Below are 72,089 nucleotides of genomic sequence, written 5' to 3'. Positions count from 1 at the left end.
AACAAAAGGTTCCTTTTAGTGCCAGGGACTGTTGGGCTGTGGCACTGAAAGTGCCAGCAAATCAACCCGAGTTCTTAAAAGGTCACTTTAATTCTCAAAATTACTCTTTACAACTACTACTTAAACTAAACTCAAAATAATTCACCTACTGTACATTTCCTTGCTCTTAAGCTCTGATATAGAACTGTGTCCTGAGTTGGCTACACTCCACTGCTATTGCCCTGAGTCGGACACATCTGGTCTGACGCCTTTTTCAATCTTCGGGATTATTTTTGCCAATTGCTACCAAAGTGTAAGTGGAATAAATTTATACATATCTAAGAAACTACATGGCAAATTTCATATGTATACATGGACATTTAAGTGTCCAGTTACTGTACAAAAGTGACTTTAGTGAGAGGAATTGCTTGGAATTGCTTGATTGCTTGGATGATCTTTACCCTTAAAAAATGTGTCTGTGTTTTCACTGTGCCTTAAACCTGCATTCGTATGAGTGCATTTTGTAGCTAGTTTTACACTGCTTTGCATAATCAATGAAAATATGGGATAATGAGTCACATAATCTGTAGTTGAGTTGGAGGGAGGCAGGGAAGTGGGGAAAAAAGCTGTCGAAATGCAAAAGACTTCAACAAAGAATTGCATGGCAAATGCAGATTTTTTTCTGATCTCTAAAATATGACAGTACACATAAATAAATACTTAAAGCTAAAATATTTTAATATTAGTTTTTTAAATGTTTTTGTTCCTAAGTTTGTTCAGATCAAGTATATTCATACATAATTATTTTAATTAAAATAACTTAAATGTGTGTGTGCATGTGTGTGTGTGAGAGAGAGACTGAGTTAGTGTGTGTGAGAGAGAGCATGTGTCTGTGCAAGTGTGGAAGGCCAATAGAAGCTCTGAAAATTGGAAAGATCAATTATTCAGATAAACCTTAAAAATAACATTAATTTATTTGCTCTTGTGTGGTTAATGTTAGTGAAAGGAGAAGAGACAGTAATAAGAAAACAAAACCAGACAGGGAAAACAAAAGGAGACAGAAGGAAAGGTAAAAGATGAGAAAGGAGACAAGGAGAAAAGTGAAAGGAAGGAGAAATGACACGAGAAGGGAGACAAAAAACAAAATACAGTGAAGAGGACAGAAAGAAAAGGTAAGAGGTGGATAAGGTATGTGTGTGTGTATGTGAGAGAGAGTGCTTTTTCCCTTACAGGAGCATCAAGATGTAAAGGTGGATAAAGAAATTGTAATACTGCATTGGTTTGAGGTAAATATACTATGCATGATAATATGGTAATTTATACAATGTGTTTTCAACCTTATTCAAGAGATGAAATTTGCCTTCCCACAATGAGCTATTTTTGCGTTTATTTCTCACTGAAAAAATGTATATGAATTTACGGATCCCAAACATCTGGCAAATAAGGCGATGGAAGAGGAAGTGGACCCCAGAGGCCATGGAACTGGCCATGCAGGAGGTGGAAGCAGGCAGGCAGCCAAACAGTTTGGGGTGCTGAAGTCCAGCCTGAGTGACTGAGTCAGATGATGGGTGGCCTCTGGCTGTGTTCATGGTCAGAGGCAACTTCTCACCCCTGAAGATGAGAAATCTTGGTGGAGTAGTGTTTGTTTTCTGCCTGTTATAGGTTTCCACTGATGTGAGGCCTCAGGTCCTGGCCCACACTCTGTCCATCTATAACCACTTATACCCAGACACATAGAAGGCCATACGTGGTGGATAGATTTCAGAGAAAGGCATCACCATTGCCTCTCTGGACAGACCCCAGCCATCTTGATGATGATGTGATCATGGGGCCCATCCACGAATACTTCAGGCTCATCACTACAACTGTATTGAGACAGTGTTACGTGCCCTGGGGTACCAAGCATGCATATGGGCAGGCCCAGGGAAGCAGGTATCACATCACTGTCCTGGCCTGCTTCAATGCCGCTGGGGGGATGTCCCCCCTTTCATTATATATAAGGGGGAATATCCAGGGGGCCCCTACAACAAGGAAGGGGTCCCTGATGCCCTCTATGGGAGGTTTGTTGGGCACCCCCTGAAGTTCACTGCTCAGGAACATTGCTGCTCCAAATGGACGGACACCAGTCCCACTTAAATTCAGAGCTATTCTGGATGGCACAGAGGGAGGGGGTCATTCCTGTGTGCCTGCCACCACACATCTCACATCATCATCATGCAGCCTCTGGATATAAGTTTCTTTTGACCCTTGAAGGCAGATTACTCTGGTTTTACAGTAGATCTGTCAGGAGTGAGCCACTCTTCCTTGGTTTCCAGAATCCACCAGCCCCTACACCTCCCAATCCCTACCCCACCCATCCCCTGGTAGCATCAGGCCTGATAACAGCAGACCTGGCCCATCTCTTGGCCAAAATCAACTATGTCTGAGTCCAGGCAGCTCACTGTAACTTCAACAAGCAAACTAATGTTACCCACAACACATTATATGATCTCTGCTGCATTCTTGTTAAGGAGATAAAAAAAAAACACAAAAAAGCCACACAGAGACATTTTATCATCAGAGATGAAATTAGCGACCAAAGAGACAGAGAGAGAGAAGCTGTATCTGACTCACGTTATCTGATGTCTTCTTCTTTCTGTCATGGAGATGAAGTATTCATGACATAACGTCCATTTGTGACTGTTGGTCATCTTGTATGTTAGTTAACAGAACTTTGTGGCTGCTGCTTAACCAGTCTGATATCATTAGCAACAATGACAAACAAGCTAACTCTCCTGGTTGTTTCTCGGGTTGCCTCTCTCTCCAGCCTCCCCAGCAGCGTCCTGCTGCTCCTACACGGCCCAGTTCAGATCATTTCTCCCATTAGCTTAACAACAGTCCTTAATAGTCCTTCCATGGATGTATAAAGAGTCCCTCAGGCTGCTACAACAAGCCAGCTGTTGCATTAGCTAACCCAAGGAGCTATCTACTGCTGCTACTCTGCCTTACAGTGGAGAGAATTGCAGATGAAATCTGGAAACTATCATTGGACTAACTTGCTGTCAATATTGCATTCTGGTTGTTGATTGGTAAGGGAGGACAACCTCCCTTGGAGCGTCATTTTATGTGTCATGGCCAATCACAGATTAGCATGAAAAACAATGAAATACATTAAGTACCCACCCCACCATTTCACACACTGCCCTTTCTCTTCCTACCCTGCAGGTGTCGCTGTTGAAGCATTTTAAACAGAATTTCAGTAACAGATTTTTTCCAAAGAAGAGAGAAAAGATACTTTATAAATAATACTGAGATTTGTAATGGTTTATTTCAACCAAATATTCTTTTTTATATTTTGATCTCCCTTTTGCCTCTCAAAAAATAGAGGAGGATCAACCTCCTCTGCCTCTATGGACCAGCCTCCACTGTGTGATACTGTTGGCTTCCTTCTGTCTTGCAAGACAATGAAGTATGCGCCAAGGATTAGTTTGTGGTTTATTTGCAGTGCCTGCTGTGGCTAAACAGCCCAATTCTTGAATGGCAGTCTCTGTTGTAGTTTCTGCAGGTGTAGTCTGTGCCTGACTCTGGGTACTGATTCTGCCTTTTGTCGTCTATGCTCTCTCCTTTCTTCCCACAGGTCCTCTCTCTTCTTCTCGCTCTTCTGGGTGCCTGACTTGATGGCAAGCCTCCTTCTGTTGCAGTCTGCAGCTACATTTCCCAGCCTGCTGGGTTGATGTTGCATGTCTTCAGGTCTCGTTTACAAACATCCTTGTAATGGAGAACAGGTCTTCCTGCAGTTCTGGTACCAATAGAAAGCTCACCATACAGCATGTCTTTGGGGATCCGGTCATCTTGCATACAGCTGACATGACTGAGCCAGTGCAAGTGCTTATGAGCGAGCAAGGCGAACATGCTTTGTATTCCTGCCTGAGCTAGAACGTTTTTGTTTGGAATGCGGTCCTGCCAGGTGATGCCCAGAATCCTTTTAAACAACATAGATGGAAGGAATTGAGTCTGCATTCTTGGCGGGAGTAAAGAGTCCATGCTTCACTGCCATACAGCAGCGTGCTAAGAATGCAGGCTTGGTACATGTTCATCTTGGTATTGGTGGTCAGCATGGAGTTGTCTCAGACCCTCTTTGCTAGCAGGCCGTTGTTGTTGCTGCCTTGCCAATACGTGTGTTCAGCTCAGTATCAAGGGTGAAGTTGTTAGAGATGGTGGAGCCAAGGTAGGTGAGGACCTCCACCACCTCAAGGGTGTAGTTGCTGATGGAGATGGTGCAGGTGCTTTTGACGTCTTGACCCATAATGTTGGTCTTCTTGAGACTGATAGTGAGACCAAACTCTCTCGCTTCTGGTGTGGAGGTATATGCCATCATCTGACTGGCCGAAGGCATAAGATAGCAACAAGGAGAAGAAGATACCGAAAAGTGTCGGAGCAAGCACTCACCCTTGTTTCACTCCGCTCATAATTGGGAGTAGGTCCAAGGAAGAGCCGTCATACTGGACAGTGCCTTGCATGTCTTCATGAAAAGATGTAAACATCCTCAGGAGCTTGGGGGGCATCCAATCCTCTGCAGGAGAGTGAAGAGGCCTTTCCTGCTGACAGAGTCAATGAAGGTGATGTAAAGTGGTTGCCTCTGCTTACAGCACTTCTCTTGAAGCTGCCTTAGTGAGAAAATCATGTCAATTGTTGATCTTCCTGCTCTGAATCCACCCTGTACCTCAGGGTATACCCGTTCTGCAAGTGACTGCAGCCTGTTCATTACTACACAGGCGAATGCCTTGCCAACAATACTGAGGAGGGATATTCTGTGGTAGTTGTTGCAGTCTCCGCAATCTCCTTTGTTCTTGTAGAGTGTGATGATGTTAGCATCATGCATATCTTGGGGCACTGTCCCTTCCTCCCAGCACTGTAGTAGGAGTTCATGCAGGTGATTGAGGAGAGCGCTGTTCTTGCCAGTTTTGATTACCTCTGGAGGAATGCCATTGTTTCCTGGAGCTTTACTGCAGGCTAGGTAGTTAAGGAGTTGGTGGCTTTGCTGAGCTGTTCTACAGAGGGTGGAATGTCGAGCTCTTCCATGACAGGCAGGAGGTTGGTAATCTTGATGTGTCAGTGACAATGTTCTCCCTTGAATAGAGCTCCTGGTAATGCTCCGCCATCTCTCCATCTGTTTGCCTATCTGTCTATTATAATGTCACTTGAAGCAGACTTTAGGTGTGTGATCTTGGTGACGCTTGGGCCAAAGGCTTTCTTCATGCTCTTGCACATGCCGCGAATGTTGCCACAGGCTACATGTGATACTACAATAGACTAGACTATACTAGTTCGTAGTTAGAATGTAAATACATTTCTTACTCCCTTTGAGTGACAGTAGTTTATATATTTCCAAATTAGTTTTGTAACACTACAATTTGACTAATAGCCTAACCATCAATAATGGTCACAATTTTAGTGTTGACATATAAATATGCAAAGAAATGGCTTAACATACAGACAGACTGACAGATTTACATTTCCTTATTTCTTATTTTACTTATTTTTAACTCATCAGTTGGCTCTGATAACATGTTTCTTATCTTTGTTTGTGTCTTTGTTTAGAGACTGAATAGGCATAACTGTTTGTAGTAACCCTAAATCAGTAATATTGGATGTTCTTGTGTCATGTAATACATTCATATTAATAAAATATTTATGGGCCAAAATATGTATCGAATATGACTTCAAACCCCTAATGTCTTAATATTAATATCTTTATACTCAGATGTATTTAAGGTACATGAAAATATATCATTATTATCATTAAATATACCATTTCTCTTGAATTGATCATTGCATCACTTGACTTTTTCATGCCTATTACATAAAAACTATTAAAAACCATATAAACTGTATAAGAACATGAACATGACATTAGAGAGAACATTGCCTATGCGTTGAAAACCAGGTTCTTACTTTTTTTGACATGTCTTAACTTTGTCACTTATTTATTATTTATGGAGCAGCTGTGGCTCAGGAGGTAGAGCAGGTTGTCTACTAATCGGAAGATTGGGGGTTCAATTCCTGGCTCCTCCAGTCGTCATGTTGAAGTGTCCTTGGGCAAGATGCTGAACCCCAAATTGCTCCTAATGGCTGTGCCATCTGTTTGTGAATGTGTGTGAATGGTTAGTTCCCTCTGATAGGCAGGTTGGGACCTTGCATGGTAGCCCCTGTACCCATTCAGTGTATGAATGTGTGTGAATGGGTGAATATGACTCATAGTGTAAAAGAGCGGTCGGAAGACTAGAAAGATGCTACACAAGTTCATTTACCATTTATACACCCTCCCTCAGCAGATGACCTTCACTGTTCCTTTATTGTCCAGCTCATCTGCTGGACCCACAACATCCACTTAATGTCTGACTTTGCATGCCAATCCATGATTATTGGGCAATTTTCTTACCTAATTTTTCTTCTGTGACTAGGTCACACCACTGGAAAGTGAAGAATGGAGCTAACAGTTTGATAGTGTGGCTGGTACGGGGAGCGTGACCCTCTGGAAAGTTTGGAGGGATTGGTGGGTCCAGTGTGACGGCTGCCACATATGGGTTCACACCATTTGTGTGGACTGGAAGAAGAAGCTCGATGATGATGACTTTTTGTATTATTGGTCTATTGATGTAAAAAATGTTTTTGTCTTATTTAAAAATATATGTAATATATGTTATTGAATAAATCATATTTTCTATAGTCATTTTCTTTGATTTAAACAATTACCATTTTAAACTGAGAACATTTATATTTTCATGCTATAAATTCTCTGCTTTGTATGTATACTGGTAATTGAATTATTTAGCCTATATATTTGTGTGCATAATTGCTCAATTTAAGTTTAACAAAATATCCAGCAGGTGGTGGTAAACACAGCAAAATTGAAATTAATTAAACCCTTACTGCTTACGTATGTTTATTGTTTCATCTGACACCTTGCCTACACTGGTCATGTAATGATAGCAGCACATCAGCAGCACCTGCAGTCCTCATCATTGTCTACACAAAATCTGCTCTGCCACACACTGCTGTCACTCTTTTTTTTGACAGGGTGGAACACTTTACTAAATGTCATGAATATTGCAGCTTTTAGTCGTAACTAGCAGGGCTTTAGACTTTTTGTTCAGTTGAGATTTTTTTCTTAATGTGTATGTTTGTGTGTGTGTGTCCTGCAGGTACGTGCCAGTGCCATAGCCCAGGATGCAGACCAGAACTATGACTATGCCAGTAACAGCGCTGTGCTGCATCTGGAGCCTGGAGACGAGGTCTACATTAAACTAGATGGAGGCAAAGCTCATGGAGGCAACAACAACAAGTACAGCACCTTCTCTGGATTCATCATCTACGCTGACTAGACAATACACTCTTGCCCTCAGTTATCCAGCCCTACATATTTTCCCTTTACAAATAAGATGCTCAGACTTACTCTTTGAAACGTGTGGCGAATCCAATATAAATCAGCCTCTGTAACCTGCATATTATTTTACTTTCTAACAATTTAAGTGCATTATGATAAACTGGTGGCAGATTATAATCCCATTATAAACATAATTACCACTTTTATCAATAGAACCATTAATAAAATAATTATTTTTATCAATGTGTCCTCAAATAACAGCTACATGTTGAGAGTATTTGACCCTTTACATTACCTACACTGATTTTAATATTAATTATTATTTAATAATGTGGTGATTCTTTATCATTGGTTTTAGCACCACTTCCACTAAAGTGTCATTGAAATGCTTTGATACACATTTCCGTGTTACGTGTCTGCCTCTGGTCTCATATATCTCCCTTCTCGTCCTCACCTACTGCCAATCACAACCAGTCTCAGACTGACCACCAATAGTGACCAATAAAAAACAAAACAATTACAACTTAACGGTACAATCTGTGTTTTTAATTTTTTGTTTTTAGTTTATCCCAACTATTAACCATCGTTATTATTTTTGAACTGAAAAATTAACTATTTTAATCCATGCCATAAGCGCCTTGTTTTCCATATTAGTCACATTTTATCATTTCCTTTTCCTTTGTCCAGAAAAGAACAGAAACCTTATTCACATAATACAAAAACTTGGCATAGGAATATTTGTTGATTACTGTATTAAAAGAAGGAGAATGTTTGGTAAAAAAATAAATTGGGAAACATGACTGTAACAGGGGCCCATGATGAGTTTCTGCTGATGTCTGCTGAGTGGCATTCAGGGAAACAGAGTGGGGGAAAATACAAAACACACAACTGCTGTTGCAAGAACTGTGTTGAGAGTGAGTCACTCCAGCACATCAACCCCACTACACTTTAATAATTACTGGTCCACCCACCTAACTCCCAACCCCACTCCTCAACTCCCTACTGTACTACACACCACTCAGTTAAAGAAACAGTCCAACATCTTAGGAAATACAGCCAGGACAGTATCTACCATTGATAACATGAAGGTCATGTCTTCATTGTTGTTTATGGGGAATTGGGTTTTAAGGTAAAGTATCCTGATACTTCTTTGGACTCAATATATTTTTGATAGACAGTTTAAATATATGAAATAGATCAAAACTGTTGTTTTTTTTTAAATGGAGGGATTAAGAGTGTTTTCTCAAGAACTATATTCCTGTCAGTGTGCAAAAGGCTTTGAAATAGCCTTTAGACCATTATGTGGGGAGATTAATTAACAGAGAATACAATTGTGAAAATTGCTAGTCAAACTATGAGTATCAGCTTTTGCACTGTAGCTGTGCTTTGAACAAAACCTAGTGACTCATTGGCTCCATCACTGACTCGTTTGCAAGCTAGCAAGACACAACATGTAAAACAAGACAGTTCTGGAGTTGTTGGACGGTGACTGGTTCTACTTTTGATGCAGGTATGCCCCTGCTTGCTGTCCTTGTGATAAAGTAAACACATTATAAAACTAATACCTTTGTATGTGACCATGGGTAAAAAATGAAACAAGTGTATTTCCAAAAATGTCAGATTGTTTGTTTCACTACCTACCACGTGCACAACCCAGTCTCACGGCAGTTTGTGAAATAGTCATGAAATTTAATCTATAGATTTGATGAGATGAAGACAGCCCACTTTGCGTTACACTACAAAACTTTTATTTACTTTTATATCTGCTATTTACTTTTAATTACTGAATTGATTTCAAACTGATTAAGATTTTTGTGTGCAGTTGGTTTATTAGGACCTCCCCACCCCCATTCATACACACACACACACACACACACACACACACATGCACACACAAACATTGGATGACATGACTCACAGGATTGTGAAGGACATGGCCTGTTTGACTCCTCTTTTGGTTAAAATATCTGAAATAAACCGAAGTCTTCTTGACATAGATCATCTAGATGCAGTGTAATTACTAGTTTGGCTGTACCAGATTTTTGATTATTCAAGATTCAAGATTCATCTATTATCATTTTACAACACAAGATTGTATAACAAAATGTAGTAGATCTTTTTACAACCCTATTTACAAATGTACTTTGTAAACCTGAAGAACTACAACTGTGGAGCTGATTTGTATCAAGCTGCATGGCACGGCTCTAGGGAACTGTAGTTTTTAAAAAATATTAGTGTTTTTCATAGAATTGGAAGTTGTAAATACTGAATTGAGAGTACACTGAGGACTTTAAGTGGATGATAAACACATTTGTGTAATCAGACTTTGAATATCTAATTGTTATATGGGTGAAAATGAATTTTAACCATATTTTAGCCATATTTGCTTTCCAGTTGTTGACAATGCTCACATGATAGCTGAGGTCAAGAGCTCTCTATAACAGTTGGTCCCATGTCTGAAGCCCTTTTTTTTGCTGAATTTAAGCCTTCAAACATGCACCGAGGTCAAGGTTCAAAGGTCAGTATTTCAAATCAGGAACCATGTAGAATCTTCATACTGACATATGTTACTCCCCAGGTCGAGACCTTTCCAACGATGTATTTGGTGTAGCTCTTTGACAAAGCAAATTTTCTCATTTCATGGACACAAGCCACCCCAGGCCTGGTTTCAGAGAGCACTTTAAAAGCCCGGTATATAAAATGAAGCTTTTTGTTTGTTTGTTTTTTCGTTTTAGTGGAAATAGTGACCAAAATGTGTCACCTTCAGAGATTACAATACTGCTGAGAATCTAGGGCATTACCACAGACTTGGAGGAATGCCTAAAGTACTTGGGTTAGGGTTAGGGGTTAGGGTAAGGCTGAAAAGACCAACCTATTCTCATTCCCATGTCATCAAATACTGATGCGTGCATATGCTACTATTTGCACAACCCTGGAGAATTTTGTATCTTTATGATTCTTGGTTTTGTGATTTTATGTCAGCATGACATAGCCCATTCAATCAGAATCTGTTTCAATAGCCAATGCAAAAATACAAAGAATGTGTCTTGGTGTTTGCTCCCAAAAAACACAACACAGAGGAATAAAAATAGACATAAGTAAGGTAATAATAATAATAATAATGATAATAATAATAATGATAATAATAATAATAACAATAATAATAATGAAATAAACAAAATCATATTAAAATTAAATTGAGATTTTAAAATCTATTTACTGAATGGAATAGTAATAGTTTTGAAATGAAATATTTACTGTACAAAGGAAATATGGACTGTGCTATGGACAAAGAAATGAAGTGTATGAAATATATGAAGGTGACACAGGCAACAATTAAATGTGACATGTGCATAAATAATTTAAATTATGTAACAGTGGAGGTTGAATGCAATGCACAATCTCAAGTCCAGTTTGACGAAATATATGAAAGTAACAAGTTCAGGGATTAAATGAGAGATGTGAAATGTAAAGTCCATTTTGATAACCCTGTCTTCATCCCATTTATATGACCATGGTACAACTTTTAATGCAAACACACATACACACACACACACACACAACTTTGCAGTGCTTTATAGGATGACGTGGCTTGATATTAATTGAGGAAGACTGTGTTTTAAGAAAGAAAAGGTCCACCCACTGGACTGACGCAGACTGATAAAATTAAAATAAAGAAATAAAAACAAGAATAAAATCATGTGATTAAATTTTGAGTAATGTAGCAGTTATAGTTAAAAAAAGAAAGAAAAAAGAAAAACAATTGAGAAAAAACAAAACAGTGTCTGTACTCCTGAGTTGACTCCTGACCAACAGAAAAAAAAAAAACGTGCTGCAGGCATAAAAGATATTCTAATTGAAATACATTAGTTTGGAAGTTGTGCTGAGTGTCATGAGAAAAATGGAAAATTTATGTCCATGTACAAAAATCTATAGATTAAAATTTGTGACTATTTTACAAACTGCTCTGAGACTGAGTTGACATTCAATACATTCACAAAACTGCCAAAGTAACAACCCTGTCCCCTAGAAATTAAGTTTGTAAACTATGAAATTGTTTTCCAAATGAAGTTGGTTGTGGTTGTCTAACTGCTGCTTAGATTATGGGGTTAGGACCAGACTTTGCATCCTGAGTTCCATCGGTGGTTACGTTTAGGCAACACGACACATCTGATTGTGTTTTTGGTTAAATTTTGTAAACTCATCATATCTGTAGTTGGCTTTTTTGTATTAAACACAGACAATCTTTCCCTAATCTTAACAGTGCTGCGAGTGCCTAAACATAACCATAAAAAAGTTAATTGAGAGGATATTGTACTGCAAGATCTGATATTTTGGCAGAGAACAAATGAAATATGTGGCCAGTGACCATTTTATTGCTATGCTCAGTATCAACATTTCTGTGACAAGCCAGATACATTAATTAACAACATTTCCTTATTATGTTGATTAAAAAAACGTAATCTGAACAGCATTGTGTTCCAAAATGTATTTGCTTTTGCAATTAAGTTGTATATAAACACAATTTCTAGGATACAGGGTTGAAAAGTAAACATACTTTGATATTATATAATTTAAGTGAGAATATCAAAAGTAACACTTTAAAGGTGTGACTTAATATGCTCTAAAATTTAATCATGTGAAGGTGAGTCTAAAACAGATTAGCATTGCTTATTTTATTCCAGCCACTGGTTTATGGCAAAAAAAATAGCTTTCCATGCCCATATTTGGAGTATTCCTTAAGAATACTGGTGTATTATTTCCATCTGAAATACTGTACTGTAAATTATGTTATTATTTTAGTTATTATTTTAACACTTTAACTCAAGTGTTTCTTGAGTTTCAGAGTTTTTAAAAGCCAAATATTTTTGCTGTTGAGGGGATACAACTCACATCCCTTTGAGAAGAGGTTGCCAAAGCAGTAATGGACTGAATGTTCAGGACTGTTTGTGTACACGTTTGTTTTTACTGATCAGTTGCAGGTAGAGACTTGTCAAATGTCAATGTGTAAGGTATTGCACAAAATGCTGGCAACCACCATACATGTTCTTGGTACAGTATATATCAGAGTGAGATTATGTCTGGTTCAAAACATTGTGGAATGAAAGAGAAAGTTGCTAAAATTTAAATATAAATGTACAGTTTAGTACATTAACACAATAAAAACCTACAAAACCCTGTTCTGTGCAGAAACACCCATAAGTATTAAATGTTTTTCACTGATAAGATGTCTGTGCTGATATACAAGTGCCATTATTTGGCTGAAGAACTAGTGATTCTTATTACATATTGGCTAAAAATCTGGAAACTACAAACAGAATCCCCACATTTGGGAGTTTCTCCCCAAGGAATCACAACCAATATTGTAACAGAAGTTGTTTACAAGTTCCAACCAAACAGCAATCACCATGGCTGATTGACTCCAATAAGTCTATGGATTTCTGTTCAAGACTTGTTTTTTTCCCTGTACGAGATGCTATGGTCTTTATGTTTACTTTGTCTAATGTGTGTCATGGTTACCCTTTCAAGGATCATTGTGTCATTAAGTTAAAAGTTTTGGGGCATTTTGCTTGATGTGTCTCAGCCCTGGTGCTTGCTGGTCCTACCTCAGCCCCATTAAGGCTTCCATCTCTCTTTCCAAATTTGGATTTTCTGTTTCCAGTAACTGACAAGATGGGTGCGAGTGCCAAACACAGGGTCCAGACTTAAATGTTCAGCAAATCATGGCTTATACCACAGACACTATGACTATGTTTTTCTACGGCATGTAAGCAAGTGACACATATTAGTAATATTAGTATGGTGGTGCCAGGATTTCATACCTCTAACATAGTGCCAATACATAGCCAAGCACTCCAAATCCAATCCTGGTGAGTGGATTTGCCTTGTCTTTGTCTTTTGGAAAAGTTTTAGAGTCCCTGTAGTTGGCACTAAGTTTTGATACATACATACACATACATACCTCTTCTTTTCTTGCAAACAAGGTCAAGGTACTGTACATACAGCTATGAAATCATCAACTCTTTCCCTAACCATATACATTGAGCTTTTTTCTAGAAAGTATATTGCATATTGTTAATCATATTTTATGTATATATATATATATATATACACACACACACACACACACACACACACACACACACACACACATATACATATACACATATATACATATATATGATTAACAATATGCAATATACTTCGTATGTATACCATGTATTGCAATGTGAAATGAAGGCACTATGCAGAAGTCAAGAATAACAATTCATCAATGTACAGTATTATATATCTTCAATATAGTCTACAAAATGTGGATCACTGTTACTGGAATTGTGTAAATACTGTAGTGACACAAACTGTTCTTATTTTTTTCTGCCAATCTCATGTACAGAATGCTGAAAGAGCACAGAGGAAATGATTTTAAATACTTGATTAATCAACTCATTCATTCAATAATCACTGATTGTCCTCAAGTTATATTCTTGCCAATATATTGGTGTCAAAGGCATATGTATGGTAGATACAATATCAGGTGTGTGCAATACTATAAAAACTTGGCACCCTTCTGTCTTACAACAGTCACCTGTGTACTGTTACCTCAACAATGTCTTCATTAAATGGACAGAAATAACATTGTGTCTGTGTATTGGGTTGATTGTTTTTTTGTTCAAACATCCTCAGTAGAACAGGTGTGTTTTTGAAGATGAGTCTCCGTCACACAATTCACCTTTGCATTTATCAAGTAAAATGGATGAGACATATTTAAGTATTGTATGTGGAGTGTCAACTGACTGACAATATGGGGCCTATCTTCATGAACCCAGTGCACAGTGCAGATTGCAGTCAAGCACACTCTGTCCAGGGCGCAATTTTGGTATTTTCATGGCCAGACACACTGGATGCACCTGTGGAACACTTAAATATATGGTGTGATCAGAAAGAGTACATTAAAGGTGGCTTTGTTAGAGGCTGTGACAATCATGGCGAATCACATTCACTACTTTCATCCCCTTTAAAAGGAACCCCAACAATGGAGACTTGTAGGCCATTAGGTTAATGTTGACATCAGCTATATAAATGTGATATAAAAAACACTCTGTTCAGCCATTTCAATTTGAACCCAAGTGCAACATTAGCAAGGAGGACAACATAGAAGACATTACTCAAAATGTAAATGGTAAATGGACTGTACTTGTATGGCACCTCTCTTGTCTTCCGACCACTCAAAGTGCTTTTACCCTACAAATCACATTCACCCATTCACACACATTCATATGCTGAATGGGTACAGGGGCTACAATGCAAGGTCCCCACCTGCCCATCAGAGGAAACTAACCATTCACACACATTCATACACTGATGGCACAGCCATCAGGAGCAATTTGGGGTTAATTATCTTGCCCAAGGACACATCGGCATGTGGACTGGAGGAGCCAGGAATCGAACCGCCAATCTTCTGATTAGTGGATGACCCGCTCTACATGTACATCAAAATGAAGACGATCAGAGTGGTGAGGAGGCCAGAGTGGGGCAAAATCAATGGTGTCTGTGCAGCAACTGATTGTCTGTGCCAACTGAGAGGGAGAGTGTTTGTTGCAAAGAACTCCGCTTTCTGTCAGCAGCTGTTCAAGGTAAGCATATGAATCAAACTATCATTGGATGATAAAACGTACTCCAATATGAATAATTTCAGAGATTAGCATCCCCTGCCGTCGTATGCTTTATATATGAGAATATACAGCACTAACAAGATGACTACAGGTTTGATTATATTTACAGATATCCCATGCATCACAGAACAGGAGAACTCTGAGGCAGTTTGCCTTGGTTGAGATGTTTTAAGGACTGCCTTCGTCAGCCTCCATGACCAGGAGAGTGCTGGCCTACCAAATTGGAACCAGGCCACCAATAGGTAAGTCAAAACATCAGCCCATGTTCACCGTTAAGTTCTTTACATTTAACTTACATATTTTATATTATATTTTACATAGAATAAAATGCATTTCATAATAGCTAAAAGGATCTTGTGTCAAGTGTATCATGTTCTAAATTCAGCTTGATTCCTGGTTATTTGTATTCTTGTATATTATAATTTTATAATCCATATATTTGATTGCAGCACCCTCATGATATCTATAGGAGAACTAAGTAGTGTTTCTACATTGATATATTCTATATTGCACTTTGTATTTGCCTAAATCATTACTGACAATTACAATCTTACATTTGTTCATGTTTTTCTTTTTTGTTTTCTTTTTCTTATGTGTGGACTATAACATGACAGGTTGTAAATATGTGACTGTGAATTATTGAGAGACACTTCCACAGGAGAATAACTGTCCCACACCCCTGCACCAGAATGGATGAAGCATTATCTATTTAAGATCTTTGTTGTAAGAATGATTAAAAATACTAGACCCACATGTTAGTATGATCAATAAAATGTGATGCAAGAGCAGTGTGCAGAATCTTCCTTTCTCAAGACTGAAGTGATACCTGCATCTGAGATAGCTGGATGTGTGAAAATTGCCTTTGAAAAAACATGGTGATCAGGAAAAAGGACCCCTATGTGTCATTACTGAGGATGAGAGGGACACAGTATATTTAAAAAAGCAATATTGATTTAAAAAAAAAGACCAGCTGAGGTTCAGGGCCTCTATAGTTTGGGAAAAGGCAATCTAAAATCAATCCCTTGCTTTTCTCTGAGTACTATTATTATCTGAGGGGCATCTGTTATGTTGACACTTTGTTTTGTTTAGTGCATGCAACTAATAAGCAACTGGGAGGTTAACAGTGACTTATGCTGCCAGTCCAGTTACATAAGAAAGTGATGGACTTAGTGATGCAGTAAAAGACTGGGTCAGCGACCATGATAGGCTGGGGGAGCAGAAAACTGGTAATAGAACTTTAAAATCTGTTTCTTATCAATGTGGTTTTGACTAATATGCAATATCTGTAGGTTGCAGTTTCCTATTGTTGCTCTCTGTGTTCTGATCCAATGGGCCCAAGGAAAAAGTCTGAAAACCTGCTCTTTTAGCAACAAAAATACCTTTTGTGCTTCATTTTGACTACTTTCTTTCTGATTTCTCTCAGTTACACAAGCCTCATCATATTCCACTGTAAACAAAACAGTGGTGCAAATACATCCAGGTGCTACAGGTTGAGAAGATACATAATGTAACATGCAGTCATGCTGGGTTAAAAAAAACATTCATCACTGTATGGAGGTAAAGTAGCCTCTACTCCAAGTAAATGTTTTCTGATGCAAGTTTCTTTCCATCATATCATATCATATTTTTAAAGATGATAAACTGACAAACAAAAACTTTGATTTTTTCATTATTAGACCAAATTCTCAAAAGAATGTGAAATGCACTTGTCTCATTGTTACTGAAAGTAAATCATATATATATTAAATCACTAAGTTTGTTTTATATTAGTTTACTGTTACAGTAACATGATGTTACAACATCAAGGTATCAGGTACTCTGCTGAGAAAGCACTTTCTTTGATATTTGGAAGCTTTGTTGACAGTAACTCTGAAAAAGAAGATGAAACTGGAGAAACTGATGAGGGTTATGTTTTATGCCAAGTGATGAAACAAATACATAATTCCAAAGCAGAACTAGAGCATGAGAATGAAGATGCTAGCTCAGACAACATTAGCTCTGAACATGACAAGGGTCAAGGTGCTATTCAAGCAGCCATCGCAAAAGAAGCAGTCTGAGCTGCAATAGATGAGGTAACCTTATATACTAACAGAAATGGACTTTCCTTCAAGGAGAAACAGAGCTTGTTGTACATCACTCCAGTGAAGGTCCTACATGAAGAGATATTACTACTACTAAGAAATATTAATACATTTTGAAAAAAAATAATGATCTTGTCATCTTTAAATGACAATATTATTTTATTATGTAACTCAGCCTGCATTATATACGTGACAGGTCCCCAACGAGCTAAGGTATGTAGGAACATTTAAAAAACATCCATACATTTAGAGGGTGTCCTGATATAAATAAAGCATGAGGTGAGGCTGTTTCCATTATCTGGCTGTTTCTTTTCTTATTAAAAATGTTTTGTTGTAATGGATAAAAATACCACAATTGTTCTGTATGTCTGCTGTGTCCAGTTCTAATCAAAAACAAGCGTCAAACTAGACACTCAAGCAACACAAAACACACGAAAAACAAAACTCAGGCACTCCGGAAACTGTGAAGGCTGCAAAACAAATGCTGGCTCCTCTCAGAGGGAGTTAAAAGGTATCTTCTACTCTTCTTTATTTGAAATCCTTTGTTGTTGTGACACAAAAGCCTGGCTTGTTTTTAGTGACCTCAGAGACTCTGGAGCAGAGAAAGACAATCCTGCTTAAGCTGGGAGGGCTGGGGAGGCTTTACAAAACAGACTGGGAAGGTGGGTGGGGGGTCACAGATGGGATCTCAGATGGGATAATTACCATGTGTCCCAAATCCTGCCTAACTCCCTCCTCTAATCCAGGCAGGAAAAGAAAACACAGAGAAAAGTCCATTTATGTTCTGAACTACTTTCTTTTTAACCTTTCCTCCTCTTTCTGCAGCCATCACTGTATACAGATGGGTGACAAATTAAAGGAAAGACTGGCGCAGGCCTGAATGTTTGACCCCTACAGTGAGGGGATCTGGTGGCTCTATTATGCTTTGGGGGGGCATTTTGTTGGCATGGTTTGGGTCCACTTGTCCACTTAGGGGGAAGGGTCACTGCAAATCAGTACAAAGTAGTTCTGAGTCATCGCCTTTATCCTGTGATGAAACATTTCTATCCTTGGAGTGGTCTCTTCCAGGATGATACCCCAAGTCATAGGGCATGAGGTGAATCATATGCTATGGCCTTCACAGTCACCAGATATCAACCCAATTGAACAACTATGGGAGATTTTGGACTGACGTGTTAGACAGCGCTCTCCACCACCATCATCAAAACACCAAATTAGGAAATATCTTTTTGAAGAATGGTGTTCATCTCTCCAGAAGAGTTCCAGAGACTTGTAGAATCAATGCCAAGGCTGAGGAACACCAGCCTCTGTCCAATCACAGGCAAGAATTGTTTGAGAAATGTTTTTTGTTGTTTTCTGTTTCGATGTTCACGAGCACAGACCACAATCAACTGAGATATGAATAGTATATTGAATATCAAATGTATGAGTAGTGACTGAGAATTAAGAATAGTGGAGCAGGATGACGGCTGAGGTGTGGGGAAGGCTTCAGGAAGGGTCTACAACAGCTCCCAGGACAAGAAGGCATTTATTGATGTATGACACAAAGAGGAATGTCTGAGGTGTCGTCCTGCTCCTGAACTTCAGCAAAAATGATCTCCTATTGTGTTTTCTGAAATGTTGTGTTTTGTCCAGTGTTGTGATTTGTACCTCGGGGCCACTGTAGTAAATGGTTTTATAATTTGCTGGTCAAATGATATCCAAAGAATCTTTGTACCCTGATGGTGTGCAGCTTTTGTAAAAGGAAGTGGGTATTGATTCCTCCACTCATTGTTGATTACGCAAGCGCAATGGTATTGATTGTTCAAATTCAAATCGTTTCAAAATGAAAGAACGTTTTTGCTTGCAGGTGATACACCAGTCTTCCATGTTTGGGTTGAAATGGTTAGGTTTAGGCACAAAAACCACTTGGTTAAGATTAGTGAAAAATCATGGTTAAAACAGTTAAGTGGGGGAAAAATGATCACTTAATGGCACAAAAATGCCCGACATGATGGTCAAGTTGTCCAGTAAAAATGTCCCATTTAACAGCACTAAAATGCCTGATGTGATGGTAAAGAATGTCTGGTTAGTGGTCTACAAGAGGTCCAGTGTTGTGTTGAAGTCTTTTCTCCCCTCAAATAATGTCCCCCTCCTGTTAAAATTGTGTTTACGTACCAATAGAACAAACTGCTATCAACACGGAAAACCAGTTTGGACCGACAGCCTATGGACTACTGGCACGGAATCCCATTCTGTGTCAATAGTTGCACCAGTTCCGTAGCTGTACCTGGTGCCTTTTAAAAAGACTTGAGACTTGACAAAGAGGAGTTGGGTATTTCTCACAGACACTATATTACCAGAGCACCTCAGGTTTGTTTGTTGTGTGGTACAGGCCTGATAAGGCACGCACAGAATCTTTGATGGCCACTGCATTGTCTGTGGCAGTATTCTCTGAAAGACCAGTCAACTTAACAGGTAAAATATATGAAATAGCAAGAAGTATTGTGTAGATTGTGTAGATTTGATTTATTGATTGGGACAGTGTGGAGTTTTAAACATTAAAGATGCACTGCACCGGAGTTAGCTCGGAGCTAATTTGCATCCGTAATCCCCCACAATCAAAACATACAACAGCACAACAACAAACATTACAAAGCAAAAAAAAAAAAAACCCACACAGAACACACCATACAAAATACAATACAAATTGTATTTCTCCAGTACCCTTCAGTGATGGAAATGCATTGGCTTTTTGTCCAGAGTTTTTAGAGTTTGTTTTTATAAGGACTCAAGAGGTTTTATGACTTTCTCCAGCCTGCCCCCAGCATGTGATGCAATAAGACATATGGGAAAGAATCATAGCATGCATAAATATCTTGGCTGCGTCCAAAGAGACACAGTTTATAATATGTCTAAAATTTGCTAAGTTGTACTTTATGGTTTTAACCGTTTTTTTAACATGTTTCTTAAAGTTCAAATTTAGATCCAGTTACACCAAGATATTTAAAATCAGTAACTATGTCAATTTTTTCACCTCTGATGAAAATATCGGCGTTAAGAGGTTGCACCATAGTTTTAGAGAGAAATATACCTTTTGTCTTGTTAACATTTAGACTCAGACATGATTGATCAAGCCAATGTGTGTTCCTTTCCAATGCAATTGTTAGCTTAGCAGCAGCTAAGTCAGCTGTTTGTGCATGTGTGTACACAACAGTGTCATCTGCATATATTTGTAGTTCTACATCATGACACTGTTGAGGGAGATCATTAATATATAGGCTAAGAGAGACCCAACAGTTCCCCCATGAGCGAGCACTTGGCGACAGCGGTAAGGAAAAACTCCCCTTTACTGGGAAGAAACCTCAAGCAGAACCTGGCTCTAGGTGGGTGGGTGGGTGGGTGGGGAAGCTTGGTCGGCCCTAACTATAAGCTTTATCAAAAAGGAAAGTTTTAAGCCTACTCTTAAACGTAGAGAGTGTGTCTGCGCCCCGGACCGAATCTGGACGATGGTTCCACAAGAGAGGAGCCTGATAGCTGAAGCCTGAAGGCTCTGCCTCCCATTCTACTTTTGGTGACTGTAGGAACCACCAGTAAGCCTGCATTTTGTGAGCGCAGTGCTCTAGTGGGGAAATAGAGTACTATGAGCTCTTTAAGATATAATGGTGCCTGACCATTAAGGGCTTTGTATGTGAGGAGAAGGATTTTAAATTTAATTCTTGATTTTACTGGAAGAATATGCAGCGAAGCTAAGATGGGGGAAATGTTATCTTTTTTTCTAGTTTTAGTCAGCAAATGTGCACTTGCATTCTGGACCAGCTGGAAAGTCTTTAGAGACTTGTTAGGACAGCCTGATAATAATGAGTTGCAATTATAAAGTTCAAAAAAAAAAAAAAAAAAAGAGTTGCAATTATCCAGCCTAGAAGCCATCGGTGCCATCAGCGTATGAATGGGTGAATGTTGGTAAGCAGTGTAAAGGGCTTTGAGTAGTCGGAAGACTAGAAAGGCGCTATGTAAGTGCAGTCCACTTACCATTACCATTAATGAACTGCCTCGTTCCCACAACAGAATAGCCGTCTTGACCTTCTAAAACACTTCTAAAATGCACATAAATCATATCAAAGGTTTTCAGGTGGTGGTCCACATAGTGATTTTTTTCTATGATGGATGATGTGCTGCTGACAATAAACTTGCCATTGTGTGTATTGTTAACAAAAGGTGTATGTACAAGTATAGAAGGTGGGAATCCATGGGAAAGGAGCACACAGAGGCTCCTTAACATGGGCTTCTGTGTTTGCCTGCAAAGGGAGCTTCAAGGGTCTATACAGTGAAGCCACTGAATACCTCAGTGGCTCACCATATACAAAATCTCTGTCTGACCATCTCATGCATCCAAAAACTCTTTGAGATTTTTACTGGAAGCAATTGTGAAACTGTGAAAACAATATTGACAAGCAAATAGTAATGATGATTACAAATCAGAAAGAGATACATAAACAACAGTCTAAAGTGTAAACTGGCAAATTAGTTATAATGTTACCAGGAAGAAACAAAGTATCTGTAAAGATCACCATTTAGTCCTCATAGGAAGTACAGCACTGCAATTACTCTGTAATTACTGTAATTTCTATTTAATTAGTAAACATACACAAGCGTGAAAACAGCACTGTAACACAAACATGAGGCCCCCCCACAGCCTACCCTGAGTGGGCCCCTCTCCTGCAGCACTGAGCAGGTGACTTTTAACACCTTTCATAATGAGGATATATCATTTCAAACACACAACAAAATTTAATAGACCACTTTAGAACGTTAAACACAGATTATGGAGTTAATTGTAATTAATAAATTTTATACTACTGGAGCTTTTTAACAAACTTTAAAGTGTCACAATCGCTGTCAAGGTGCTGAACCTGTGATGGCCATGATTGTGGGTGCTGTCTGGGTACTGTGTATTTGACTCCTCTTCAATCACTCATCGTTGCAGAGTACAGGATTTCATTAGCAGTTATTGTAAAAAGCCTACCTGCCCACTCAAATCAGACTGTTACTCAGATTGTCACCTGAGGCTGAAGCTGTTGGGGGCACTCCAGACTCTCCCTTACCTGACGCTGAAGTTCATTTCAGGAAAAAGTTTTGTTAACATGCTGGTTAAAATATAATTTTTATTGTAGCCTGCTGTTTTTATTCTTTAAATATTCTACATTTATGACTCTTTTGTTCTAACCTATTTTTCTCTGTATATTTTAAAGGATTTTAAAGATCTCTAACATTGTGTTTTATGGAGGATATTTTGGTCATAATTCAAATTAAAAGTCCAAGTAGAAAATCAAAAGACATAAAAAAGGTTATGATTTTACTACACTACTAGGAATAATCAGGCCATAATTAAACTAAAAAAGACAAAAGGAAATTGAAAAAAGCTAATTTAAAATGTGAAATGATAATTTGAAAATGTAAAGTGACCATGAAAAAAATTTAATTTAAAATGCAAAAGCTTAAATGGAAATGCTCAAACTGAAAACTTAAAAATTGTAAAGATGAAATTGAAAATGGCAATGGAAATAAGGGAAACAAATATTAAACTTAAAATGGGAAATGGAAAAGCTTAAATGGAAATACTTAAATGATTAAATATAACATTTACATTTGCACCATTTGACATTTGGCATTTCATATTTTATCTTTTCCATTATCCATTTGACATTTGGCTTTTCAAGTTGTATGTAAATGAGGAAGTGTGGCCCAAAAGCTGGTGGGACGGTCTGAAATGGCTGAGGTGCAGAGGCACCTCCAAACTAGAAGAGGAATCACACTGTGTTCTGGCGTCCACATTTGTGTTGAAGTTTTAAGTTAACAGCATCAGTGAGTTTGATTAGTTGTTCTGCTATATGTTAAGAGCTAGAACTGTAATTGGCTTCTAGCAATGGCAAAGCCAGAGCTAGTGTAACTGCTTAGACAGGCGCTGGAAGTTCTTGATAAAGAGGAAACTTCCAGTAATGGCCACCTTTCCCTCATCCATTTTATGAACAGCGAACACAACTCCAACTCCCACTCCTGGTCCTTCATCAACAAAAGCCTTTACAGTGGCCTGCCAAACTGTTGAAGGTAGGACAATACTGCGTGCAATATATATTTGTCATGGTAGGAGTTTGAGGAAATTTTTTCTATTATCAAGTTCCTCCTCTCAGTTTTGGCTAAGTTGCTAACTTACTAGCTAACATTACGTTGTAATATTAGCTAGCTAGCTAGTTGTATATTAGGCCAATTGTTAATTTACTGTCACAGGTAAGTTAGCGATACACACAGTTGCCAACTCCCCCCCCACTTAGGGTGACCATATTTTCAAACCCCCAAACATGAACGCATAAGTGTACATTACCGCATTTTCATGCACACCTGATATGCACTTATGCGCTGTTACTAAACTCAGACAAAACTGAAGTTATTGTGCTTGGCCCTAAACACCTTAGAGTCACAGCATCTAATGATATAGCTACTCTAGATGGCATTGCCCTGGCCTCCAGCACCACCATAAGGAATCTGGGAGTTATCTATGATCAGGATATGTCCTTCAACTCCCACATAAGACAAATTTCAAGGACTGCCTTTTTTCACTTACATAATATTGCAAAAATCAGGCACATCCTGTCTCAAAAAGATGCAGAAAAACTAGTCCACGCATATGTTAATTCTAGGCTGGATTATTGCAGTTCCTTAGTATCAGGCTGCCCTAACAAGTCTCTAAAGATATCCAGCTGATCCAGAATGCAGCTGCACGTGTACTCTGACAAAAACTGGAGAGATATTTCTCCCATTTTAGCTTTGCTGCATTGGCTTCCTGTAAAATACAGAATAGAATATAAAATCCTTCTCCTCACCTACAGAGCCCTTAATGGTCAAGCATCATCATATCTTAAGGAGCTTGTGGTACCCTGTTACCCCACTAGAACGATGTGCTCCAAAAGTAGAATGGGAGGCAGAGCCTTCAGCTTATCAGGCTGCTCTCCTGTAGAACCATCTTCCAGATTCGGTCCAGGGGGGGCAGACACCCTCTCTATATTTAAGAGTAGGCTTAAAACTTTCCTTTTGATAAAACTTATAGTTATGTATATATATATATATATATATATATGGTAGGGCCAACCAGGCTTGCCTTCAATCAGCCCTTAGTTATGCTGCTGTAGGCCTAGACTGCTGTGGGATTTTCCATTATGCACTAAGCTCCTCTCTTCTCCTCCACCTCTCCATCTGTCCAGCCTTCACACTTTCTCCGGCCATTATTGCTATTACTATTACTAGTCATCTCCATTATTATTATTATTATTATTATTATTATTATTGTTGTTGTTGTTATTGTTAGTATTGTTGTTATTATGGTTCCCTGTGTCTCCCCCCCTCCCACCCAACCAATCAAGGCAGATGGCTGCTCACCTACAGCCTGGTTCTGCTTAAGGTTTCTTCCCATTAAAGGGAAGTTTTTCCTTGCCACTGTTGCCATGTGCTTGCTCATGGGGGAATTGTTGGGTCTCTGTAAATTAAAGAGTACAGTCTAGACCTGCTTTATATGAAAAGTGTCCTGAGATAACTTTTAATTGAATAACTGAATTATGCATGCACCACAGGTGTTATAATTACTCAATTTAGGACCAAAAATACAGGACACAGACAAAAGTAGTTTAGGAAAGGCTTTAATGCAAGCAGTTTGGTTGATATCAGAGTCCAGTGCAGAGGCGGGGCAGAGAGTGGCAGACGGAGCAGGTGGAGCGGAGCACGTGAGGGGTTCCGTGTAGTAAGCAAGTTGGGGAATGGAGTTCTTAGCAGAGCTGGGCAGGTGATGAGTTGAGGATCCAAAACCAGAGACAGATGACGAAGATGAAGCTGTTCATGGCATACTGGGGTGAGAATGTGGTGCACAGGCAGACTCAGAATTAGCAAAAGCAAACTAGTATGAAGCTCAACAAATTAGAACTTGGCCTTGACGTTGGTACTGTGTGGTAGACTGAACGATCTGGCAGAGTCTTGATGGATGAGCCCAGGTTTTATGCTGCAGTGGCTTGTTAAATTGCTTAGATGATCAGCTGCGGGTGCACTGGTTGAGGAGTGGGAGAGGGTAACCAGGATGCCACACCCAGCATACACAGAGAGAGAGAGACAAATTGGGGACAAATCCACACACAAGGGAGGGGAAAAACGGAGGAGAGCACAGGGAATATGGGGGACCTAATCCATTCATAACAACCAATTAGCAGTGTCGCCAGATTAGATTGACAGTTTTCTGCACGATCTCGGTTAAAACCTGCTCGACTCATTAAAAAAAAAAAAGTACATTAATAACTTTTCCAGAAACCTGCATAAAAACATAGTCTAACAACATTAAATCTGCATCAAATAAGCAAGGAAAATGTTAAATATGCAATCCACAGATCACAGTAGAGTTAGAAAGCCATCCTATATACACACATTATAAAATGCACCTCTGGGGTTGTAGTACGTGTGAGCCACAATAAAATACCAAAATCTCATTTACATCTCACAGTAACAATTAAATGAATAAGCAGCAACAGTACAATAAATTTACTCACACACAAAACAGGTTATGGAGTAGCAGCACTTACCAATTCTGTTTAATGATTAATTCATGTAAATCCTAATTGTCGAGCCGCTGTTGAAACATAAACATGACACATAGATGTCCTTAAAGCCTTAAATTTTCTTAAAATGAATGTTAAATACAGTATATATTCGTCTAGTTCTTTTTTATCTTACTTTATATAAAATACATATGTCACCAACAAGAAAAATTTCACTTTCCTCACTTTTCTGAAATTAATATTGCTTGTTTGAGAGTAAACACTGAATGTTGTTGCAGAATCCCACACTGATGAGTCACAAGTTAAATAGACGATAAATTAGGCTGGTCAAACCACCAATCAGAACAGTTTGTACAGTACACAATTTTTAACCACAAACTGTACATATTATGTGTACAAAATGACAAATGAGTTAATTTGTTGAATACAGGCCACTTTCAAATTGAGTATAACAGTATAAAATCTAAAAATAGACTAAAAAATAGGCTAAAGTTATAGCTATACTGCACAAATGAGGTTACAAGGTGAATGCTTCTTGTTGAGCATACTTTAACTTACATAAATGATTAGTGTAGATAACAAATAAAGGCGAGTATTCAATAAAGTAAAATTGATAAGGCTTTTATAAGGACACCTGACGTTAGTGGCTAAAGTAACTTAGTGCCTAACTACCTACCTACTACCTAGAAGAAATTAAAAAAGGTAATGAAAAATGCATTTTCTGATATGCTCCTTTTAGTTTTTTTGGAAATCAGTAAAAACCTGAAACTGAAACTGAAAAACAGCAAGCAACAGCGGCAAGGAAAAACTCCCCTTTAACAGGAAGAAACCTCGAGCAGAACCGGGCTCTAAGTGGGCAGCCATCTACCTTGATCTGTTAAAAGGGAGTTTTTCCTTACTGCTAAGTGCTTGCTGGGTCTCTCTCTGTAAATTAAAGAGTATGGTCTCGATCTGCTCTGTGTGAAGAGTGCCCTGAGATGACTTTTTGGTGCTGATTTGGTGCTATATAAATAAAATTGAATTGAATTGAATCGAATGGAATAGTAAAGAAGTGCTAACTAAGGGTAAGACTTCCTTAAGCAGCCTAGTTGGGATGGGGTCTAAGAGACAGGTTGATGGTTTAGATGAAGAAATTGTTTAAGCTCAGGAATGTCAATTGGAGAAAAACAGTCTAAATATATATCACGTTTTACAGCTGTTTCTAAGGTTCCTGGGTTTGGAGATAAATTGGTCCCTGTTGAGGGCAGAAGGTGATGAATTTTGTCTCTAATAGTTAGAATTTTATCATTAAAGAAGCTCATGAAGTCATTACTAGTGAGAGCTATAGGAATACATGGATCAATAGAGTTATGACTCTTTGTCAGCCTGGCCAAAGTGCTGAAAAGGAACCTATACTGTCAGAAATAAGGGTGCAGTAGGAGTCCATTTCTGTCCCCGAAGGTACACTCTACACTAATGTACCCCCTAGGGCTAATTGTGGTAACTAACTAATTAAAGTAACTACGTGTACCTTTTCGAGAGCCAAATAGGTACATATGTTACCAAGCAGTAAAAAATACATATAGTAAGCTTTTTTATTTATATAGCACTTTTTAAAACACAGTTACAAAGCGCTTCACAGACACATGCAAAATTGAAACAGATAGATTAATAAAATAGACAAACATGACACAGAGAGAAATCAACCAAAGTGAAATAAAACAGGACATGGGAGGTCTATAGAAAGGCTTGTTTAAAACAGTCCAAGGATTCAACCAATCTAACAGATTGTGGAAGATTATTCCACAGAGTTGGGGCTAAGAATGCAAATGTGCAGTCACTTTTTGATTTGCGGTTTGTGCGGGGGATAGATAGAAGGCCAAGATTTGAGAATCGAAGAGGTCGTGAAGTGGAATAGGGAACAGGGAGCTCAGAAATTTAGCTAGGGGCGAGGTCATGGAGTGCTTTATATGTAATCAGCAGGATCTTGTAGTTTATTCTGAATTTTACCGGAAGCCAATGGAGGAATGCAAGAACAGGGGTAATGTGGGACCTACAGCTAGTTCTGGTTAGAAGTCTAGCTGCTGTATTTTGGATGAACTGTAAACGTTTTAGAGAACACTGACTGAGGCAGGTGTAGAAGGAGTTACAGTAGCCTAACCGGGAGAAAATGACTGTGTGCATTAATTGTTCAAGAACAGTAGGGAATATATTTTAACTGAAGAAAATATTTCTTAACTGAAGAAAACAGGACTTGACAAGCTTATTAACATGATGGTCAAATGTCATATACTGGTCGAAGATGATACAGAGATTCTTAGCAGTGGATTTAATGTTCGGGTGAAGTGGGCCAATAAACTGAGTAGCAGCAGTGACAAAGATTTCAGGACCAATTAAAAGAAGTTTTTTCAGGGTTTAGATGGAAAAATTTCGGGTCATCCACTCTTTGGTAGCAGCTAAACAATCATGGAGGGAGGATAGTTGGTTGAAGTTATTGGGTTTAGCAGAGAAATAGATCTGAGTATCATCGACATAACAGTGGTATGACATTTCATGAAAGTGGCTGAACAGCTGACCCAGAGGGAGCATGTACAGTGAAAACAGGATTGGCCTAAGGACAGAACCCTGAGGGACTCCGCATTGGAGGGGAGCTAAAGAGGATACATGATTATTAACACAGACATTAAAAAATCTATTTGTTAAGTATGAATGAAACCAGTTTAGAGCTGTACCAGAAATGCCCACCCAGTTGTGCAATCAATCACGTGGGATGGTATGGTCGATGGTATCAAATGCAGCAGTTAAGTCAAGTAGAATGAGAACGGAGCATTCACCTTTGTCAGCGTGCATGAGGATGTCATTTGTTACTCTTAATAGTGCTCTCTCAGTACTGTGTTTGTGACGAAAGCCGAATTCATCAAAGATTCTATGATCCTAAACCAGATTCAGGAGTTGGTCATTGACAGTTTTTTCCAGGATTTTGGATAGAAAAAGAAGTTCGGAGATCAGTCTATAATTCATGGGCTGGGATGAGAGAGGATTTTTTAGGGAGAGGCTGGACACTGGCGGTTTTAAAACAATCAGGTACAGTGCCAGAAGAGAGAGAATAATTAATAATGGAGAATAGAATGGGAATTAATACAGGTAGGACGGATTTGAGAAATTTCGTGAGGATCAAATCACATGAGCTGGAAGAGAGACGCATTTGGGCTACAGTGTTAAGAAGGCACTGGAGGGTAATCGGAGAAAATTCAGACAATAGAACAGGACAACTGGATGGAGTGGAGGGTAACACAGTAGAGGTATACTGTGATCTGAGACCATCAATCTTGCCAACAAAGAAAGATAGGAAGATTTCACAATCAGTAGAAGGTGAGGCAGGAATGGCAGGAGGAGAGGGATTTACAAGATGATTGATCGTAAAGAGAAACCTTTTATTATTTCTATTACTGTTAATTAAATCAGAAAAGGGTTAGGGTTAGGGTTAGGCCGTTTGTGCATCTTTAATAGCGTGATTCAGGTTAACCAGTAAATCCTTCATATGGAGATTATGGATTTCAAGATTGATCCCTTTCTTTGCTGTCTGATACTTTCATTGATCCAGGGAGTTGTGTTAGTAACTGGGACAGACCTGGAAATGAGTGGAGCAGAAAAATCAAGAGCTGATGTACATAAATCATTAATATTAGTGAAGTGAGGAGGGCAATTGACCAAATTAGAGAGGTAGCTTGAAAACAGGACAGCTGAATGTTCATTAAAGATGCGGGAGCGGATTTTACATTTCTGGATTATTGGAGGAGGTAACAGGTGTACATCGAAGATAATACATTTATGGTCAGAGGCAAACTCAATCATATTAAAAGAGTCCAAAGTCAAAACTAAATCAAGAGTGTGTCCACAGTTATGAGTAGGTCAAGAGACATGCTGCACAAGGTTAAAAGAATTGCAGATGTTTAAAAAGTCTAGGGCAAATGAGTTAGATGAGTTGTCAAAGTGGATGTTAAAATCACCAACTATAATAGCCCTGTCAAATTTGGCCACACGAGAGGACAACAGTTCTGAGAATTCATCTAGAACGCTGATAACTGAATTACGTGGTCGATAAATGGTTACACAGCAAACTGGGTTGTCACACACCATTTTAAATGAAAGAATTTCAAAACTGTTGAAGAAGCCAAAACTCAATGGGATACAAGTAAAGTTATTTCTTAAAAACAGTTGCAATGGCGACACCAAGGCCTGTTAGTCTAGGAGCATTCACAGCACCTTAGCTGGGTGGGCAGAGCTCCACTAGGGCGGCGCATTCCCCTGGGTTAAGTCAGGTCTCAGTGAGGAACAGGAAATCAAGATTGTGGGCTGTGATTAGGTCATTGAGAATGGAAGATTTGTTAGACACTGACTGAGTGTTTAAAAGAGCAAAGACAACAGAATTGAGTGGCTGAACTGAATTGGAATTACAAACTGTAATTAAATTATCAAGCCTAGCAGTTGACAACACAGGATGCTTAAGATGGTTGGTATATAATCTAGTTGTAGTAGTTCGATCCTAACAGGAATACTGTATGAGTCCAGGGAGGAACAGTAAGATGGATTGACTGTGAGTCAGGCAGCAGAAGCCTTACAAGATAGCAAAGTCAGTTCAATGTTGGTTGATAACAGGTGAGAGCCTTCCAGGCAAAACTTGATATCTGATATGGGTCTTGGGCATGGGTGTGGCAAAATGGCTTGAGGACACCCCCTACAAAATTTTAAAGTCAAAGCCCCAACCTTTAAATTTGACATAGATGTATGAAACTTAGTGGGCAGATGTAACATTGCCAGACTTGAAAAAAAGCCTCTAGTAGCCATACCCTAAGTCCAACAGGAAGTCAGCCATTTCTAATCAACTGTAAATTTTTTTCATAAAGTGAAGCCATGTTTGGTGTTGTACTTCAATGAATTCCCCCTAGAGATTTAACCCGAGCAACTTCAAATTTGGTAGGTGATATCTGACGACCATTGCGATACTATATTGCAAAGCTTTTTAGTTTTCATGGAACACCCATGACGAGGCATGCCGGTGGATTTTGCCCAAAACATGTTTGGGGCATTAAACAGGAAGTTGTTGTAACTCGACTTCACATTGTCCGATCTGCCCCATATATTTACAGCAAGATGATGTATAATTAGTGGGTGTTCTCTGGTGCCACATAGTGGAAAGAGGATATGATAGTTATTTCCTAAATGCAATGTCCAATATTCATAAAAATGTATATCCATGTCAGTTGCCCTCTGGCAAATGTACTACTGTATTAATATTTCACTTATGTAGTGTTGCGTAGGGCTACAGGAAGTGCTAAATGACACATAGTTCATCAAATTTATACACAATTTCTAAAAAGTCATCTCTAGCACCACATACTGCACACAGGAAATAATATTTTACCCATTCACAGAGTGTCCGATAATCCAAGCCGTGTCAACCAACCTTCAATAGCGATACTGTGGTAGAAACTCATATAACAATAGATATATATTCTCTTACACTATTGCCTTATTCATGTCTTTTGAGTCTCACATAGCCTTTGTATGAATTGAATAATATGTAGCCACTTGCTATTGCCAGACGAGAGTGCAACCTGATCCTTCCCAAGTCATGAACACCCAGTTAGTTCAGAGCAGGACACATAATCAATAGCCTGTCAAACATAAGTAAATAGTGGCTGCTCACATAACCACTATAAGATATAGGGAAAGACTGTGACAACACTAAGGACCAATAAAATTAATGGGAAGGGTCAGGAGAGGTATTCTCATCTATTGTAAATATGACACTGTACTGTCAGTCACTTTTCAGTTGCTCTGTACAGAATAACTCAGTTTTTTGCCATATTGCTAATTCAATTAAGACCTCATATTCCTCTGAAGACTTCGCCTCTGTACGTTTATTTCTACAATACCATGGCTGCCGCTCCCTCTGACGCACACAAAGAGCAAGGGCCTGGTCATCGTTGCCTCCAGCTTAAATTATTATTATTATTATTATTATTATTCTTAATCTCATCAATTGATGACATGAGGCTATATCCTATGGTGCGAATTCTCTACCCATAAGTCTGAAAGAATATATATAATCTCTGTAAACATTTGAGTACTGCATACTGTGCAGTACAGTGCTTGCATGTGTGTCTGTGTTTTCTTTCATTATTTCCAAACTTACTGTACCTTTCATAAATGAACATGTAAATATACTTTTAATCTCCAAGTTGAAAGCATTTAATCAGTAGCGTCAGCCAAACCACACAGACACACTTTAACAGAGAGCACAAATCTAAATAAAAAACTAAAATTTAAATAACTATATCAAGTCAGATGTAATTTTGTAATTGTATTTCATAACTCTCCGCACAAATATAAAGATCCTCTTACATACATGCGTACACACACTATACATGCCAACACAACCTGTATCTGAAGCAAAAAATACATATACTCACATGCAGACACAGACACACATACACACTCACATCTCCCTCCTTTAGCAGCACTTATTCTTCTCTCTTAATTAGCCTGGTATAGCAGTGGGGCTGATGTGATCAGAAGTGACAGGTACTGTGGACTGTTTGGACTGGATGCGATCCACTTGGCCCACTGCTGATCAAATCTCCAACAACAGACTATTAACTCCAAGCAAAGTGTGCCAAGTAGGTTAAAGGGGGCCTTGTCTAGTTTGATATCATTGATATCTCCATTTGTTGTCAGGGTGCAAAAAGACTCATCTTGCTTAGCAGTCGCTTGATAGCAAAAGCACATTTGTCACAGTCTCTCTCTCTCTCTCTCTCTCTCTCTCTCTCTCTCTCTCTCTCTATCCATCTATCTCTCCATTTATCTCTATCTCTTCCACCAAGACAAATCAGCTCATTGTGTCACTTGACTTCACATTTCATGGACCAACAGACTTGCTCTATTTTTCCTCCTAAATAAGTACATCTAGTTTTTTCTTTCTCTGTGTGACACAACAGGTTTTCACATGTTTTCACAACTTCAAAAGACTGGAATGTACTACAATACACTTGAATATATACTACAATATAATGCATCACACACAATAATTTTGCAATGAAGACTATCTTATGAAATGTATAATGTTCAATGTTTTTTAATCATTCATATCCTTGTGAATTTATGATGATGTGGTTTGTGATGGTGTAGTATTTCTATTGTATTCTATCAGAAGATGTTTTTTGGTCATCCTCGTTTTCATTGCATTAACATTGATCTTGGATGATTGGATATGCATCTAATAGTGTGTGAAAGACAATGCTGCACCCACAAAATTTGTTTGTATCCTAATTTGCCTGGCCAAATACATACATACAGTCCAGGAAGTGTGTCTTGAAGTGCAATGTATCATATGGTATATAAGTTAGCTGGCTCATAACCAGGATCTGCAGCTGTGTGTGGACCTTTTCCAACTAAAGCTATGAAAATTACTGTTTGCGCTTGCATTTGTGCCAAGACTTGGTCTAAGCAGAACAATTTCATGCCAAAATGTTAATTGCACTGTTCTGGTCTGCAATAACACAACCTCAACCACACTACACCAACCAGTTTGTTTCGAGCTATGAATCATCCCAAACCAGTGTTACAAGAAAGACTTAATGCACTCTCGAAAATAGAGCAGTATTATTAACGACCCCTGTACGGTACTACTACTCAAATAAATTCAAGAGGAGCAAAGCCTGAAACTAGGTATATCTGCCATGATTAGGTGTGACTTGCTGTTGCAGTAGACTCTCCATTGTAAGGTGCACCAGTCCATGCACACATTTTACAGTGTCCTTCTCCCACAGTTCTGCTGTTAGACCATCAAGTGGAATCCCAAGTTTTCACTCATACATACATTTGGAATTGCTGTGTAATTCCACATTGCAAATGCATGAAATCATTACCATTTTTATCCTTTTCTCTGCAAAGACCCAATTTTCTCATGAAGATGAATAATCTAATCTGTATTAGATTTTAAACAATGAAACATACTAGCATGTATGAAAGGAAATCAGACAAGCATTGAGTGCACTTATGTGGGGAATGTTTTTTTTTACAGCTACAAAATAATCAATAAAGAGCAGGAAACAATGTCAATGATAACACACTCTAAATGGCAGTTGGAGATGGATAGCTCAATCTAAAGCTATAGGGGCTTTTGTAAGGTCCAGGAAGCGACGGCTGGAAGAGGGTGAACAGAATTAGACATATTTCTTTAGATTAGAAAAATTCCAGGCCAAAAATAACACCATTCATCAGTGTAGAATAGAGAACATAGTATGTGATGATGCAAGACAGATTGCAAACTTCAGCTCTAACTTTTATAAAAATTTATATAGTTCTCAATATTGCAAGGATAGTACTGTCTCATTTCTGGAGTCCTTAATCAATCAACACTGCTGACCGAGAATTTTGTTATAGGCCAATTTCTCTTAAGGAAATAGTAGACTCAATTAATAGTTTAAAGAACAATAAATCTCCTGGAGTGGATGGGCTTACATCAGAGTTCTATAAATCCTTCTCTGAAGAACTGGCTCCTTTCCTTTCTTTTGTGAAAATATTGCTAAAGGTGTTCTCCCTCCCACTTTAACACGGGGCCTAATAACCCTTATTCCTTAACCTAAGAAAGATTTCTCACGTATTGATAATTGGCAAATGATTAGCCTTCTAAATAATAACTACAAAATTTTAGCTACTTCGTTAAGTGTATAAAAAATGTTTTGGACGGTATCATAGATGAAACACAGTCTGGATTTATGAGGAACAGGCATATCTCTAACAATATTCGGCTTGTACTTGATATATTGGATTACCCAGAGTTAGTTGATAATGAAAGTTTCATCCATTTCCTGGACTACTACAAAGCTTTTGATTCAAGAGAACATAATTTTATCTTTAAAATACTATATAAATTTGGTTTTGGCAACTTTTTTGCAGAACAATTAAAACTTTATGCACCAATGGAAATAGCTCAATGAAGTTAAAAAATGGCACATCCCCTAGGTTAGTTAAAATGTGGCATATGTCAGGGCTGCCCTATCAGTCCTTATTTATTTTGCTATCTACCCAATTATTAGCTGATCATATCATAGCTAGTGGTTTGAAAGGTATGTTAATCATTGATAGAGAAGTCATTTTTATTCATATAGTGCCAAATCACAACAAAAGTCATCTCAGGACACTTTTCACATAGAGCAGGTCAAGACCGTACTCTTTAATTTACAGAGATCCAACCATTCCCCCATGAGCAAGCACTTGGCGACAGCGGTAAGGAAAAACTCCCCTTTAACGGGTAGAAACCTCAAGCAGAACCCAGAACCATTAAGGGCTTTGTAAGTTAGAAGAAGGATTTTAAATTCTATTCTAGATTTTTCAGGAAGCCAATGTAGCGAAGCTAAAATGGGAGAAATGTGATCTCTTTTTCTAGTTTTACTCAGTACATGTGCAGCTGCATTCTGGACCAGCTGGAGAGTCTTTAGAGACTTGTTAGAGCAGTCTGATAATAAGGAATTGCAATAATCCAGCCTAGAAGTAACAAATGCGTGGACTAATTTTTCTGCATCTTGTTGGGACAGGATGTGCCTGATTTTTGCGATATTTTGTAAGTGAAAAAAGGCAGTCCTTGAGATTTGATTTATGTGGGAGTTAAAGGACATATCCTGATCAAAGATAACTCCCAGATTCTTTACGGTGGTGCTGGAGGCCAGTGTAATGCCATCCAGAGTAGCAATATCATTAGATAATGTGTTTCTAAGGTGTTTAGGGCCGAGCACAATAACTTCAGTTTTATCTGAGTTTAGTAGTAGAAAATTGCAGGTCATCCAAGTCTTTATGTCCTTAAGGCATGCTTGGAGTTTATTTAACTGATTGGTTTCATCTGGCTTCATTGATAAATATAATTGGGTATCATCTGCATAACAATCAAAATTTATGGAGTGTTTCCTAATAATATTACCTAAAGGAAGCATATACATGGTGAATAGTATTGGTCCAAGTACAGAACCTTGTGGGACTCCGTGTATAACTTTTGCCTTCATAGAGGACACATCATTAACATGTACAAACTGAAATCACTCTGATAAATAGGACTTAAACCAGCTTAATGTTCCTTTAATGCCAATTAAATGTTCCAGTCTCTGCAAAAGGATTTGATCAGGATTTGGTTATGTCAGGATTTACAGCTGTTTCTAAGGTGCCTGTGTTTGGGGAAAAATCGGTGCCTGGGCAGGAGGTGGTGAATTTTGCCACTAATAGTTAGAATTTTATCATTAAAGAAGCTCATAAAGTCATTACTACTGAGAGCTATAGGAATACATGGATCAATAGAGTTATGGCTCTTTGTCAGCCTGGCCAAAGTGCTGGGAACATAGGGCTGTTTTCATTCTCTTCTATTAATGCTGAGTAATAGGCAGCTCTGGCATTACAGAGGGCCTTCCTATGTTTTAAGACTATCTTGCCAGACTAAGCGAGATTCTTCCACTTTGGTGGAACGCCAAATCCTTTCAAATTTTCGTGATGTTTGCTTTAATTTGCGGGTTTGGGAGTTATAGCATGGAGCTAACCTCTTATGTTTTATTATCTTCCTTTTTAAGGGGGTGACGGAGTCGCATGTTATTCGTAATGAGCCTGTGGCACTATCAACAAGATTATCAATTTGGGAGGGACTGAAGTTAACATAAGAGTCCTCTGTAGTATTGAGACATGGCATTGAATTCAGTACTGTTGGAATTGCTTCCTTAAATTTAGCTACAGCACTATCAGATAGACATCTACTGAAGACATTTTTGTCTAATGGTGTGTACCATCCAGTAATAGAAATTCAAAAGTTATTAAAAAATGATCTGATAAAATAGGATTTTATGGAAAAATTACTAAATGTTCAATTTCAATCCCATAAATCGGAACAAGGTCGAGGGTGTGGTTAAGACAGTGAGTGGGATTATTTACACACTAAGAGAAGCCAATTGAGTCTAATAATGAGATAAACGCAGTGCTGAGACTATCATTATCGACGTCCACATGAATATTAAAATCACCTACTATAATTACTTTATCTGTACTAAGGACTAAGTTTAATAAAAACTGAGAATTCAGATAGGAATTCAGAGTACGGGCGAGGAGGATGGTACACTATAACAAATAGAACTGGCTGTAAAGTTTTCCAGTTTAGGTGAGGGATATTAAGAACAAGGCTTTCAAATGAGTTATAATTAAATTTAGGTCTAGGGTGGATGATTAGGCTTGAGTTGAAAATGGCTGCAACTCTACCTCCTTGGCCAGTGTCTCGTGGAATGTGGGTATTAATATGACTGGGGGGAGTGGATTCATTTGGGCTAACATATTCTTCATGACACAGCCAGACAGTAAGACAAAATAATTCAATATGATGATCTGAAATTAAATCGTTTACTAATACAGCTTTAGATGACAGAGATCTAATGTTCAAGAGTCCACATTTAGTTCTCTTATTTTGTTGTACTATTACAGTAGTGGTTTTAATTTTTATTAGATTTTTATGAATGAATCCTCTTCTGTTTACTTTCGATTTAATTGATTTAAGTGGTTGGGGGACAGACACAGTCTCTATGTGGTTTTGGGTGGGTAACTACTCTAATGGAAGCGCAGAGAAGCGTGTAGGACTGCAGCTCTGCCTCCTGGTCTCAACTCTGGGTTGTCATGGTTTTGGTCTACTAATAAACGTGGCCATATTTGGCCAGGGGCCCAGAGAAAACTACGGAGTCCGACATTGTTTTTGCATATGTACACACCGACTCAACATTAATTTTGGTGACCTCCGATTAGCATAATCAGGAGTCGTTACCGCTGACATGGATGACAATCGTGCCATATTTATGTTTATCCTTAGCCAGCAGTTTTAAATTTGATTCTGTGTCGCCCGCTCTGGCCCCAGGAATACATTTAACTATGGCTGCTGGTGTCGCTAACTTCACGTTTCTGACTATGGAGCTGCCAATAATCAGAGTTGGTTTCTCAGCAGGTGTGTTGCTCAGGGGGGAGAACCTGTTAGAAACATGAACTGGTTGGTGATGAACCGTGGGCTTCTGCTTAGGGCCATACTTCACCCAGCCACCCTGGCTTCCCGGCTACTCGGGAACTACCGGGGGAGTAGGAGCTACGCGAAGTCGGCCCGCACCGGATACTGGGAGCTGGCTAACTACATTAGCTACTGATTGTTTTTCCATGATGTGGAGCCGCACTTTGAATTCACTGAGCCTCGCCTCCAGCACTGCAAATAAACTACACTTATTACACGTACCTTTTTCACTAAAGGAGGCAGAGGAATAATAACGCATAATAATAAACATTTGACACACCGAGCAAGAGAGAGCAGGGGAACGAGAGGGAGAGAGAGAAGCCATCGCTAACTGCTTAGTTTAAGTTAGCTGCCAATACTAGCTGTAGAGCTAAAATAACTAACAACTGTGTGATTAGCGAGAAAAGTCGCTAAGAGAGAAAGCACTGAGAGTGCTTGTGTAGAACCAGCGAAAGTTTAAATATACAGCAGGTATTTATCCACAGTAATGTGAAATATAGCAAAATCAACTGAGTTAAGAGCAGCAACAACGCTATCAGTAAACACAGTCGGCAACCGGAAATGACACAATACGCTTACCGTAGTACGTCAGCATGTCAGCCAAACTCAAAGGAATCTTCCCTTTCAATGAACAACATCAACTATTGTGTATATTGCAATACAGCACCACTATGCATAATCAAAACCCATATTTATAAAAACATCTAAGAAATACACTTAAGAATGCTCTAAAGAACCGATTTAGAAGTAAAAACCCCAAGTGTTCAAAATAAAATAAAAAAATGATTAATGAAATAATTATAAAATGAATGAGCATATGAATAAGCTAAAGCTTAAGCTAAAATATCTAAATTAACTAACAATTTGTAAAATAATTGAATAAATTATTACAATCCACCTGATTGTTATGAAATGTAATTTTTATTTGTATTTTATTTTAAAATGTCCCTTTTCCAAAATCTGTTTTTATTTTGTAATGGCATTTTTTCTAAACAACAGTTTTATTTCATGTCAGGTTTTATTTCATAATGACACTTTTCATATTTCATACTGTCATATTTCATTATGTCATTTTTTACTTCATAATGTTATCTCATGACAGTTGTCATGAGACGGCTTCTCACCGTCAGCCAATAACTGGCCAGTAACTGGCCCTGTCTCTTAAGCTATCAAGCTCAACAACTGCTGCCTGATTTAGCTCATTGGACCTATTAGCTAGAGGAACAACAATGTCAACTAAGGCTGTTGTTGTAAGACAGAAACTGACAAAGCATGCTTGTGTATATATTCAAAACCTATATTTCATATATTTTGGTGTACTTTATAAATACTTAAAATGACTATTCTTTTTTATTACATAAGGGAACAACCTTAAACACAAACATAAGGTCACACAATAATAATACATACATAACATATAACAACAAAATTAACAATAGCACCAGCCGCAAACATCATACAGAACAAAAACAAAACAAAACAAAAACATAAAACAAAACATAAAATAAGGAAGTGGCTATTGGTACGGATTCCTGTTTTTTGTTGGTACAGAATTAATATGCATGCTCATTAGTACTGATTGTACAAGATCATGTGATCAAATTCAAATTTTTCAAAATGGAGGAACATTCTTGCTTGCAATCCTTCCCATGGTTTGAGCCTGCATGTGGATGTCAGACAGAAGTCCATGCAGATGTTCATGGACATCAGCAGTTGACGAAATGTACAACATGTAGTCCATTCCAGCAAAGCAGAGGGGGATGTTTACTATGGATTTGAAAACTGCTAAACATCCCAGTTGTGTTTCTCCCTATTATCTAAAGGGCTGCACCAAGGTTTTGCGCCAGAAAAATGGAGGAAAAGCAGCACCACTAAAAATTGTGTATTTGGGCTCATGCAATATGTATTTTAAGGTATTCTTGTTTAGAGGCACAAAATGTGGGATTAGGGAATGGAAATGCACACAAATACCCCCAGCACCTGATTTATCACAGCAGCACTGTTTTATCAGACACTGAGGGAAAGAGTCTGAGACTGGGTTGCACCAACAAAGATTCATTTAATCTAAGATTAGTTCTAATCAGAGTTTAGCAAAACTAGGTTTAAAATGAGTAAATCCAGATTTAGAATTAAGCAGAGCTCTGTTGCACAGTATGGAGATGCTGTCTTATCCAAATTAAAATAAATAAATAAATAAGGCTAAATAAACAAAAATAAATACATTTGCATGCTGTCTGGACCTAGTAAGTACAAAAGGGTGGGGGGGGGGGGGACCATTATAAACATTAACTTTTGGCTGCTCTGTATTAACATATAAACAGTCTGTGTAAACATTACATTGTTTGCTAACTATCTAAAAAGTTACTCGTGATGACTACTTTGTGGAATCCAGCAACTGTTTCCCCTGTTGGAGAGAACCGGATGTACAGGTTCTTCAGACTTACTGTTGCCCTAGGCACCCTGCTGACAATTCGACAGACAGTGGAATCCACCCCCTGGAAACATCCAGTGGCATAAAATCTCAGGGCCATGAAGAGTTGGAGCACTGGTGGTACAGCTGCATTTCTCTCACTGCAATGTTTGACAGTTGGTCCAATCTTCCTGTTCAGCTCCATAACAGTTTCCTTGCTGAACCAGTATCTTGAAAAAATTCATTCATCATAAAATTCATTTGGGTTGAGTGTGTCCCTTAACTTTCTTTGAGGAACTTGATTATTTTGCTCTATCCATCTTAAAAAGGCAGCGATTTTTAAAGTTAAACCTCCTCAATTGTAAGTTTAAAGTTAATATTGGGTCACATTTTAAATTGAGTTTAAACTTTTGGTGTAACAGAATTAAATTCTTGGTTTAGAGTAAAAGCTCAACTGATGTTTAAAGAGAGGTTTAAATTTAATCTTTCTTAATTCTAAGGTAGTTTTAAAGTTTGGTGTAACATGATTTAAAGTTAAACCATGATTTAATTGGGTTTAAAGATTAATCCTTGTTGGTGCGTCCCGGCCTAAGGGAGATAGAAAGATAGACAGGCGGGGTAAGAGAAAGAGAGAGACATAGTTTCAAAGAAGCATTTCAAAATGACTTCAATGGAGCTCTCTGCTCGGCAACACAACATGAGACAAAAGAGCAAGAATACAACAGTCTGTTATTTTTCACACAACTTTCCTTTCGGTCCCTTCAGGTCCTTCCTGCTTATTTATCCTGACTTTTAACAGCTCACAGCAGCTCCAGTCCAGTGTGATATGATTGAAGCAGCCGGTTATACTGTAGTTAATAATTAGACCGTTATATTATCTATTTACAAAAACAATTGTGTTAAACATTTCACCAAAAATTGACCAAAGATTTTCATAACTCATTCAATCACTGATCTTTTTGTTGAGTTGACAACAACTGATGACAACTTTCCAGAAATGTGCAACGTACTTCAAAACAGTCAGACATCAGATCTTAGCTGTGTTTTATGTGAATCCAATGTACTGTGGCTGGGTTGATCATCATCATCATCAATTTAGTAAATACCCTGCTAAATTTTAAAAATGTGGTAATGCAAATGTTTGCGCTCCTTACAGTAGTTTGTGTCAGTCTCAGTAAATATCACCAAGGTCAAATATGTAATTTGACCTTATGGAAGGTAGGCAAGACAGGAAAAGGCTGGAGAGCTATGGAAGCCTGTAGATTGAAACTTGCTTTATGAAGACAATTCATCATAGTGATGGATGGAGTCATGTAAAAGGTACAGCAAACACATGTCTTAACCTAAAAGATAATCATTTTTTAGGTTAAGACATGTGTTTGCTGAAAGATAATCATCTTTTAGGTTAAGACATGTGTTTGCTGTACCTTTTACATGACCACAAGAATAAGAAAAAAGAAAAAAAAGGTATGTCAAAATATCTGAAAAAGGGTATATGAGTATAAATTTTCACGGCAAAACAAAACAAACTCAAAGCTCTAACACTTTCTTTTACAGTTTTCCCGCATTTGACTGTGACAGAAGAAACCCTTTTTAATCACATCCTCTCAGGTTTGAAGATAGAGTTTACTTTCACCTAATAAGATTAGTGTTGTGGGAGCTTCTTTCAACATGAGCATCAGCTCTATACCCTATCATGGTGAATGCCACAATTAGCTGCAGAGCTGCTGTCAGGTATTACTGACATCTGCAGTGAGAAATTAGACTAAACTACCAAATAAATGGACAGGAGCCGTGTGCTCCCATGTAGGACTTGTTCCCCCGTTCATCCCCTCCTTCCTCATTGCCTCCACTTTCTTTCTCTCACCTTGTCCTCCCCTCTCCCGCACTTCCCTTCACCTCTCACTCACCTCATTTGCCTCCCCTTTACCTTCCTGCTGCCTCCCGATTATCTCCCATATGCTCTCCCTTTGTCTCCCCCATTGCGCTCCTTCGCCCTGGCCTAACCGACCAGTGTCTACTCCTCAGTTATTGGATAATTTGGCTTTCTCCCATGTGTGTCTCAGCTAATTAAATGTGGTGTACACTGTCTAGGGAATGTCACAATTGATTTTTCTTTCTACAACGAAGTGGGGATCCATTTAATTTGAGATAGGGCCCACCCCTCATCTCCCCCCAAAACACACATACACACATACACACAGCAACAGATACACACTCACTCACATACACTTCCTCATGCTTCTATCCAAAGAGAATCCTCCACACTACATTCACTCTGTATCAACTCTATCTTGATATCAAGTCCAACCTTCTACTTCACAACTATCCCTGAACCATGCTGACGTTATAATATGCTTTCACAGTCAAGTGTGCTGGTATTGTCCAGGATAGAGGTGCCCTACATCCATCCATCCATCCATCCATTTAAAGATATATTAAAAAACAAAACAACAAACAAACAGAAGAATAAAAAGTAAACCAGACCAAATAGGGTACAAAGCCAGTCCTGGGGCAAATTTTGTGTTTAAAGTGCTTAATATGTTTAATATTAAATAAATAAAAAAGGTATGAAAAAATAATAATATGAATGAAGTGTGTAAAATGTATAAATGAACCAGCAATTAAACCATGTTGAGCCCTCACACAGCTTGGCATCACAGGGCAAGTGAAAACAAGGGCCAGTCTATCCATCACTGAAGCCACAAAGCCACCAGGCTGCTTGGGATCAAGAAGGAAGGTCCATGGGAGACAGACGCTGGGAGCCAAGTCGTCGTTGGGGTTGCCTGGGTGTCTGACTTTTTTAAAAAAAAAATCATTCTCATTTTTTCTGATTCCTTAATTTTTCAGATATAATTATTTCTTTATAGACATTTCTTTATAATTCACTTTTTATTGCTTTTTAAGAAATAGTAACAGCTTACAAAACAAAGACATAAACAGAAAAGATAACAACAATAAAACTTAGAAAGCAGGGAAAAAGACAGGGATGAGAGAAAAAAGAAAAAAATAATTAAGTAAATTTATACACAGGGTAAGCTTTGGCATCACCTCATCATAATGCTATCACTTATGTACCATTGTGACAGTAATATACATAGTAAGTATGACTATCACACCTATATCAAAATGATACTTACAACCAGGGTCAATATTACTGGACACATAGCTGCTACTGCCATGTATAATATTAATGGCAAATAGGGCAAACATCACATTACATAGCTACCATTCCTATTTAATAAGTATGACCATCTCTCCCATAAACTAATAACACCTTATTGGACAAACATTGTCATCATCATATAGTTACCATTCATATGTCATAATGCAAGTAACATACCCAGCAAACATCGGCATTCACCTAACACCACCACGACATCATATACCACATTACTATCAGGAACTTATAATGAAAATAAAATGACATACAATACAGGCCATCTCTCACAGTTCTTGATAGTAACATCTTACATATATTAACTGTGTCAAATTCTCTCTAGTTAGCCATTCACTATTGTATTCATGTAGGGTCCCCATATTTTCAAAAATACCCCCTGCCTGTTATTCAATTTAAGTTAATTGTTAATAATTGGCTATTTTGGTCATTTCTCCCCAACACTTGTTAAAAAGGATATTTTTTGTTTTCCAGTGTCTGAGGCTTGAAAGCTTGAAAGGGGAAAAGTTCCGTAAGTTCCCTTTCAATTGAGAGCCATCCTGTAGCTTGATCTTCTGCAGTATATTAAGAGAAAAAGCATAGTGGTACCAGTCCATTCTTGGTAGACTGAGACCCCCATTCTCATTAGCAGCACATAATGTTGTTCTATTAAAAGACATTGTTTTGCCTGCCATAGAAAATAATTTACAGCCTTATTAAAACTTGTTAGTAGTAGGAAAGGGAAACTCAAAGGTAGAGATATGTAACATAGTTTATTTGTGGAACTGTTGTCAGGAGGTAGAGCAGGTTGTCCACTAATCGAAAGATTGGCGGTTCGATTCCTGGCTCCTCCAGTCCACATATCGAAGTGTCCTTGGGCAAGATACTAAACCCCAATCATGCTAAACCCTCATGCGTACTGAACAATATCTGAGGCCCTATCTTCAATGTGATGACCATTTTTGTCCCTTTTGTGGTCAAAGATAAGCAGGCTCCATGCCGCCAAAGACTGATGTAGTACTCCTTAACTTGATCATAACCGTAATGAAGGCTTATGGTGCTAAGCTCAAGTGTCAATCCTTTAGGCAATGCGTATGTCTCGGTTCTCCAGGACTGACATCTTACATTGGCCAAATAGATGGGGGATGGCTCTATGGGCATAGGGTAATCTTTTGACCGCACTGTGTGATTAGTCAGGTGATGCCTTGTCTATGACTGATACAAAGATATAGGACCATATGGCAAATCATCTAAAATAGGGTGAAGCTTCTCATTGTATTGTTTTTTCTTTTTATTAACTGTCTGTTGTGTGCTTGTGGCCATGAGTGCATAAAAGTAGATGACTCTCCTTTGGTTGATTTTTTGTTTGATTTTGGTTCGATCCCCGGCTGGACCTAGAAATACAAAAGTATATTGTATTTATTTATCGGGACAGTGTACAGTTTTTAACATAAATGATGCACTGCACTGGAGTTAGCTCAAAGCTAATTTACATCTGCAGTCCCCCACAATCAAAACATACGCAGCACAACAACAAACAGTACAAAGCAAAAAACACACAGAACACATTATACAAAATACAAAATACAAAGCTACACACAATAGCACATCACATACACCCACAATGTCAACTAGAAATTAATAATGTAAACTGTCAAATAAAAAGCAAGACTACCTGCACTAATCAGAAGACCATAGATGAAATTTAGATTCAGTGGTTACAGAGCTGAGTGGTTTTTAGTAGATTTTTTAATTTGGTTTTGAATGTATTGATGGAACTGCAGCTCTTCATATCATCAGGTAGGACACTCCACTGAGTTGTGGCTTTCACAGAGAAAGCTGACTGCCCAAATGCAGTGTGTCAAAATGGTATGGTACAATCTTATATAGAGGATATTCTGGAGGATCTAATAGAACTTACCAAGCGAGTGTACACAAAGTCACATAGTGGAGGAGGGGCCAAACCATTTAAAATTTTATAAACAAGGCACAAATTTGAGAATAATCTAAAATTCTCAAAACTCAGTAAATTGTATTTATCCAGTACCCTACAGTGATGGAAATGCATTTGCTTTTTGTCCAGAATTTTTAGAGTTTGTTTTTATAGTTTGAGTTTGACTCAAGAGGTTTTAAGCTGTCTTAAGCTATCTTGGCTGCTTCCAAAGAGAGACAGTTTCTAATGTCTAAAGTCATAAATTCATAAAGTTGTACTTTATGGTTTTAACCGTTTTTTTAAACATGTTTGTTAAAGTTCAAATTTGGATCCAGTGTTACACCAAGATATTTAAAATCAGTAACTCTTTTCACCTTTGATGAGAATATCAGCATTATGAGGTTGTACCATGGTTTAGAGAAAAACATACCTTTTATCTTGTTTACATTTAGACTCAGACATGGTTGATCAAGCCGATGTGTGATCCTTTCCAATGCAATTGTTAGCTTAGCAGCAGCTAACTCAGCCGTTTTTGCATGTGTGTACACAATGGTGTCATCTGCATACATTTGTGGTTCAACAACTTTCTCAGCAACTTTTGAGAGTACTGGCAGTATACTTAGTGGTCTGTAGTTACTGGCTTCAAGGCGGTCTCCAGATTTAAAAATAGGCGTGACAATGGCACATTTCCAGTCATCAAGAAAGGAGCTGTGTTTAAAAGACGAGTTAATTAAATGAGCAATAGGAGGAGTTAAAATATCTTTGTGTGACTTAACAAACATGGTGTGAAATTAGAAAGCATCTCCACTTTTGGAGCTTTATAAGGAGCTGATGATTTTATTTACTTGTAACTCATTAGTCTCTCTAACTCATAGATGCTACTTGGCCTGTAGCATCTATAGGAACAATATCCAGTTTCCTTTTTGTAATTTTTTTTCTTAACTCATATACAGACTCAAGAAAAAAGTGATTGAAGACAGAAGCAACTGTAAAATGATCTTTAATTAACTTAACTACTTTGAGTTTAAAATCTCTTAAAAATGTTGGGTTCCTCCTTGTGAGATTATCAGAGCAGGCTATTGGCTAGGGGCAGACAATAACCATGTCTTCCCTTTTTTCGAACTTGATCAAATACCCAATTACATGTGACCTTTGTTACTTCCAGTGTCCTGATGATGGTTGATAGGGCAGCCGACTTAAGATTGGTTATAGTTTTCTGTCGTTTCTTCTCTTTTTTTTGGTCTGGGATCATAGGGTTCTTCCATAACTATTTCTCCTGTTACCTGTTAAGACATAATCAGGCTTATCTATGTTTTCTAGTTCACAGATATCAATATACTGTGGCCAGATATCAATATACTTTAGTCACTGTGGCCATTGCTTTTTTAACCATTGCTTCGATCACTGGAAACACACAGCATGCTCCCGGTCATTTATGTTGTTTCCTTGGATTAGTGCATCCAGCCCTGCTGCTGAAAAGATTTCTTCTGTAACATGCTTTCCTGCTACATGCGTCAACAGAGCTTTAATACCACCAAGGGCCAACTTGAATCTTGCTGTACTTTCCTCCAGGGTCAGTATCCACTTGTTGGCACCTGCTGTGAGTTCCAGAAGTCTTTCTGCCAGTCCCACCATGTCCATGAATGTCCATGGCTCATAATGATCACGACCTCATCTTGTCATTAAAGGACACATTGATCTATCCCCTGACTTCTCTTCATCTTAATAGAGCGCTACCAAGTGATTCACACTCTGACTAGGAATAGGTACTGTACATCTTAGTCTGAGTTTTGTACAGTACTCTATATGCTGAGCCACATCTAAGACAATTTTCTATCACAACAGACAATAAAGTTTTTTGAATCTGACTCAGTGCACCTCTTCTATGATTCTTCTTAATTCCATACAATTCCTTCCTGTTGGGTATGCATCACTCTCTTCCTTTGTTCTTCATTCTATGTGCTTCTGTAATTCTTGCAGTTTCCTTTGCACTAGTTCTTTGCTTAACTGCATTCTTTTTATTGTCTCAACATACTCGTTTCGTGAGGCCTCTTTATGTAGTTGTGACTGTAATATCTCACCGTTCTTATCTGCCAGTCTTCTTGATTTTTCCATATCTTCTATTCTCCCTTTTTATTTTTCTCGCTGTCTCTTTTTGGCTTGTTTCTTGCTTTCCATTTTTAGCGTGCCATGTACCAGTCTTTCAGTGAATCTCTCGTTATCACCACTATCGTCATCACTCTCACTGCTTCTATCCTCACATACTTTTGCCTCACACAAATATAATAATAATTATTTCCACATAAATAAATGAAAAAGTCTAATGTTTTTGTCTCATTTATTTAATTGGGTTCCAATCTGATTATATTTAAGTCATATTTATGCAGAAACAGAGAAAATTCTAAAGGGTTAACAAACTTTCAGGAGCGCTGTTAGTCAACCTTAACTTCAATCCACTCCTACAAACTGTAGAGGACAACCTTCAATACTGGATGAATCAACCGATATCTCTCACAGGCAGAATTGCAACAATTAAAATGACTATACTTCCTATGATAAATTATCTACTCTCCATGATCCTGATCAAGCCCCCACCATCCTGGTTCAAATCCCTAAACTTATTTATCTCAAAATTCTATTGGAAAAACAAAACAATCAGAATCAAACTAGCCACTTTACAAAACCCAAAAACTCAAGGATGTCTGGAAGCACCAAACTTCCTCCATTACTTCATTGCCCATCAACTACAATACATCCACAAATGAACTAATCCCAATCAATCTGACAACTCATGGATAGACATAAAATAAACAATATGCAAAGAAATCCATATTTCAGATCTACCATTCATAAGCCGTTCCACACCACCCTTGTTTCAAAAACCCAATGATAGCTACAACTCCGACAGCCTGGTGGGAGTTTCACCAAATAACTAACACCACAATTGCACCTACCATACACACTCCCATCTGGAACATCCCTGATTTCTTAATTGACAGGAAACCAATAAACTTACCATTATGGATTTCAAATATATCTTTCATAATGACAGTCTGATCACATTCCCTCATTCGGTTCAGAAGTACAGCATTGGGGAGAATCATTTTCTAGAATTTCTATAGGTCAAGTCCTCTATTCAAACCAAGATCAATATCAAATCAGCTAACTTGGAATTACCACCATTACCATCAAATCTAATCATCACAACTAAAAAAAACCAAATTCCAACAACATTTCCAACATCAACCCAAACAACACATCCAGTAGAATACTCTCCACGGCCTTAATCATCACCAAGAAAACTATCCTCATGAACTGGAAATCAAGGATCACAATCAATATAATTTGGAAAAATCTACTTATTGAAAACATATCAATGGAAAATTTATCTGCCTCCATCAAAAACAAAAACTATGATTTTGACATAATCTGGCATCCGGTCATCAATAGTCTTAATTCTTAATTTCCACACAAATTATACTCCTAACTTCTTTTTGCCTGTCAATCATCCACAATAATAGTCACACGTCATTGCCTAAACACATATCTGTCATTGACATGCACACACATGCACCCAACAACATACCAAACACACACACTTTTAGGCTTCCCCAAGCTTCCTCTAAACTATCTTCCCCCCATCCTCTCTCTCTTTTTTTTTTTTTGACTTGTTGTTGCTACATCAGTAAGTTTTGTTGCATGGCTAGGAATTGTTTTTTTAAAAAAAAAAAAGTATTTATATATTTTCTTCTCTGTCTCTTGCCATAGTATCAAGAAGTATGGAGCATCGTTTATCTTTGTTTTTTTTTCTTCTTTGTTTGCTTGCTTTGAAGTTTAAAATGTTTATTATGGTAAAATATGTTTATATATTTATTTAATTGTGTGTGTATGTATATATCTCTCCTCCTTTTCCTTCTTCTTGTGGACTCAACTTATTCGTAAACTTTTACATATTATCGTTAATTGTTCTTTTCTCTCAGTTTTTTTTCTTCTGTCTCTTGCCATGGTATCAAGTATTGAGTATCAATTATCTTTGTGTTTTTGTTCTTTGTTTGCTTGTTTTGAAGTTTAAAATGTTTATTACTGTAAAATAGATAAGTTTATATATTTATTATATTGTGTGTATGTATGTATATATCTCTCCCCCCTTTCCTTCTTCTTGTGGACTCAACTTATTTGTGTACTTTTTACATATTATCGTTTATTGTTCTTTTCTCAGTTTTTTTTTTCCTCCCTACACGCACCCCACAAATACACACACACACACACACACTGGTTGAATCCACCTGACCCCACAACTCCAAACCCCTAGCCCTGGATGTCCCCCTGTATGTCATGTCCTCTTGTATTTGGAGCTGTCCTGTATTTGGAGCTGTCCTTGATATGTAGTTGCTGCATAGCGGGTTGGTGATGATGGCCTCCCAAGGAGGAAAAAAAAGGAAGAAAAAGGGGGAAAAAAAAATACACACACTGTATGTCCAGTGTGTGTATGGGTATGAGTGTATCTGTGTATTAATGCTAGTATCTTGATTCATCTAACCCCCCCAAACCCCACTTCCATCGCCCTGGTCTAATACAACACACACATAACACACTCCACACATAGACACACATCTATCTACTCAATTACCTCTCATCAGAGATGTCATATTCCTGTTTGCTGTTGGTTGTTTATGTGTCCACACACATGTGTCCACATATGTGTTTATGTGCAATGGACTACTCCAGCTTCTACACTCAGATAGCAGTTGAAATACTGTGGCAGCAGGTTCTCATTTTGATTGTACAGCTATGAAACACTTTGATAAATGTTTCAGCCCATCTCTGTCTGTCAGTGAACCCTTTACAGAAAATAACAACCAAACCTAATACCAAATAGACCAACTTGTGTGTGTGTGTGTGAAAAATTATTTTGTTTTTATTTTCTTGCTTCCTTACCACTCCTTCATACTGTACATACTTGCATACTTTATCTCTCTTTCTCTTTCTCTCTCTCTCTCTCTCTCTCTCTCTCACACACACACACACACACACACACACACACACACACATAAACACACATCACAGTACCTGTCTAAGCTGCTACACCAGTTGGACGAATCACTCAGCAGTAAACCACATCCCAACAACTCGACACACCCAGCTCTCTCCCTCTCTCTGTCTCTGTGTCTCTGTCACTTTCTCATGTCATCATGAGCTGAGCAAACATCTAAAATCCAGGATAACACAAAAAAGAGAAAGAGGAAAAGGAGAAAATTTCACAAAGGAGTGGAGAAGAGGAGCATTTCAACAGGTACTAATGACATTAACAGTAGCACGCTGTTGATCAGCTCTATTGTAATGACTAGAATTTCTTTGCCTGGGCTGTGCCAGCCAAACCTGCGTTTGTTGTGAGGTAGTTACAGCACTGACTGCAAGTTTGCTGCGAAAACTTTGGGATTTCATTACAAAATATCACAGACTTATTCTTTCTTGGTGTCAGAGTGTTCAGCCATGAAGTCAAAAGATATGATACAAGTACTTAAAAAGAGATATAAATATATATATAAATAAAGACTGCTACATTTAGCCATTGTATCATCACCACCATCTATCTTACTGTAATACTTCCTGAACAACGTCTATTCAAGGAGTTCAAATCTAGTAAAACACAGGCCCACACCAACACTGAGTCAGACCATCAAATTTTATTAACCTTGATCTTTCATTGATTATTGTCATCAACTGTCTTTGTAATTTGTGGCAGCTAACCACATACTGACACTGCAGATCCCTGTGTTAGCAGTTTGACACACTGGATTTCTGCTCTCACCCACAGTGAGTCTGGTTCACCAGTTTTACAGGTATAATATAGGGTTAGTACTAAATATATGTAATACATTGAGGATGATACTTGGAGGATGTTGTCAAATTACAATAGTTTTCAGTATTTAACAGATAAATACTCAGTGATCTAGTTGTAGTTTAAAGGTACTGTAACTGGACTTGCTGTGGAGTCTTGAGAATGTTTGGCCTTCACTTGCAGTGTCTATGAAGTGCGATGTAACAAATAATATATGCAACAACTAATGATGGGGAGGAAACAACTGCTGGCACCATGCAATGCCGAACATAGTGGTCTTTCTACATGTAAATAACAGGGGACACTCCTCTGAGGACAGTTAAAGAGGTGTGATGTAAAGCTCAAGAAAGAGAGGGGTGGGGTGAGTGATACTGTAACAGCTGCTTTAATAAATCATCCAGACATGTTTATCCAGCAGTTTAACAACAATTCACACATTTATTCACAAGACTCTAAACAACTCTCTGTCATGTGACCTTATGACCCTTGTGTCATGTTGGGGTGTGAATCACTGTAACCACAAGATCAAAATCACCAACAGTGGGTAGAGCAGATAAACCCTCCTGTCTCAGTGGAGACAGATTTTCAAGACTAAGATAACAAACTACTGCAACACATCCTTTAACAAAATGCTGTCAGACCTAAACTGTTCTAAATATAGCAAATTAAAATCGGTCTGTCTTAAAAAGATAAAACAAATAAAACAACCTGCTTGGGGGCTCAGGGAAGAAGTGACGCTGACTGCCTCTTTTTCCCACTCTGTATATTGTGTACAGATTTTCTATTCCAGAATACTACCTGGCACCAGATTTGCTGCGTGAAAATTTGATTAAACATATAACGTATTGACACTAGATTTCGACAGGGACGCTCAAGATCATGACAATATAATATATTCTTGGCGTTATCTCCAGTAATTTCCCCAGGAGGTGTTTCTGACTTTCCTTAGAGGTACTCAATGATTAGGTGTTACACCTCCATAAAGTTGGGGGACTCTCAAGAGACAGATTTTTGAGAGAGATATCCTGACTTGGCCCAATTTTAGTCACTCCAAAAATGCTCAGTGTAAGGTTGTTTTCTTTCCAGCCACAGACATTCTGTTTTCACAGCATTCGTAGTACTACGCATGACTTGTAAATTGACCTTTATGAGTAAAATCGGTAGAGTGCCCCTTTAAAGCACTGCAATCTACTGTAGATATAAACCCACTGACAATATATTTGTGGATGTCCTCAGCAGTCAGTCAGTGTTATTGATCTGTTTCCCTTTGTGTGTGGCTTGTCTCCTGCTTCCCAGTATGGGCTCTGGCCAAAGCAGCGAAAAGCTCCACTGTAACCGCTATCTGAATGGACAGGGTCCTCCACCACTACTACAGCAAGGTCCTTCACAACATTACACACATATACACCGCTCTCACTGTGTCTGTCAAGTTTTCCATACTCATCTCCTATCCATCTCCGGATAATTTGACTAAAACTGGCCTGCTGTCTGTGCAGCTAATGACGGGGTGAATGGGATGTATAAAGAACTGAATGGCTGTCAGCCAGAGGGCCAGATGACCTGGGTGATCCTCCACAGAGACCTGCCAGGATTCCCTGATAGCAACACACTGCAGATCAACTACATCTTCCCCGATGGAATACAGACAGTAAGCATGGCTAAAACTACACATTACATCTATTTAAAGTCTGAATTATATTATGATCCACTCTCAGAAACAAAATGGTTTTGTTTTATAAATATCTATATTTAATGTACAATAATAGCCCGAGTTTCGAATATGAAAAGATTTAATTATTTAGCATGGAAAGAAAAACACTGTTCACGGTTTATGTGCATGATCACGTTTTTGACTGACAGGAAATTGGATTTTGGTGCGCAAACTAGTACATTCTCTAAAGATGTTCAGCTAGGCAAATAGGGTTTATTTGGCAGCCTACTTTGGATGATATAGACATGTTACATGTATCAATAGCAGAACTGTAATCATGTAATGTAATCATCGCTGTCTAATTTAAAAACCTCTCTTTGTAGTGCCTCTCCTTGTGTATTGAATCCTGTTTTTATGTGTGTGTACGTTTAATGTTCAGGAACGGTGTATATTTATTTGTTTGGTGTATTATGTATTCAAAAGCATTATTTTTATTGAAAATATTTTTATTTCTTAAAATCAACAACTAGGACCAGAAACCAGCTTGATTCATGCATAAATATATGGATAAAGACGGTAATTTGTTTAATTTTATTTGAATTAAACAAACAAAAAGAGCTCAGAGTAGAGCAAAGGTTTCTTTGGGCATCATGGCAGCATTCTTTCTGATAATCTGGTCAGTCTGGTTAGCTGATCAACATTTATTTGATATGAATTATTGAACATACAACAGCACAACAACAAATAATACAAAGCAAAAAAAAAGAAAAACAAACAAACAAACAAACAAAACAAAAAAACACTCAGAACACACCATACAAAATACGAAGCTACACACAACAGCACATCACATACACCCACAATGTCAATTAAAAATTAATAATGTAAACTAGGCTCAGTGGTCACACAGCTATTTCGTCTTTAGTTGATTTTTTAAATTTGGCCTTGAATATATTGATAGAACTACAGTTCTTCATATAATCAGATAGGGCATTCCACTGAGTGGTGGCTTTCATACAGAAAGCTGACGGCCCAAATGCAGTGCGACAAAATGGTATGGTACAATCTTGTATAGAGGATATTCCTTTTCCGTTCTCATTAGGATGGGAACGGAAAAATGCTGAACACTTAAGGAAGTGCAGATTTCACATTCTCACGTACTGTGTTTCCTGCAGGAGGAGATTTGATAGGCAGTGTTTCCCTTAGGTGAACACCTCTACATGTCAATATTGGGTCATAGTTGTAGTGCCACCTACTGGCAACAGGAAGTTCCAGGTGCTGTACTTTTATGACCTGAACTGAAGGAATTCTTCTTCCAAAAGAAACGCATTTTTGAGGGCCTAAATGTTCTCAAAAACATATGAAACTTTGCACATGCATCAGAAGTGGTAAAAAAATTAATATTTTATTGGTCTTGGGCATGGGTGTGGCAAAATGGCTCGAGAGCACCCCCCACAATATTTCAAATTAAAAGTACCCAACCTTAAAGTTGACGTAGATGAACGAAATTTGGTATGCTCATGTATCATGTCGAGATACACAAAATAGCTTCTTGAGTCTTGAGTTTTTGCTGAACGCCCTTGCTGTGGTGACGCAGCAAAGTTTGATGTTTTGCCATGAAACAGGAAGTTGTTACAACTTTAATGTAATCGCCCAATCTGATCCAAATTTCTCATGCTTGATAAAGGTCCAGACCTGAATGCAGCCATGTTCAATACTGACTCATTGTCATAGTGCCACTTACTGGTAACAGGAAGTTACAGGTGCTATACTTTTATGACCTGTGCCTGGCAGGTTCAACATATGCACTTCAAATTTGGTCAGAAAGGCCTTAAGACCTTGATGATTCTATATTGTGAATACTGTGAGTTTTCATTGAACTCTGTTGCTGTGATGACGCAATGAATTTCGATGTTTCGCCATTGCAAATCAAACTGTTGTAATTCAAGTCCACATGGTCAGATTCCTAAATTTTACTTGATTGATAAGAGTGCCAGTCTGAAGACATGTACAAGACAATATTGAATCATAGTAATAGTGCCTCCTACTGGCAATAGGAAGTTATAGGCACCATATTTTTACTAACTACTCTTAGCAGGTTAACTAGAATCCACCTAAAATTTGGTCAGCTAAGGTCTAAGATATTGATGATGTTAAATGGTGGAGCTTTTGAGTTTTCATCAAAAGCTGTTGACATGGTGACGCATTATTCACCATGAAACAGGAAGCTGTTTTGAGGGGTTAGGGATGCTTGAAAACTCACAAAACTTGGCAAAGCCATCAGAAGGGCCATATTTAGTTGTCTTATATGGATCTTGGGCTTTGGTGTGGGAAATCGACTCAAGGGCACCCCCTAGAAAATTTCAAAGTCAAAGCCCCCACCTTTAAATTTGACATAGATGAACAAAATTTGGTAGGCACATATATCATGTCCAGACGCACAAAAAAGCCTCTTGGAGCCATACCCTAAGTCCACCATTTTGAATTTACTTCGCAATTTTTGCACACTTTTTGTCATTTCCAGGCTTTGTATTTTAACAAACTCCTCCTATAGATTTAACCCAACCGACTTCAAATTTGCTCAATGTCATCTAAGGATCATCAAAATCTTAAATTTTCATTGAATGCCCTTGCCGTGGTGACACAGCAAACTTTGATGTTTCACCGTGAAGCAGGAAGTTGTTGTGACTTGAATGTACATTGTCCAATCTGCACCAAATTTCTCATGCTTAATAAGAACCCTGACCTGAACACATATACATGTCAATATTGAGTCATAATCATAGCACCACCTACAGTTGATATACAGCAACATGATGTATAATTAATGGGTGTTCTCTAGCACCACATAGTGGACACAGGACATGATATTTAACTCCTTCATGCAATGTTCGATGAGAGCCCAGTCCTGAACACATCTGCATGCCTGCAATAAAAGCCCTTTGACTGCAGCACGCCCCGGTGTGCACAAGGGTGTGAGGGCCTTATCATTGCTGCTTGCAGCTTTAATGTGGTTGTTGAAATTCAGGTGTGAGTTCATGACTACACCAAGATTTCCGGCTTGGTTTGTGGTTTTTAACATTATTGATTGAAGCTAATTAGAATAGAAATAGAATAGAAAATTCTATCACATCCAATTGTTAACTTGCTCAATGCCCTTAGTCAGCTTGTATTGGACCATAGTCCCCTGGTGATATGGTTATGTAAGTTTGTGTGTCGTCTACATAACTGTGGTAACATATTTAGTTGTTTTCCTTAATCTGAACCAGTGCAAGCATGTGGATGTTGTACAGAAGAGGCCCCAGAATGGAGCCTTGGGCAACATGTCATCTTTGTCCGCTCAGATGTGTTGAAAGATACATCTTGCGGATGCACTGGGACACATCTTCAGTGATGTAACCTGGGGTCATTGGCTGTTTGCCAAGGTCCACTTCTAGTCTCCAGTCAGTGGTAGAGGTGAGGAGGCCTGACTTTGCCTGCGGCTGTATGTTGGGCTTCTCTCCGGCTCTGTGAAACATTATGGTCTTTGGCTTGTGGTGGCCCTTGATGGTGTTGATGGCCGTGGCTATGCTGTCAGCAACTGCCCTGAGCACCTGGTCATGACCCCAGTGATAGAGCCCATCTTTTGGGCAGCTGCTGAGGAGGTGTTCCAGGGATCCCCATCCTGAACATCGAGGACAGGATGATGTGTCGGTTTTCCCCCAAGGTGGAGGTTGGCTGGACTTGGAAGGACATCATACACAGCCTGGACTAAGAACCTGATGTGATAGAAGTCTGCTTTCCAGATGTTGGATCAGGTGATCTTGCGTTGCAGAACATTCTCCCATTTAGTCCATGCTCCTTGTTGCCCCATTCCATTCACTTCCTCCACGCCTGCCCACACTTCCTCCTGAACGAGATGTTGCTGCTCTTTGCCTTTAGCCTTGTCAACCCTAGTTGCTGGGAGGTAGCCAATGCCTGCATGCCCCGTCGCTTTGAACCCCACCAGAGCTCTCTGCCTCAGCCTTGACTCGGCCACCTCCAGAGCTTTGTCTGCCCTCCATTTCCAGCCTGTTCACACCTGGATACCAGCCGATCCCACCGTTTGATCTCTGGATTCCCTGTACTGCAATGCTTCCCATGTTCTGGACACCATGAACTCTTCAGCAAGGCCGCTGATTGGGAGCTGCAGGATGTTGCTGGTGCCATACAGGGCAGAGCTGCTCAGACTGCGTGGGAGACCGAGCCATCTGCACAGGTAACTGCTGATCTTTCTCTCCATGGCCTCAACTGTTGTGATGGGTACTGTGTACACCAGCAGAGGCCACAGGATCAGAGGCAAGATGGAGTGCTGGTAAATCCAGGCCTTGAACCTTCCTGGCAGGCCTGATTTGTCAACCCAACTCAGCCAGTCCTCGAGCTCCTTGCTCGTTTTCTGGGTGGAAGCAGAATCTTTGAGTCTGCAATCAAAGTACTTCCCAAGGCTCTTAACTGGCTGCTCCGTGATGGATGGGGTGGTGGCTCCAGACAGTGAGAAGTGGAACTTGTCCACTACTTTTCCCCTCTTGAGCACTAGAGACCTTGATTTTACCAACTTAAAGCTCATCCTTGCCCAGGTGATCTACTGCCCAGGATGGACGTGGTGGTGACAGTCAAGTCATCCATGAAGGCTCTTATTGGGGGCTGGCGTACTCCTGTTTTCGTCAAGGGACCCCTGCACTCCACCTCTGCTGACTTGACTATCATGTTCATGGCGAGAGCGAAAAGGATGACTGAGATGGTGCAGCCTGTTATTATGTCTTTCTCCAGCCTGTGTCAGGCCGATGTGCCTGACCCAAATGTGACTCTTAGCCTGAAATTATTGTAATAATCCAAATTAAGGTCTGTGTTTGCTGGGAACATGATGTCGTTGAAGGACAGTTTATCTCCAAAGTGTGTAAAACAAAAATGAGTCAAGCATCAACCCACAAGTTTCAATGTACCACAAAGCATCAAGAGCAACAACAAAGCGCATTTACAGTTCCTGCACGACTGACCATTGTGCTACGAACTGGGTAATATCTTTATGCATTTACAATGATATATCAAATTGATAACCAACTGCAAAAGTTTCGGTAACTGGTCTGCACTTGTATAGCGCCTTTCTAGTCTTTCAACCACTTAAAGCACTTTACAATACAGGTCAACATTAACCCATTGATGGCAGAGGTGCCATGCAAGGTGCCAACCTGCTCATCAGGATCTAATCTAATACACATTCACACACATATACTCAGACACCACTGGCGCAGCCATCGGGAGCAATTTGGGGTTCAGTATCTTGCCCAAGGACACTTAAACATGTGGTCTGGAGGAGCCAAGAATCGAACTACTGATCTTCAAATTAGTGGACGACCCACTCTACCTCCTGAGCCACAACCACGTCTTTTGCAAGGCAACAAAAAAGGCAGCACACAGGCATGCCCAACCATCCATCCTGACCTCATCCCTATGATATAAATATGGCACACTTCTGTATTGGAGCAAAACATTGCTGGTAAACCTAACTAGGCAACAATTATGTTTCCTTCAAATTAATTAGCCAAAGCAAATTAATTGCATATATGTACAATATGTACTGTGCGATGCAGTGTTATTTACTCTGAAGCTTAACTTACCTGTTTGCAGGAGAAACACCCCCACCCTGGCCAGCCTTATGCAGGACTACGGCTCTGTGCTTACCTGCCTGACAACCGTGAGGGCAGAAAGGTTCTCAGGGGGCTGGACAAGGCCTTCAACGAGCAGCTCCTGTTTACTGTTGCCACCAATAAAGACGGAGAGGATATGGTCACCCCAGCATCTATTCCCCTAAAAACACAACCAGACGGAGGGACCAAGGTGTGAGTACACATTACAGCCCCTGTTGGCCATGGAGAAATGCCCAATATTGTATAAATACAATTTAACATACAGTAAATTCTAAAATTTGATAGGTGCCCCATTTAATGAACCATTTTTGGTTCATTTGGTTTGGTTTCATTTAATGAACCACTTTTGGTTCATTAAATGAAACAAAAGTGAAGGCAAGTAGAATAAACCTTAAAGTGGACATATCAAGTTCAAATATGTCCAGTTTAAGGTTATATCAAAGTTTATGAACTGTTGTTTCAGTTTAGCACATGATGGTCAGTATAGAAAGTTAATGGTCACTGCCATGTTGCTATCATGGATCTCTATCAGTCTATCAATGAATTATCATCTTGCAGTGGGTTTTATACTGGTTCAACTCATGCAAACATCTAGTTATAGTAAGTAAAGTCCTTCAAATTAAACAACAAAATACATCGGTTTTTGGTCCGTGCCCTCCAAAAAGACACATAGAAGCCTTTTCTGATCAGACGCCCCAGCAAGACAACATCTGTTTAAAAAATAAACAACATTTCATGATGTGACAATGCTATGGTCGTGGTCAGGTTTAGGCACAAAAATAAATTCAGTAGGTTTAGGGATATGTTGTGGCTTGGGTTAAAATAAGTACTTGATTAAGGTTAGGGGATGTTCCTCAACATTTTTACAATAGTAACTTGGTTACAGTTAGAGAACAACTGCAGTTAATGTTGGCCATCTGTAGGAAATGGGAAATGAACAGTAGTCTCCCATGTCAAAGTCTGTTGTTTTGTTGAACCTCCCATCCACCCGGAACTCATCCCTCTGCAGACTTTGTTGATCTATAATAACGTCACACTGTTTTCTCCTTTGCTTTGGTCCCAGCAGACAAAAGTCATAAGTCCTAAAGCTGCTAGAGGGCTTTGTCACTTGAATGTAAACTCATGTTGTTTTGGGGTATTTGCTGAAAAAACTAATCAGACACTCAGATGGAAAACAGCTCTGCATTGTTGGGGGCGTGTTGTTTCAGGCACTGGTGAGACATGAAACACTATCCAGGACGTCCACTTTGAGTAACGGATCCATGCCTTGAAGGCTTAAAAGATGCCAAAACACTGCACAGCTGCATATAACAGAGACAGGATTTTACAACTGAATGTGCGCTTGTGGTTGGCCAACGTCACCTTGCGCTGTGGCAAAAGCTGTGGCCAAGTTCAACTTTTTTTCTGGGTGATCCTGCAACCCTTTTGGCCTTTACCCTCTGCATTGGCACTCCAGCTGTGCTGACAGTCAGGTCTCATTTAAATGAATGGGAGGGCAGCCTTTTTTCACACATCAAGACAATGTCAGTCTGAACAATGTTCTTGTTTCTCTTTTGTACAATGGACAGATTTGTGACAGAAGAAAAACAAAAAACAGATGATGCTACTAAAGTGAACACATCAGTCACAACTGAAATCAACTGAACTCATTGTAGTGTGAGAGCCTGCTTTTTTGCTAATTTTCCTGATAATTGGTGGTAAAAATTAATATAATATACTAAGTATACACGTTTTTTTTCTTTTTCAAAGAGTGCATGATAGAATATGTTTGAGAAACATTGCTGTAAATGTAATAAGGTCATTATCTCTGTGTAATTTGTGTTCTTTCAGTGATGGATACCCAGATCCTGACTACTTGAAGACTGTGAGAAAGCTACTGAAGCACAAAGGCATTGAATAACACACAACACACACTACTGGATGGACAGATGAAGGCAGAGACATCAAACTATATAGATCCTGTGCCATAAATTACTAGAAAATTACTCTTTTAAAATATTATCTGATGGATGTTTTTATCAATGTGTAATCCTGAGTGTATTATTTAATTTGATTTCACTTTATTATCAGAATATTTTTCTGAAATTTGTCTTGTGTAATAAGGTATACACTGTTTCACATTCACCACATAATTGAACATAACATTTACCCAGAAAACAAAACAAATGGTACAAAAATATATCACATCAGACAGTATTACATTTCTACAGTTTAGAAATTATTTTAGTTGTATGATCACAAGTTTTTAAACAGAATGTGGAGTCATATTATTGTATTTCTATGGCAATTTGGATGGGCCATATCCTTGTATGGGTTTTTTCTGTATGAGTAATATCTTTTAAATCAGCACAGGGATCAACTCCACTTACTGAACAGAATGATTTGTTTATGCATTATATTTGTTGTATAGCATTTAATTTTGTATAATACACTCCATGTTTAAAGTCATGGATATGGTGAAAGTATTGCATTCTATTAAATGATTATTTTCCCCCAGACTTTTGTTTAATAGATCAAAATCAGATAGGGGTGGTCTAAAAAATAATTTGGGTGAAAAGTCTCAAGTATCAATGTTTTATTAAACATAAAAGAACTGATGGACATGTGCTGCTTTCTAGTTGAGCAGACATCTCTTGCTGGGGTCCTGCCCTGTGAGGCATTAAGTAACATTTTTATGGTTCAATTTTGTGGTTGTCTCCATACCTTATAAAAACAATGCCAAAATGTCTTCAGGCACTGCAAGTTTTAAGCGACAACTCATGCCAAAATGAAACGGTGCGGACGGCGGTGATGCGCTTGTTTGTACATATGCAGTTCTAGAGAAATAATAAGCAATCAGCCTGTTCTGAACAGGCACATTTTGAACAGCCACTGCACTAGTTATTATTAAAACAGAATACTATTAGCAATATTGCACAATTTTTAAGACTATTATTATGATGTTGTTTGATATTATTAATATATTGAATATTATTGGTCCATAGAGACTGGGGATGATGGTGAGGATTACTATTTTGCTCAAAAAATATTGAATACACTGATTATTTGTAATAGTATGATAATGTTGATTTCATACAGATGATGATGATAATGATGATTATTATTACTATAATTATTGATAGGAATCTGATAAAAATTATTTTCACTCAATGCCAGACAACACACAGACATCTTCATCCTCAGGCTGTAAACCGCATTGTACTTGCTGATTTAACAACCTATTTACTCACCTATATTTTTCCTCCATTTTTTTAAATTTTGGTTTTCATTATTATTATTATTATTTATTCTTCTTCCTTTTTTATTTATATTTTTTTCTTAGTTATTTATTTACTTACTTATTTTATTTACTTACTGGTTTGCATACTTATTTATCTATCTTCTGTTAAGTTTCATTTCCCCAAACCAAAAGATGGCTTTGCATAATGGGACCATCTCATACTGGGTACAGGTGGCTGAGGGGGCTTGGGGGTCCTGACTGGTTTGGACAGCTTGGTGTCTGAGGGTCTATCCCCTGTAAAACCCCCTTCAAATAGAAATGACCCCAATGAACAGACCCCTCCTGTAGGGATGGGGGCTGTTCTATGGGGGTATCTGCCCTGCAACAGGCCATCAACCTCCTATGGGTCTGGGAGCAGCCCAAAGCAGGAGAGAGCAATAAAGGGGGAGGAGGAGAGAAGGGGGAGTACAGACAGACAGGCAAACAAACTATAAAAAGAAGTGGTTGGTAGGAGTGGAGAGGGGGAGAGAGAAAAATGAATAAAATTCTGTCCTGACTCATCCTGGTTTTACCCCAGCACCCAACCAGAGATCCCCCATAACAACACTGCAGATCCCTTTTTTTTCTTTTCTCTCCCCCCCCCTCCCCTCTCTCCCCTCTATATCCTTACACACAAACACACATAACGCATACCCACAATAACACACACACACACACCACGTGTTTCTAATATTTTATTTTGTGCATGTTATTGTTTTGTTTGGGTTACTGTCTGGTTATCTTTGCTTCTCCCATTTGTACTGTCCCATGTCATATGTGTTCTCATGTTAATTACTTATGTTTCACTCAGTTTGCGTTAATCACATGTCTTGCACTAAATAAAGGCCATCAAGCTCCTATGGGTCAGAAAATCAGATTTTCAATGAGCGCAAAAAAACTTTCCACTTTCTGCAGATGAATGTGAAAACAGTCTTCTAGTGTCAAACTCTGCACATACATGCCACACAGTGAAGCTCAAACATTCAACTGAAGAAACAAAATGAAAAACATATTTATGAGTGGCGCTTTAAAGAAAGGTGGAGCTTCAAAAAGATATTCCCTCATTTGGTGTTTTGATGATGGTGGTGGAGAGCGCTGTCTGACACATCAGTTGTTGAGATTTCTGGACTGTGAAGGCCACAGCATATGAGTCACTCATCAAACTATTCAGTTACCCCTCCCTTGTGCCCTGGGAATTGGGGCATTGTCATCCTGGAAGAGACCACGCCCATCAAAATAGAAATGTTTCATCATAGGATAAAGGTAATGGACCTTTTCCAATTTCCTGTTTCGTGGCGAGACATGCAAATTAATGGACATGCCACGTCAGGGAAGTTCCATGAAAACTCATGATTTTGAACTTTTCATCGTAGGTCTGAGGATGAAGCCAACCAAGTTGAAGTAGATCAGTTCAAATCTATAGGAGGAGTTCATTAAAATACAATGCCTGCAAATGGCAAAAATGGAGCAAATATTGCAAAGTTAATTCAAAATGGCTGACTTCTTGTTGGACTTAGGGTATGGCTCCAAGAAGCTTTTTCGTGTGTTTAGACATAATACATGTGCCTGCCAAATTTTGTTTACCTACGTCAAATTTAAAGGTTGGGGTATCAGATATCATGTTTCCCTACTTCTGACGCATGTGCCAAGTTTAGTAAGTTTTTAAGCATCTTTAGCCCCTCAAAAACAGCTTCCTGTTCCATGGTGAACAATGCATCGCCATGGCAACAGCTTTTGGTGAAAACTCAAAGTATTTTAGCAGCATTCGGTGCTCGGGCCCTAATAATTCCTTCATATACAATAAGGCCTTTGCACAGCTAGGTGCTTGGGCCCTCATAATTCCTTCAGTTTCAATAGGACTTTGCACCGCTAGGTGCTCAGGCACTAATAATTCCTAGAATTCCAACAGGGCCTTTGCACTGTCGGTGCTTGGACCCTAATAATAATAATTCATTCGATTACAAGAGGGCCTTCGCCCCATTTGGTGCTCGAGCCCTAATTAAAAGTGCAAGCAGTGATGATTGGGCCCTCGTACCTTTGCGCATGTCGGGGTGTGACGCAATTGAATGGCTTTTATTGTAGGCATGCAGATATGTTCAGGACCGGGCTCTTATTGGACATTGTACGAATGAATTAAATGTCATTTGCTGTGTGCACTATGTAGTGCTAGATAACACCCACTAATAATAGTTCATGTTGCTGTATTTCAAGTGTAAACCACACCTTGCAAGTTTCATCAAGCATGAGAAATTTTGGGCAGATTCAACGTAAAGCCGAGTTACAACAACTTCCTCTTTAATGCCCCAAACATGTTTTGGGTAAAATTGTCTGGCATGCCACACCAAGGGCGTTCCATTAAAACTAAAAAGCTTTGCAATTTAGCATCAAAAAGGTGTTTAGATGTAACCTACCAAATTTGAAGTCACCCAGGTTAAACCTCTAGGAGGAGTTCGTTAAAATACAACACCTGTGAATGGCTTCACTTTGCGAAAAAAATACAAAGTAGATTAAAAATGGCTGACTTTCTGTTGGACGTAGGGTATGGCTCCAGGGGGCTTTTTTTAAGTCTGGAGAGGTCATATCTGCCTACCAAATTTTGTACATATATGTCAAATTTAAAGGTGGGGCATTGACTTTGAAATTTTCTAAGGGGTGCCCTTGAGCCATTTTGCCACACTCATGCCCAAGACCCATATCAGATATCAAGTTACGCCATTTTTGATGCATGTGCAAAGTTTCGTAACTTTTCAAGCACCCCTAGCACCTCAAAAATGCTAAAAGTAATTAGGGGGCGCTATAGAGCCAATGTGCTATGCCCAAGCCCAAATGTGATATTAATTGCAATACTTACTAATTCAAACATAGGTACAAAGTTCATGAGTTTTTGCGTATCCTAAAGGCCTCAGATGTGTTTTTAAAATGAAAATTTAAGTATTAAATCCAAAAAGGCTGACTTCCTGTTGGGTGAAAAAATTTGAAAAAATATGTATTATGTTGATAATAATAAGAGCAATGAACCCACCAAATTTCAAAGAAACTTTGTTCCAAAATGGCCCTGCGTTTTGTTTGGGGACGTGAGCCCAGTCACTACAGAACTCTGCAATTTTTCACAAGTACTGACGTGTGTGCCAATTTTCGTGAGTTTTTGAGCATCCTAAGCCCCTCAAAAATGCAATGGTGTACCATAATAACAATAATAATAATAATAATAACAATAATAATAATAACAATAATGATAATAATCATCCCCTCACACTTTCAGTGCCATTGGGCCCAGGGCACTTTCGTTTTCGGGCCCTAATAATTATCCCTTCAAAAAGAATAGGTTCCTCGCACTTTCAATGCCAGAGACCATCAGGCCCCTGGCACTTTTGTACTCGGGCCCTAATAATGAGAACAAAAACAATAGGTCTCCAGTAGCAAGCTTTGCCCTAATAATAATAATAATAATAATAATAATAATAATAATAATAATAATGTAGATCAGACAAAATAGGGCGTTTGCAGCAGTCAGTGCTGGGACTCTAATAATTCCATCAATTACAATAGGGCCTTCGCACCACTCGGTGCTTGGGCACTGATGAAAATAAAATCCATTTGGCCTGGCCCAGCTGTCCTCTTCCTGTTCCATTCTTTCTCAGCACTTCTCTGGTGCCTGCTGGCCCGACCAGAGATACCCCCAAGCATTTCCTTTTTTTTACTTACTTTCTCATAGTTTTAGTATCTTTATTTATTTATATTTCTGTTTTAGCTTTACACACATACACACACACAGGTGCCTGGTTATGTTTTAAAATGGGGAAGCAATCTTAGAAAGATACATAATTGGCCGAGGAAAATGAACAACCATAACTTTCAAAGCAGATAATTTTAACCTACATTATCTCAAATCAATGACTATTTTAATCCACAACTCACACAGCCCCCCCTGCAGTTATATGCAGTGCTGCTTGAAAGTTTGTGAACCCTTTGGAATATGCTCTATTTCTGCATAAATATGAACTAAAACATGATCAGATTTCCGTTCAAGCCCTAAAATTAGATAAAGAGACATCACTTAAACAAATGAGATTAAAACCTTACACTTGTTTATTTATTGAGGAAAATGATCCAATGTTACATATTTGTGCATGGCAAAAGTATGTGAGCCTCTAGGATTATCAGTTTATTTGAAGGGGAAATTAGAGTTGGGTGTTTCAATTTTAAATGGTTTGGCCCCTCCTCCACTATGTGACTTTGTGTACACTCACTCAGTAAGTTCTATTAGATCCTCCAGAATATCCTCTTTACAAGACTGTACCATACCATTTCGTTGCACTGCATTTGGGCAGTCAACTTTCTCTGTGAAAGCCACAACTCAGTGGAATGCCCTACTTAATGATATGAAGAACTGTAGTTCAATCAATACATTCAAGGCCAAATTAAAAAAATCTATTAAAGACCAATCAGCTGTGGGATCACTGAGTCTAAACTTTATCTATGGTCTTCTCATTAGCGCGGGTAGTCTTGCTTTTAATTTGACAAGTTTACATTATAATTTGCTAATTGACATTGTGGGTGTGTGTGATGTGCTGTTGTGTGTAGCTTTGTATTTTGTATTTTGTATTTTGTATGGTATGGTCTGTGTGTTTTTTGCTTTGGACTGTTTGTTGTTGTGCTGTTGTATGTTTTGATTGTGGGGGGACTGAGGATGTGAATTAGCTTTGAGCTAACTCCGGCTCAGTGCATCATTAATGTTTAAAACTGCACACTGTCCCAAACAATAAATAAATACAATTATATGATGTACAGTTAAATGGGATGTCAATCAAGTGTGAGTCTGGGAGGCCCTGCCTTATTTAAAGAAGAGAAAACTGGGTCTTCACCATCAAAGTCTGAGCTTCACAACACAGGTTTATGGACGTGTGTCATGGCTCGAACAAAGGAGATTTCTGAGGACCTTAGAAGAAGAGTTGCTGATAGTCACCAGGCTGGAAAGGGTTACAGAACCATTTCTAAAGAGTTTGGACTCCACCAGTCGACTTTCAGGCAGATCGTGTACAAATTGAAGACATCCAACACCATTGTTACCCTCCCCAGGAGTGGTTGAACAACAAAAATCACACCAAGAGCAGGCATGTAATACTCCGGGAGGCCACAAGGGACCCCGGGGTAATGTCTAGGAAACTACAGGCCTCTCATGCAGTGGCTACAGTCAGTGTTAATGAGTCCACCATCAGGGGAACATTGAACATCAATGTTGTGCATAGCAGAGTTGCAAGGAGAAACCCACTACTCTCCAAAAAGAACATTGCAGCTGTCTACAGTTTGCTCAAGACCACGTGGATAAGCCAGAAGGCAATGGGAAAAATGTTCTGTGGATGGATGAGACCAAAATCAAACTTTTAGATTTGAATGAGAAGGGTTATGTTTGGCGATGAGCAAACACTGCATTCCAGCATAAGAACCTTAACTCATCTGTGACACATGGTGGATGTAGTATGGTTTGGGCCTGCTTTGCTGCCTCTGAACCAGGACAGCTTGCAATCATTGAAGGAGCTATGAGTTCTGAGTTGTACCAGCACATTCTATAGGAAAATGTTAAGGTCTCCGCCTGTGAACTGAAGCTCAAGAGAAAGTGTGTCATGCAGTAAGACAATGACCCTAAACACACAAGTTGTTCTACCAAAGAATGGTTAGAGCAGAAGAAAGATAATGTTTTGGAATGGCTGAGTCAAACTTTTGACCTTAACCCTAATAAATGCTGTTGAAGGACCTGAAGCAGGCAGTTCATGTAAAGAAGCCCACCAACATCCCTGAGTTGAGACTGCTCTGTAAGGAGGTGTTGGGCCTCAACCATTGGGTCACACAAAGAATGGCCTACATGTAAACCCTGAGGCCTGGCCATGAGGTGCTTTTCCTTTGTTCCCCCTGAGTGCCAAAATGCTGCTCACAGACAATGGGAGTCCATTGCAAACTCTATTTTCAGTGATACTTTGCAAGTTTGCACCTAGGTGCTAAACAGGAAACAGTCTCAACAAACAGTCCCTCATTAGCAGAGATGCTCCTGCACAGAGGAGCGTCATGATGACACAGCTGTGACACCACCGCCCCTTTAAAACCTGAAGACACACAGAGGAACACGCCTTTCCATGTCGACTGAGCTAGTGGGAACTTTGGTCCCTCTGTGAGTCAGCTTGACCATGCACGTGTTTTTCCCCCACTGGAAGTCTTTCCCCTCGCCGGAAGAGACGAGACTTTGCGGTGGACGCCATCCCTGGACATGATTCTCTCATCACCATTAGCTAGCTCGACATCTTCCGTCAGAATACATGGAGCTGTTCCAACCTCCCGTTTTTCATTTTTAGCTTTTTTGAAAAAACTACTTATTAGTGGGACATTTTTTTTATTGCGGCCGCCTCTTTCTCCGCCTTTTCTTTCTTCTCTTTCTTTTGGCAGCCCCACTGGGCTTTTGGCTACCGCCGGTGCTGTCCATTTTCCACTAATTGATCATTTTTCTCACACACTCATTGATGCATCCTAACCACAGTGCATTGCAGCCTGCTAACCAGTCATCACTTGCCCAGCCATCAAATTGACAAATAATACATGAATCATGAGACTTAATTTTCTTGGAAACAACTTTTACTTCATTCCGATTTGATAACGCTGCTGTTGGGTGGAAACCTCATAACTCCATATTTAGTTTTGGACATACTAGGTTTCCGCCTGACAGCGACGATAATTATCAACATCAAGAGAATGGGTCACCCCTTGTGTCATATATCTGTAGAGCCTGACAAAAAAAGTGCACACATTTCTTTTCCCCCATCATGGTGGGCCCATCTCTGCTAAAGGGCCCCTGGGCACTTGCCCAGATTGTCCATATGGTAGATCCAGCCATGACAGTAAGCCCTGAGGAGAAATATGTGTCAGTCAGTCACCAGTCACCTGGACTGCCTAACATGTAAACAGTTTCATACAGTACTCAAGTGAGTTTTTAGTACTATTTAATGTTGTTTTGAACACTGGTAGTTAGTTTGGTAACAAAATAAGCAGAATAGGCTGGAGAGGGTGAGGGCTTTTGTTTGTGTCAGATTTAGAGTGCAATTACATGGCAACCATATTTGCCAACATTCCCGATTTTTGTGGGAGTCTCGCCCAAAAAAACCTCCTGATTTTTGTAACCTAAATGTTGCCCGTACTTCCTGGACACAGTGCGTACCAGCACAGGTCCAGTACATATCAAACCTGTAAAGTATTGTATTTCGTGTGTTTGTTTCTTTCTTCTTCTTTCTTTCTTTATTATTATTCCATTTCAACCCTTAATTTTACCCCCTAAACATGCTCAAAAACTCTCAAAATTTGGCACGCACATCAGGTCTGGTGAAATATTTGATAAAATGTAAAAATTATCCCCCAAAGTGCCAAAATGTGCTCTATAGTGCCACCTATGTATCTAATATGGCTGCCACGGCCCGTAGGAATGTCGTAGAGAGATCGAACCAAAACTCAATTATTCGTCTCATCAAGACCTACAAATCATATGCTGACACCCCTGACCTAAATCCAACAGGAAGTCCGCAATATGCCCATCAAAGTACGACTTTGCACCAATTTTGGACCCCCAAGAAACGCTATCTCCTCCTTGGGCATTAATGGTATCGGCTTCAAACTCAAATACATGACTTATGACACTGTGCTGAACAAAGGTTGTCAAAAACTTTGTAATAGCTCGCACGTTTAGATATTGTAAGCCCTGAAAGTTGTAGTGCCACATCACACCTTACAATGTAAACCAATGGGGAGGCAATCTTTAGGCATGGACTTTGTGTCAAACAAATGGTTCTGATGTCTAAACTATAAGTCTGACCACTTTGACCTGTATCAATGGATTCGCAACGAAATTTCCTACAAAAAAATGTGATTTTTAATTTAGGATTTGGCCAAAGTCATGGGATTTATGAGGATATGTCACAAGAAGAGTGACATTCTCCAACTGAGAGGGAGAGAGAGAGAATAGGGGGGGGTTGAATGGAGCTCATTGAGTGAGAGTGACAGTTTAGTGATAAAGTGCTGCAGAAAAATAAAATCAAAACTAAAATTTGTAGCTTTGTACTGCAGTTTTTCCTTTATTGGTTCACTCACACTCTCCATTCAAATATATATTTTTTATTTTTTGTATTTTTCTGTGTCCAGCTGCAGTTACTTATTGTCTTTACACACCTGACAGTACACATTTCAATAAACTTTGACCAGGTCATGTGGGTTAAAAGTCTTTACTTTTCTAAAAATAAACTTGATGAAAATTGGGAAATTAATTTGTTTTACATACAAACTCATCAAGAATTTTGTTTACTAATTGAAATTCAAGTGAATGGGCCCAAAACTTGCATAATTTTGATGCCACAGGTGTGAGCAAGACAGACATGTCTCACCCTGCAGATAATTCTCATCCTTGCACCATTGAAATTTGATGCTTCGCCATGACAGAGGAAGTTGCTATAACTTTATTGTACATGGCCTGAACACGTCTACATGACAATATTCCATCAGTGATGCAAACTGGCTGAATAGCACCCCCTATGAAATTTCAGTGAAGCAGCCCCAGCAGCAGGCAAAACAGTGGACAAAGGACGTGATGTTTATCTCCCTCTTGCATTGTCTGAAAACAGCCCGAGTCTGAAGACATCTACATGACCGTGACAGAAGACGTTCGCAGCCCGACATGCATGGAGGCGCAAGGGCCCGTTCATTGCTGCTTGCAGCTTTAATTAAAATATATTTTTCACGTCATGACTATGAGTGTGCGACTACCTTTCTTTACACCTGTACTTTCATCATGGTCAGCATCTCTCCAACACTGGTGTCCATTCCTCTTCTCTCTCATTCTCTCACTCTTAACCACATTCAGATTCAGGACATTTTTTTACATAGTCAAAGGCCTGGTGTCTCCTACCCTTATCCACAAAGACCAGATTCACCTCCTTGACCCAGAATGAATAGTGTGTCCACGGGGAATCAGCTTTCCGAGACTCCTTCACTGCTTTCTGAATAGGGAGTAAGATGATGGAGGGTAAAGACATTAGCACATTCTCTTATGTATATACTATCGCACCCCTCCATCTTCAGTCATGAGAATGCTTGAGCAAAAAAGGAAAGACTGAGGGGTGAAGATTCTATCACATAACAGAAGATCTAGTAGAGTTCAGGGAGTCTGCTTGGCAAGGCCTCATACACAGTTTCACTTAGCATGGCTGGGACTAACCTCACTGTACAATATGTCTACATAGCCCATTGTTGAGTCTTTGTGAAGGGATAAAGTGAGAGCACAGGGGATGGTGAGTGTCTAGCAGGCTGGCTGTGGCCTGGGCTCTGATAGCATTGTGATGAGTGAGTGGGCAGGGCTGGAAAGGGCTGCTTATTGGGGAATAAAGAGTGAGAAGATGAATGTAAAGGAAGTTTTATGCTGGCTTTTTGAAAGCATATCTCTCTAAAGGTTTACGACCCTCAAAATCTCTTTGGTAGTTATCTAATTGATTCTAAAGGTTTTCAGATATCAAAGATGCAGAGCTGTATTGGTTTAATTAATGTTTTTTTTGGAGGGAGTGGCTTGACAACGGACAGTAGAGATAACGGGAAATGAGCTGAGAGAAAGGAGGGATGACATGCAACAAAGGTCCTTAGCCGAACTCGAACTGGGAATGTTACGATTACATGGTCAGCATCAGTGGTGGACTCAGGCTGTCTCAGGGGCAAGAGTAAAATATATGAAGGGCACCTGGTACATTCAATCAGCCCCCACTTCACAATGTTTTTCTCCTGCACAGTGCACCCTGTAGGACACCTTTTTTCATTGAGAGGGCACCCAATTCTGCACTTAATCCTGATTTATCTACAACTAGACAGTCATTACATAACTGGTATTTTTTTTCCCTTTGTGCGGGCACCATAGAGGGCATTTTATCATACTATGGGGGCACCTTAGTTGGCACTTTATCATACTGTGTGGGCACCACAGAAAACACTTTGGCTGTATTTTTTATCCTCAGTGTCAGCGTCTTGATCCCCAAGGCCACCAGGGCACCCCTCAAATATGCTTTTTGAAGGCAAATACTGCAAACTAAATGACAAAGTACCACTTATTATTGCTTTCCTAGGTGACCCATAGCAGCATTTTCTAATAATGGTGCCCCATCATTACCACATTTTTGTAAGTGCCTTCCAACATGCATATGACTGTTACAAAAATGATTCATGTGACTTACTGATCTCCCACTAGTGTGATAAGGTTTGGCTAGATTTAGACACAAAAACTATGTCTGGTGTTGCTTGGGTTAAAGGAAACCAAGTTGACTGTCAGTAGCAAACGGGAATCAAACAGCAGCCTCCTGTGACAGTCACATGCTTTGTTGTAGCACTGCACACTGTAACATCACACTACTTCCACCATTGCCTC

The 72,089-nt window shown here is 38.9% G+C and overlaps 1 protein-coding gene across 1 annotated transcript; it reads left to right on the top strand.

The window, feature by feature from the left end:
• Positions 1–22,885: 22,885 nt before the first annotated feature.
• dtx3l1 (deltex E3 ubiquitin ligase 3L1) lies at positions 22,886–60,888 on the top strand. Its single transcript, XM_044338895.1, has 6 exons — positions 22,886–23,186; positions 50,301–50,526; positions 52,372–52,454; positions 52,572–52,723; positions 58,373–58,584; positions 60,223–60,888. The coding sequence occupies exons 3-6, from the start codon at positions 52,373–52,375 to the stop codon at positions 60,290–60,292; spliced, it is 516 nt and encodes a 171-aa protein (XP_044194830.1). The 5' UTR covers positions 22,886–23,186; positions 50,301–50,526; position 52,372; the 3' UTR covers positions 60,293–60,888.
• The last annotated feature ends 11,201 nt before the right edge of the window (positions 60,889–72,089 follow it).

Source organism: Thunnus albacares, chromosome 21 (assembly GCF_914725855.1).
Source record: "Thunnus albacares chromosome 21, fThuAlb1.1, whole genome shotgun sequence".
Taxonomy (NCBI): Eukaryota; Metazoa; Chordata; class Actinopteri; order Scombriformes; family Scombridae; genus Thunnus; species Thunnus albacares.
The sequence above is the reverse complement of the archived record's forward strand: the minus strand, read 5'-3'. Positions and strand labels throughout refer to the sequence as shown.

Excerpts from the sequence above, each read along its gene's own strand:
- dtx3l1 (XM_044338895.1), top strand. The coding sequence starts at position 52,373 with ATGGGCTCTGGCCAAAGCAGCGAAAAGCTCCACTGTAACCGCTATCTG. Across the intron at positions 52,724-58,372 it reads TCCCCGATGGAATACAGACA|GAGAAACACCCCCACCCTGG; the intron begins GTAAGCATGGCT and ends ACCTGTTTGCAG. Across the intron at positions 58,585-60,222 it reads CCAGACGGAGGGACCAAGGT|TGATGGATACCCAGATCCTG; the intron begins GTGAGTACACAT and ends GTGTTCTTTCAG.